We start from the raw sequence: 72,089 nt of genomic DNA, 5'->3' as shown, positions 1-72,089 counted from the left end.
CACACAAGCGCTAGAAGGAAGGCACAGATTTCCACCTGCAAAGGGAACTCTGGAGGTGCCATCGGACCGGCCGGTCTCAGACAGCCCTGTTAACCATACTCTGGACTGAGGATCCTGAAGCCTTCAGTAAAGAGGTAAAGAGACTGCAACCCTGTGTCCTCGTTATTCATCGCACCCTGCACCACACATCATCACTCTCAACTTTTACTGGACGCCCCTTAGCAGGGTCACGGACCGGGTCTAGCCACCGTGACAATCCCAGAACCGAGACAGAGAGGCCCGGTACCGGGTACCCCTCGGCCCTGCGACAGTGGGGGCGCTCCATGTCCATTGATCACTTTCCACGCTACGCTACACCACCGAGTAGAAGTGCTGAGAACAAGTTTTGCCATCCCCAGGTAGGTGAAGGTTAAAATGTTTCAAGGCTGTCTTTGCCTGCCTATTTACTAAGCTTCTATTTATTAGGTTGAAAGTAGCATGTTAAAAGATACGACATGTTACAATGCATGGAGTTATGAAATCTTATATTACCAAGCTGGCAGCTGAAAATTAGACAGGTAGACATTATGGCAACTATTTAGATTCCATAGATAAACCCTGGCCGCCAACAGCTGGATCGGTGCCCCATGCCTCCAAATCATAAATTAATGATGTTTAAAAGGATGATCAGAAATAGAGCTAGGGTTATGCTACACTGACTGTCTCATCCAGCATTGCTCAACATCCAATACAGCAAATACCAAGGAGTAGCAGCAGACTCCATAGAATATAGACCCCAGGGAGCAAGCTGAACTGTGAAAAGGCGCAAGGAAAACAAATCTAAAGGTCCTAAAAAACAATTTCTGTGCATGTATACATCTACTGCAATAGTACAAAGACATAAATATAACACAAAAACATGGTAAATACAGTAATCTAAAGTATAAACAATAAATCCTCATTAATATACCATGTTACCAAATATATTAAGCTATTAAGCTCCATGATGTTTGGCAAATGCCCAGATAATTACCTGTACGAGATTGTGGTGGATATGCTGCCAGTACCCGTGGTAGCGTTTAATAGCCGGGTTAGGTACTGGTTGTGGGGATGGATGTGAATATTTGGGTCAAATATTTGGGGTGTTGGCATTATTGCATAAGATTGCGACTGCAAATAAAATTATATATCTGTTCCTACCCCTTGGTACTGTTTAAGTACCTTTTTAAGGTAATATCTTCTACTCTTATTGCCATATATCCCGTGGCTGTGCATGTGTATGGGTAATTGTGTGCAATGGGTGGTTTTTTGTCCCTCTTTGTATACACCATGGTTATATGCTTTTATACATTGGTTCTAAATAAACTTTGTGATTTTATTCTAAATATGGCCTTCTGATCATCCTTTTTTGCTATCTATGCAATAGTACAAAGTGGAACCCAAGTAAAACCCTGGGATGAAGATGCCATGCTTCCAGCTAGGGCATGGAGAAGCGGAGGCAAAGTGTACCATCAATTCCAGGAGACTCTCTTGTACTAGCATTAGCAATCCATACCCTGAGCCAGGACAGTGTCCGCACCCAGTTCTGCCTGCTAATCTGCCTGTGGGCTAGTCTTTTAGGTCATAAATGGACCTCCTGGCTGGTGTTGTCAATGTATCATTGTGTAGCAGTGAGTCCTGCATTGTGTGGAGTCGGAGGTTATCTGCTTATTTACTTATTTTTATGGTAGGCAAATAAATGACTGGACAACTCAGTGTTCTACACAAGTGGTCAAAATTATTGGTACCCCTCCTTTAACGACAGAAAAGCCCCCAATGGTCATAGAAATAACTAGAATCTGACAAAAGTAATAATAAATGAAAAATCTATGAAAATGAACAAATGAAAGTCAGACAATTGCTTTTCAACCATGCTTCCACAGAATTAAAACAAAAATAAAACTCATGAAATAGACCTGGACAGAAATTATTGTACCCCTGAAAATAATGTGACAAAAGGGACATGTTAAATCAAGATCTGTCCACTAACTAGCATCACAGGTGTCTACAATCTTGGAATCAGTGAGTGGGCCTGTATATAGGGCTACAGATACTCACTGTGCTGTTTGGTGAGTGTGTATCACACTCAACATGGACCAGAGGAAGTGAAGGAAAGAGTTGTCTCAGGAGATTAGAAAGAAAATTATAGACAAACATGTTAAAGGTAAAAGTTATAAGACCATCTCCAAGCAGCTTGTTGTTCCTGTGACTACAGTTCCACATATTATGCAGAAATTTAAGATCCATGGGACTGTAGCCAATCTCCCTGGACGTGGCCGCAGGAGGAAAATTGATGACAAATCAAAGAGACGGATAATACTTATGGTAACAAAAGAGCCCAGAAAAACTTCTAAACAGATTAAATGTGAACTTCAAGCTCAAGGAACATCAGTGTCAGATCGCACCATCCGTCGTTTTATGAGCCAAAGTGGACTTCATGGGAGTCGACCAAGGAGGGCACTATTATTGAAAAAAGTCATAAAAAAGCCAGACTGCAATTTGCCAAACTACATGTTGACAAGTCACAAAGCTTCTGGGAGAATGTCCTATGGACAGATGAGACAAAAATGGAACTTTTTGGCAAGGCACATCAGCTCTATGTCCACAGACATAAAAATGAAGCATATCAAGAAAAGAACACTGTCCCTACTGTGAAACATGGAGGAGACTCTGTTATGTTCTGGGGCTGCTTTGCTGCATCTGGCACAGGGTGTCTAAAATTCTAGAATCTGTGCATCTGTGTACAATGAAATCTCAAGACTATCAATCAAGGGATTCTAGAGAGAAATGTGCTGCCCAGTGTCAGAAAGCTTGGTCTCACTTGCAGGTCATGAGTCTTGCAACAGGATAATGACCCAAACACACAGCTAAAAACACCCATGAATGGCTAAGAGGAAAACATTGGACTATTCTGAAGTGGCCTTCTATGAGCCCTGACCTAAATCCTATTGAGCATCTTTGCAAAGAGCTGAAACATGCCGTCTGGATAAGGCAACCTTCAAACACGAGACAACTGGAGCAGTTTGCTCTTGAGGAGTGGGCCAAAATACTTGTCGAGAGGTGCAGAAGTCTCATTGACAGTTACTGGAGTCGTTTAATTTCAGTGATTGCCTTAAAAGGTTGTGCAACAAAATAGTATGTTAAAGGTACCATCATTTCTGTCCAGGCCTATTTCATGAGTTTTATTTTTTTTTCCATTCTGTGGAAGCATGGTTAAAAAGCAATGTCTGACTTTCATTTGCTCATTTTCATAGATCTTTTATTTTTTATTACTTTTGTCATAGGAAAATGAGAGAAAATTAAAACCAAGAGACAAACCTAAACTTTTCAGTTGCGTGTAGACAGAATTAACTTTAACCAATGAGATGTATGTATTCTAATGCCGCACATATTTAGAGATAAGATGAGCCAATTATATTGTTATAATGCATGAATAGAATCATAGAATGGTAGAGTTGGAAGGGACCTCCTGGGTCATCTTGTGACACTCCCTGCTCAAAGCAGGATTCACTAAACCATCCCAGACAGATGAATGTCCAGCCTCTGTTTGAAGACTTCCATAGAAGGAGAGCTCACCACCTCTCGTGGCAGCCTGTTCCACTCATTGATCACCCTAAGGCTGGGATTACACATGCGAGAAACAAGGCCGAGTCTCGCATGTTTATACCCGGCACTGTCACCTCACCGGCACTCAGGAGCGGAGCGTGCGGCTCCACGTATTGCTATGCTGCCGCACGCTCCGCTCCGGAGTGCCGTACGTTGTATTAACATGCAAGACTCGGCCATGTTTCTCACATGTGTGATCCCGGCCTAACTGTCAACAAGTTTTTTCTAATAACCTATATATGATGATGCTATTAGGCATTATGGAGAGATCTGCTTTGATGCTTAATGTATTAGAGTGGCTGTTCCTTGCATGTATTTGAATTTTACAATTTAATTTGGAACAGGCACAGTGTCTCAGAACGTCTCACATTATGTGGCGACAACAAAACCTGGCATAAAAAAACAGGGACAGGGGCTAGTTCAAAGAACCGATTCATCCAAACATTATTTTTCTGGTGCCTAGACACACTGTCAAATCAAAGCTGCAGCAATAGTTAAGAAATTGTATTCTTCCTTACATGAATTTGTCTTTCTCTCTTGGCCTAGTGTGTTTGGGTAAGTGGGTCCACAGGTCACTTGATCAGTTTATAGTAAGTGGGTCCATTATAGTTAGACAAAGAACCCTGATGAGACCTTGTGTACTGTGTTAAACTGCTGTGCTGTATTTTGTATAGGGAGTGTTGATTTGGCGGGAGTGTGGATTTGGCATTTCAATGATCATCTGTACGTGGGGTTGGATTATAAAGATTAGTTGATTGTACCCGGTGGAGCCAATGTTGGCGATTGTGGACAGTAGCCTCTTGTATTGCTAAGGAAACCCATATGATTTTTAGATCCTCCACATTCAATTGTTAAGCACTTGATCAGTATTTGTAAGCCAAAATCAGGAGTGAAACAATCTGAGGAATAGTATAATAGAAAGGCGTCATCACTTCTGCATTTATCACCCACTCCTGGTTTTGACTCATGAATACTGATGTACAAAACTGACCAAATACTGAACATGTGAATGTGGCCTTATGGTCATTCTTGCAATTAACGTAATTGCCGTCATTAATTCACTATATAACGGTTCTGTGATGAGTCTGGGTTTAAGGTCCTTGCTAATTATGTCAGTTCTATGTGGGCGACTGAAGTATCTTATCTTTGTAGACTATTACAGGTATAACATGTAGGTCGATATAATTGTGTTTTTTCTCTTCATAATGATATTTATTGCTAACAAGTATGTCTTCTTTATTTATACCGGAGAAAAATGAGTCAAAATTGTCCATAAAGTAACATTTTTTTTAACATTTATTGAAAATTCATGTCATTAATTTTCACCTAAAACATCCACATAATGTATAGCAAATAATTCACAAAAAATACATAGTGACTATATTCCTAGATGCAACCAATGATCCAGGTGTGCAGAACAGGACACTGGTAAATCAAATGTTAGCACAAACTGCCTTTTACCTATACATGAATACTAGTAAGTCCAATGTATGGCACATAGAGCAAATGGTACAATCTCATAGTTACACAGGCTAAGTTAGTAAAATCGCCATACACCATAAGTATGCAGACTGAAACATGTGAGATAGAGTAAAAAGGTAAAAAGGCTAATTACCCATGTATATCAAAGTGTCCTGCCTGGGTCCCGGTCCCGTACCCCAACGCTTGTTTCGCGTTCGTGTGTTACCGCTTCCTCAGGGGGCGTGGTACAGTGCCTAACAAAAAACTTTAACTTCAAATGAGGGGATTTTGGTGCACCCTTGGTGTGGGTAAGTGCTAAGTGAACCAGTACGCCAACATCAGAGAGGCAGAGAGCACAGAAAATAAATTTTACATATGCAGCTCCAGACTTAATTCGATCACTCTCTCACTTCATTCTCTGGCCTCTCTCTCCCCGTCTTCAAACAAATCAGTAATCATGAGAAAGTGAGCAGCCAGCTGCAGTTCTGACTTCCTTTTGATTAAGGATTTGTCCAAAGGCGGGGAAGCAGAAGCCAGCAGATTCGTGTGACAATGTTATATGAGCCCCAGGAGAATGAGTGCCAATACCGCTGGAATGACCCAGGACATAAGTATGTGTTCTTTTAAACGGAGAAAAACATGCTGACTGAGAAGGAGTTGTCAGAGTTGAAAGAAACCCTTCAGGGGGAGTGGTGTTATCTTTTTTTTCTGATGGAGGAATGAGGAGGTGTGTGGGCTCATTTTTAGTCCCAGTCTGACCCTGAGTTCAGATGTGTGATATTTTTAGTCTCCTTCCCTGGACAGTGTTTTAAAACTATACATCGCCCATTTAGGCAAGTTATAATTGGGCAACTCCTGCTAAGGACATGTGAATGTGTAAGGAGCAAAACCAGGGCAGTAGTCATGGCCAAATACCCTGGCGCATCTGCGCCCTGGCCTCCCATTACATGAAAACATTGTCCATGACTTTGTGTACCTGTGGCTCCACTTTCTGCGCCATAACGGTCACCTCTATTGCGCTGTAGGCTCCCATCAGTTGATGTTATAAAGATTGAGACACAGTCCTGTTCAACTTTCAAATAAGCAACTTTACTGACCAGCCTGACCAAAGAACTGAGATGGGCTTCCAGGATTGCTGAGCGGAGCGAGTAGTCCCTCGCCTGCTTCAAGTCCATGCTCACTGCCGCAAAACAAACTTCTCATCTCTCATATCCTCCCTGTCTCACAACCCTAAACAGCTTTTCAACATTTTCAATTCTCTACTCCGACCCCCTGCACCCTCTTCCTCCCCTCTCATTTCTGCTGAAGACTCTGCCTCTTTCTTTAAACAGAAGATTGATATGATCAGAGAAAGCTTTGGCCCACAGCGCCCAATGCCCCTCTTAGCATCTCAACCCTGTTCCTCCAAAACCAGCTTCTCCACCATGGCAGAAGATCAGCTCTCCACCCTCCTGTCAAGATCACACCTCACCACTTGCACGCTAGACCTGCTCCCATCCCACCTCATCCCCAACCTTGCCACGGTCTTCATCCCAACCCTAACACACCTCTTCAACCTCTCACTCACAACAGGTGTCTTCCCCTCATCCTTCAAACATACCAAGTTCACACCCATCCTCAAAAAGCCCTCCCTCGACCCATCCTGTGTGTCTAGCTATTGCCCGATATCTCTTCTCCCTTATGCCTCAAAATTACTGGAACAACATGTCCATCTTGAACTGTCCTCCCACCTCTCCTCCTGCTCCCTCTTTGACCGGTTACAATCTGGCTATCGACCCCATCACTCAACTGAAACTGCCTAACTAAAGTCACCAATGACCTACTAGCTACCAAGAGCAAGCAACACCATTCTGTCCTCCTCCTGGACCAGTCTTCTGCCTTTGACACTGTGGACCACTCCCTTCTGCTACAGATCCTCTCATCTCTTGGCATCACAGACTTGGCCCTATCCTGGATCTCGTCTGACCGACCGAACATTCAGTGTTTTCCTCCCCCACACCAAATCCTCACTCCGCCCCTTGTCTGTCGGTGTTCCTCAAGGCTCTGTTCTAGGACCCCTACTCTTCTCCATCTACACCTTTGGCCTGGGACAGCTCATAGAATCCCACAGTATGCAGTATCATCTCTACGCCGATGACACGCAGATCTACACATCCGACCTGACCTCACCTCCTTACTTACCAAAATCCCACACTGTGTCTGCTATCTCTGCCTTCTTTTCTGCTCGTTTTCTAAAACTGAACATTTACAAAACAGAATTCATCTTCTTTCCCCTATCTCACTCCACCCCTCCACCTGACCTATCCATCAATGTCAATGGCTGCTCACTTTCCCCAGTCCCACATGCCCGGTGCATCTGGGTGATCCTCGACTCTGCCCTCTCTTTCAAGCCACATATCCAAGCCCTTGCCTTCTCCTGCCATCTCAAACTCAAAAATATTTCCCGGATCCATGCATTCCTTGACTGTAACACCACAAAAGCACTAGTGCACGCCCTTATCATCTCCCTCCTTGACTACTGCAACCTCCTACTCTCTGGCCTCCTGGCACCACTCCAATCCATCCTACACTCTGCTGCCCGGCTAACCAACTGTCTCCCTGCTATTCCCCAGCCTCTTTCCTATGCCAAACCCTTCACTGGCTTCTTATCACTCAGAGACTCCAGTTCAAAACCTTTACAATGACATACAAAGCCATTCACAACCTGTCTCCTCCATACATCTGTGAGATGGTCTCCCGGTACTTACCTACACACAACCTCCGATCCTCTCAAGATCTCCTTCTCTACTCCCCTCTCATCTTTTCTTTCCACAGCCGCATCCAAGACTTCTCCCGTGCTTCCCCTATACTCTGGAACTCTCTACCGCAACACATCAGACTCTCACCTACTATAGAAACCTTCAAGAAGAACCTGAAGACTCACCTCTTCCAACAAGCCTACAGCCTGCAGTGATCCTCAACCTACTGAACCACCGCACAACCAGCTCTACCCTCTCCTAGTTTATCCTCACCCATCCTCTGCAGACTGTGAGCCCTCGCAGGCAGGGTCCTCCCTCCATATGTGCCTGTGTGCCTTGTTTTCTGTTCATGTTTAATGTATTTGTCTATATTTGCCCCCTTTTTACATGTAAAGCACCATGGAATAAATGGCGCTATAAAAAAGTTTAATATATGCTCAAAAAATAAAGGGAACACTAAAATCCCACACCCTTGATATCACTGCATGAAATATTCCAGTTGTAAATCTTTAGTGGAATGTGTTGAGATTGAGAACAATAAAACCTAAAAATGAACAATGGTAATCACAACTAATATGTCACGGAGCTCTGGATTTTGAATGATGCTCAAAATCAAAGTGTAAAGTGAAGTTACAGGCTGATCCAACTTCAGTGGAAATGCCTCAAGACAAGGAAATGATGCTCAGTAGTGTGTGGCCCCCACGTGCCAGTATGACCTCCCTACAATGCCTGGGCATGCTCATGATGAGGTGGCGGATGGTCTCCTGAGGGATCTCCTCCCAGACCTGGACTAAAGCATCCGCCAACTCCTGAACAGCCTGTGGTGCTACATGATGTTGGAGGATGGTGCGAGACATGATGTCCCAGATGTGTTCAATTGGATTCAGGTCTGGGGAACGGGCAGACCAGTCCATAGATTCAATGCCTTCATCTTGCAGGAACTGCTGACACACTCCAGCCACATGAGATCTGGCATTGTCTTGCATTAGGAGGAACTCAGGGCTAACCCCACCAGCATATGAAATGACAGAAAAAAGACTCGCACATCCTAACTAGTGTGAATAGGTGCATACCAGGAGCAGCTACCTCCATACATAAATATACAAAAAAGGTTGCACTCTATCGTGCCAAAGCATGTCTAATATGGAATACTTGAAATTTGAATGGCAAAATGGCTTTTGAACATTAGAAAATTATTTAAGAGACGCTTAGCACAGAATTTGATATAATCAAATAGTGTGTGCCCATCAACCGACGTCAAGGTGGTCTCATAAACTGATGGGTCCCTGACCTCCCTGTCCAAATGTGAACACTTACCAAAGGCCAATGTCTGTATGCCTGGGTGAATGTGAAAACCTCTGTTCAGCACAGCCTACATATGAGTTGGCCGGGACCAAGTGTAATGTTCAAATTTCAAGTATTCCATATTAGACATGCTTTGGCACGATAGAGTGCAACCTTTTTTGTATATTTATGTATGGAGGTAGCTGCTCCTGGTATGCACCTATTCACACTAGTTAGGATGTGCGAGTCTTTTTTCTGTCATTTCAATGCTAGCTTATTGACTGAGCACTCCTCCCATCACCATGTGGTTTTTAATTGCATCTCATTACACTTGGTCCCGGCCAACTCATATGTAGGCTGTGCTGAACAGAGGTTTTCACATTCACCCAGGCATACAGACATTGGCCTTTGGTAAGTGTTCACATTTGGACAGGGAGGTCAGGGACCCATCAGTTTATGAGACCACCTTGACGTCGGTTGATGGGCACACACTATTTGATTATATCAAATTCTGTGCTAAGCGTCTCTTAAATAATTTTCTAATGTTCAAAAGCCATTTTGCTATTCAAATTTCAAGTATTCCATATTAGACATGCTTTGGCACGATAGAGTGCAACCTTTTTTGTATATTTATGTATGGAGGTAGCTGCTCCTGGTATGCACCTATTCACACTAGTTAGGATGTGCGAGTCTTTTTTCTGTCATTTCAATGCTAGCTTATTGACTGAGCACTCCTCCCATCACTATGTGGTTTTTAATTGCATCTCATTACACTTGGTCCCGGCCAACTCATATGTAGGCTGTGCTGAACAGAGGTTTTCACATTCACCCAGGCATACAGACATTGGCCTTTGGTAAGTGTTCACATTTGGACAGGGAGGTCAGGGACCCATCAGTTTATGAGACCACCTTGACGTCGGTTGATGGGCACACACTATTTGATTATATCAAATTCTGTGCTAAGCGTCTCTTAAATAATTTTCTAATGTTCAAAAGCCATTTTGCTATTCAAATTTCAAGTATTCCATATTAGACATGCTTTGGCACGATAGAGTGCAACCTTTTTTGTATACCCACCAGCATATGGTCTCACAAGGGGTCTGAGAATCTCATCTCGGTACCTAATGGCAGTCAGGCTACCTCTGGTGAGCACATGGAGGGCTGTGCGGCCCTGCAAAGAAATGCCACCCTACATCATTACTGACCCACTGCCAAACCGGTCATGCTGAAGGATGTTGCAGGCAACAAATCGCTCTCCACGGCATCTCCAGACTCTGTCACGTCTGTCACATGTGCTCAATGTGAACCTGCTTTCATCCGTGAAGAGCACAGGGTGTCAGTGGTGAATTTGCCAATCCTGGTGTTCTGTGGCAAATGCCAAGTGTCCTGCACGGTGTTGGGCTGTGAGCAAAACTCCCATCTGTGGACGTCGGGGACTCAGGTCATCCTCATGGAGTCAGTTTCTAACCGTTTGTGCAGACACATGCACATTTGTGGCCTGGTGGAGGTCATTTTGCAGGGCTCTGGCAGTGCTTTTCCTTTCACAAAGGCTGAGGGAGCACTCCTGCTGCTGGGTTGTCTCCTGGTAGAACCTCCAGCCTCTGGACACTACACTGACAGACACAGCAAACCTTCTTGCCACAGCTCGCATTGATGTGCCATCCTGGATGAGCTGCACTGCCTGAGCCACTTGTGTGAGTTGTAGAGTCCGCTTCATGCTACCATGAGTGTGAAAGCACAACCAACATTCAAAAGTGACCATAACATCAGCCAGAAATCATTGGTACTGAGATGTGGTCTGCGGTCCCCACCTGCAGAACCACTCCTTTATTCAGTGTGTCTTGATAAGTGCCAATAATTTCCAGCTATTGTCTATTCCATTTGCACAACAGCATGTGAAATTGATTGTCAAACAGTGTTGCCTCTTAAGTGGGCAGTTTGATTTCACAGAAGTTTGATTTACTTGGAGTTATATTCTGTTTTAAACTGTCCCCTTTATTTTTTTGAGCAATATATATGTGTGTGAGCAAGACACTGTAATAAACCTGATTGTGTAGCAGTACCATTATATAACAGTGGTAATGCACTAGACCGTGTAGCAATACCGCCATATGTTAGCCTACACACAAGCACTAATAACATACGGCAGCGGGACGAGATAGAAGGGCAAAGGTATAAACATATTATATCATACCCCGTAACCCCCTACAAATGCACAGGACTGGTGGACAGGAGTAAGTGTAAGGAGGCTAAATATTTTCTTTTCAACCATTTCTCTTGGAGAGGTATCAGAAACTGGCTGAACACTTGAATATTCATTCATCACCATCATTTCTCAGGCCAGGGTCACAGGAGCGATGATTCTCTCATGTGTTCGATCCGAATGTCTGCTGAGTGTTATCCAATTCTCTTGCATGAGAAAATCACGGCATAGGTGTAGAGAAGACCGCAAACTTAATTTCTCCATCTCCTCATTTGTCTGATTTCACTTGGATGACATCTGACTGCAGTACGATGTTTAACATGCACCCATAGACTTGAATGGGTGCCTGTGATCTGAGTTCTGGAGCCACTCATAATATGCTGTAATTTTATTTCTCATGCTGAATTGGGCATTCTGCGAGCCCTCAGAAGCAAAATATAGCATTTTTTTATTTGCAGACATGATAGAAGACAAACTAACATTTTTTTTTGCATCACACTTTATTGCACTGCCTATTTCATTAGTGTAGAAGCTGAACCAAAGCAAATGCCAAATTTCTTAAAGTGCATTCTATCACCGTGTACAAAAAACATCATACATCAATCAGATAGGGGAATGTATGCATATATGATATGATTAATCAGAAGCTGGAAAGTGCATTTCTACAAGGACAGCTCCATGGTCTACTTCCATATTTTTGCTTGTAGTCTGATTAGAATATCATAATACTCCGAACTCTGAAACAAGAAAGATGGGAAAATACTTATCAATTTTTACAGTTTAACCATTAATCTGTATAGTTCCTAGGGGTTCACAAATAAAATAACACAGATGCATCATGTTTTTACATGGGATTCAATGGATTAGGCATAAAGAGTATAACTGTGCTTTTTTATTTTAAATAAAGGCATCTGTGTTATTATTTCAATTAAAAGATTTTATTCTGGCTCTGTTTTTTTTCTTTTTTATTTATGTGGTTAGCAATGGGGGCATCTTATAGACACCTCTCCATTAATAACCTTTGGGCTTGATGTCAGCCACCATAAAATAGCTGACATCAACCCCACAAATATCACCGCACTTGCTACCACACCAGGGCAAGTGGGAAGAGCAAAGCTACTTGAGTAACTTAACTTGGACTAGATGCACACTGCGCATATCCCCACCTTTGGCCACATATGCTCAGGAGACAAGTGCCCGACAGTGGCCACAGTCAGGAAGGATGCCTATACATTCGTCAACCATAATAAAATATTGCAAAAAAAAAAAAAAGTATACCACATGGTATAAGTTTCGTTGCAGTGCCCCGGTTTGTTTTACTATAGAAGAAAGTATAACAGTATGTGCAGACACATAGTTGTAAGATGGAGGCCGAAAAACCCACTCTATCTAATGTAGCATAGCGCCTACTACATGTCTTGGGGGACACTCGCTTGGCACGGGATTAACACACTTGGGCACGGTTTTCTATCAAGAGTCTTTTAGGTTTATTTCTCACAACATAAACCACATCCACAGGAACTTAGTAACAGTTTGAACACCATCTGGACGTATTCAACTTCACCACAGTTCGTCTCTGACCCCGGTCAGCATTACACATGGTTTTCAGACCGTTACCCATTGGCAACCTTCACGGGTTCCTGGACACCTCTTGGCCTCAGAGGTGCCCCATACACAATGTCTCTCTTTTCTAACCCCGGTTAGCATAACACAGATCCCTTTCCGTTGCCTGTTGGTGCCGCACAGGTTTCTCGGATACCTCTCCTCCACAGAAGTATCCTTCAGACGTTTCTCACTCTGACCCCGGTCAGTACAACATGGATCTCCATCCGTCCCACACACTGGCATGTGCTAGGTCCAGAGCCCTGCCATGTGCTCTTCAGGAATCCTATTCTGAAGGACTTCCAACACAGGCTTCCAGGACCTTCCGGCATAGACCATTCAGGTCCACCCTCCAAGACCATGTGAACAGCCCTCAGTCATATTATATATTACTAACCACTCCCACAGGTGGGAGTGTGGATGTGTGGCTAGTTTGTCCCACCCATCTCACACAACTAGCCTAGTAAGTCTCCCTTACAACTACACCATAGATAGATATACACACTCTTGAGGGACTACAGGTCCCAGAACAACAACATTGCATCAGACTTACCACGCAGACTCCCTCTGCGACACATATCGGCCATTCACAACACTGCCAGTCACTGTTTCACCACGATTATAATGACAAATATGCCTCTATGCATATCCCAAGGAGCACACACAGCGCCCCTAGCTGCCACAGGGGTCACTACACCACACTAATGAATGGGGACTTATAGAAATGTTACAGTACTGTATATGTAGCGGTAAAGGCTCCAGTCCTGACATATACGGTGGGCTAAGTGGCCAGAAGCAGTGTGCGCTTAGCCTGTTCTCGTATGACATGGGGTGGCAATACTTTAATCGAGGCTTTTATTCCTAACCTTTCTCTATTTTTATAATAGAGGCATGGGTACGTGGGGAGGGCACAACACTCTCCATTTTATATACTTTGTCACACCCTCCTAACCACTCCTTGTCATACTATTGATATTCATGTAGACTCCAAAGTGCTAACCGCATATTAGTCTTGCATGCTGCATCAAAAATGCCCATATACATGTATCTTTCTGTGTACTTACCCTGCCCCACTGCTTAGCAGTTCAAATGCTTCATTGATTTTGTCCAGAGTTAGCTTCTTGCTAACCAAATGTTCCAGATTGTACTTTTTGTTAATATAGTCTGAAACCAATTTCGGGATATCAGAACCCTTGTAGCCTAGGCAAAAAGAGAGTTTTTATTTATGTTTTCTGTAATAATTAATTATTTACAGTTAAGTATTCCATTTAATCCAATATATGAATTATGTTCTTTGCTGTATTTGATGGCTCACTTACATATGCATTTAATTCCATGCAAATGCTTATTATAGTACAAACAGCTAGAATAACAAAAGCCAAATGTGACATCTTAGGCCGGGGTCACACTAAACATATGGAAAATCGGTCCGAGTCTCCCTTCTGAGAGGCGCAAAAGTGTTCTCCGTATGGTGATCCGTGTGTAAGGCGTTTGCAATGCAATGATGCAATTTTCTTATGTATCCGTATGACATGCGTATGGCTTTTCTCACCGCTTTTCCCCATTGAATTTTGTGGCTCAATAGGCTGAAATGAGGAAAATGGTTGCGTATTTCTCGCAAGCTTCACTGATGCTCCGTGTGGTGTCCGATTTTTTTCTCGCACCCATAGACTTGCCATATACCCGTACAATCACAGCATGCTGCAATTTCACTCGCACGCTGACTATGCCTGAGAAAATAAAATTGGTGATTGGAGCTGCCCCAGAGATTAACCCTGGTCCGAGTGCTATGCAATGTTTTCTCGCATAGCACTCGTCCGTATTCTGTGATAGTATGACCCCGGCCTTACTCTGATCATAGCTATTTAACCCCTCAGATGCTTTGGTCAATAGTGAATTTGGCAACTAGATGATTCGACAAGAGGAGGGGGCATTATAATACCATATAGGAACCTGTGTACAAACACTCTTGGTCCAAAAATATATTTCAAAACAACCCTTTTGGCATAATTTGAGCTTTCAATAAAGCAAAGCCCCAGTAGGCCACAATGGTCCACAGAGATCTAATACAGTTAGGTCCATATATATTTGGACAGAGACAACATTTTTCTAATTTTGGTTATAGACATTACCACAATTAATTTTAAACAAAACAATTCAGATGCAGTTGAAGTTCAGACTTTCAGCTTTCATTTGAGGGTATCCACATTAAAATTGGATGAAGGGTTTAGGAGTTTCAGCTCCTTAACATGTGCCACCCTGTTTTTAAAGGGACCAAAAGTAATTGGACAATTGACTCCAAGGCTATTTTATGGACAGGTGTGGGCAATCCCTTCGCTATGTCATTCTCAATTAAGCAGATAAAAGGCCTGGAGTTGATTTGAGATGTGGTGCTTGCATTTGGAAGGTTTTGCTGTGAAGTAAACATGCGGTCAAAGGAGCTCTCCATGCAGGTGAAACAAGCCATCCTTAAGCTGCGAAAACAGAAAAAACCCATCCGAGAAATTGCTACAATATTAGGAGTGGCAAAATCTACAGTTTGGTATATCCTGAGAAAGAAAGAAAGCACTGGTGAACTCATCAATGCAAAAAGACCTGGGCGTCCACGGAAGACAACAGTGGTGGATGATCGCAGAATCGTCTCCATGGTGAAGAGAAACCCCTTCACAACAGCCAACCAAGTGACCTACACTCTCCAGGAGGTCGGCGTATCAATATCCAAATCTACCATAAAGAGAAGACTGCATGAAAGTAAATACAGAGGGTTCACTGCACGGTGCAAGCCACTCATAAGCATCAAGAAGAAAAAGGCTAGACTGGAATTTGCTAAAAAACATCTAAAAAAGCCAGCACAGTTCTGGAAGAACATTCTTTGCACAGATGAAACCAAGATCAACCTCTACCAGAATGATGGAAAGAGAAAAGTATGGCAAAGGCGTGGTCCAGCTCATGATCCAAAGCATACCACCTCATCTGTAAAACACGGCGGAAGCAGTGTGATGGTGCGGGCATGCATGGCTGCCAGTGGCACTGGGTCACTAGTGTTTATTGATGATGTGACACAGGACAGAAGCAACCAAATGAATTCTGAGGTATTCAGAGACATACTGTGTGCTCAGATCCAGCCAAATGCAGCCAAACTGATTGGTCGTCGTTTCATACTACAGATGGACAATGACCCAAAACATAAAGCCAAAGTAACCCAGGAGTTTATTAAAGCAAAGAAGTGGAATATTCTTGAATTGCCAAGTCAGTCACCTGATCTCAACCCAATTGAGCATGCATTTCACTTGTTAAAGACTAAACTTCAGACAGAAGGGCCCATAAACAAACAGCAACTGAAAACCACCACAGTGAAGGCCTGGCAGAGCATCAAAAAGGAGGAAACACAGCGTCTGGTGATGTCCATGAGTTCAAGACTTCAGGCAGTTATTGCCAACAAAGGGTTTTCAACCAAGTACTAGAAATGAACATTTTATTTAAAATTATTTAATCTGTCCAATTACTTTTGGTCCCTTTAAAAACAGGGTGGCACATGTTAAGGAGCTGAAACTCCTAAACCCTTCATCCAATTTTAATGTGGATACCCTCAAATGAAAGCTGAAAGTCTGAACTTCAACTGCATCTGAATTGTTTTGTTTAAAATTCATTGTGGTAATGTCTATAACCAAAATTAGAAAAATGCTGTCTCTGTCCAAATATATATGGACCTAACTGTATATCAACTGGCAGGTTCCCTAGTGTTAAGATGCCCTAGGATGGCTTCAAAATAATTTAAAGAAACTTGCAATTATATATTTAAAAATATATATATTAAAAAACACTATGAAGAACTCTTTCCCCATTAAAATACTTGTTAAGTGCATATTAATAATAATTAATGTCAAGTTCACAGCTAGTTTGTGCATTGTGTACTTGGACTGCAAAACACTAATGTGTGAATCGAACCTTAAGACTAGTGTTGAGTAGGGTTGAGCGACTTTCATTTTTTTAAGATCGAGTAGGGTTTTGGGAAACCCGATTTTGTCCAGAGTCGAGTCGAGTGCAGTCGGCCGATTATCGCTAAAAATCGGGGATCGACCGAAACACGAAACCCAATGCAAGTCAATGGGGAAGCATAGTCGGCAGTGAGTGGAGGCCAGGAAAACACCTACAGTGCCCATTTTAATGCCAAAAACATCCATTCTTGTTTCTGAAGCTTGCCAATCTTAATTAACTGTATAATAATAGTTGGGCATAGGGAATTGGGGGAAAGTTGTGGGGGGAGTAGGGCTGGCTCAAGTTTTTCGTGGGCCCAGGAAATGCGGACTACGTCACGGCGGTGTTGCAGGGAAAGGTAAGTATTTAAAAGTTGCAAGTGCTGTGATCCTGAGCAAGCAGGGGGGGCCCACTCGTTCGCATTGCCACTGGCACAGGGCCCCTCAAAGTACGGCGGTGTGTTTGCATGGCGGGGGCGCCTCCCACCAGCAGCGACACTTTTGCGTACTCTGAGGGGCCCTGTGCCAGTGACGTCGCCAACGAGTATGCCCCCCCACCTGATGAAGGAACCTGCACTTTCATCTGCACCTTCCTCTTTGTCCCTGTGTAAGGTGGTATAACATGCGGGAAGGGGAACCTTACTTTCAGCAGGGACAGATTCTGGCTGTGTAGAGTACAAGGGGAATGTAGTGGTCTAGGTCAATGTACCAGCAGACTCATTTAGCAGTGGCTGGGCAATGGGCAGGATGAGGAGGAAACAGATATAGGGCCAAAGAATAAAGTAGGCTACATGCAGTTCAAAATTGGTAACAGGACTAAACAGGCGGCATTGCTTTGTTCAGTGGAGTAGCAAACCCAAGAGCAGCAGACACTGTTTCAAGGGCCTAACCACACTAGTAGGCCAAATGCAGTTTAATATCTGATAGTATAGGGCGAAAGCCAGAATGTGGAAGCTCAGCTTTGTTCAGTTGAGGACAACACCAGGGAGGGGCAGACACCTTTAGTAGGCCGGAAAAGCCTATTGCATTTTTTAAAATGGTAATTTGGAGCAGAAGGTTGAAGCTCAGCTTTATTTAGTTGAGGGCAACACCAGGGAGGGGCAGAAGCCGTTAGTAGGCCCTAACCACCATTTTTTTTTTTTTTAAAACCACTTAATGAGAGCCGGAAGGTTGAAGCTCAGCTTTATTTAGTTGAGGACAACACCAGGGAGGGGCAGAAGCCGTTAGTAGGCCCTAACCACCATTTTTTTTTTAAAACCACTTAATGAGAGCCGGAAGGTTGAAGCTCAGCTTTATTTAGTTGAGGACAACACCAGGGAGGGGCAGAAGCCGTTAGTAGGCCCTAACCACCATTTTTTTTTTTTTTAAAACCACTTAATGAGAGCCGGAAGGTTGAAGCTCAGCTTTATTTAGTTGAGGACAACACCAGGGAGGGGCAGAAGCCGTTAGTAGGCCCTAACCACCATTTTTTTTTTAAAACCACTTAATGAGAGCCGGAAGGTTGAAGCTCAGCTTTATTTAGTTGAGGACAACACCAGGGAGGGGCAGAAGCCGTTAGTAGGCCCTAACCACCATTTTTTTTTTTTTTAAAACCACTTAATGAGAGCCGGAAGGTTGAAGCTCAGCTTTATTTAGTTGAGGACAACACCAGGGAGGGGCAGAAGCCGTTAGTAGGCCCTAACCACCATTTTTTTTTTAAAACCACTTAATGAGAGCCGGAAGGTTGAAGCTCAGCTTTATTTAGTTGAGGACAACACCAGGGAGGGGCAGAAGCCGTTAGTAGGCCCTAACCACCATTTTTTTTTTTTAAACCACATAATGAGAGCCGGAAGGTTGAAGCTCAGCTTTATTTAGTTGAGGACAACACCAGGGAGGGGCAGAAGCCGTTAGTAGGCCCTAACCACCATTTTTTTTTTTTTTAAAACCACTTAATGAGAGCCGGAAGGTTGAAGCTCAGCTTTATTTAGTTGAGGACAACACCAGGGAGGGGCAGAAGCCGTTAGTAGGCCCTAACCACCATTTTTTTTTTTTTTAAAACCACTTAATGAGAGCCGGAAGGTTGAAGCTCAGCTTTATTTAGTTGAGGACAACACCAGGGAGGGGCAGAAGCCGTTAGTAGGCCCTAACCACCATTTTTTTTTTAAAACCACTTAATGAGAGCCGGAAGGTTGAAGCTCAGCTTTATTTAGTTGAGGACAACACCAGGGAGGGGCAGAAGCCGTTAGTAGGCCCTAACCACCATTTTTTTTTTTTAAACCACATAATGAGAGCCGGAAGGTTGAAGCTCAGCTTTATTTAGTTGAGGACAACACCAGGGAGGGGCAGAAGCCGTTAGTAGGCCCTAACCACCATTTTTTTTTTTTTTAAAACCACTTAATGAGAGCCGGAAGGTTGAAGCTCAGCTTTATTTAGTTGAGGACAACACCAGGGAGGGGCAGAAGCCGTTAGTAGGCCCTAACCACCATTTTTTTTTAAAAACCACTTAATGAGAGCCGGAAGGTTGAAGCTCAGCTTTATTTAGTTGAGGACAACACCAGGGAGGGGCAGAAGCCGTTAGTAGGCCCTAACCACCATTTTTTTTTTTAAAACCACATAATGAGAGCCGGAAGGTTGAAGCTCAGCTTTATTTAGTTGAGGACAACACCAGGGAGGGGCAGAAGCCGTTAGTAGGCCCTAACCAAAGTTGAAGGCCAAATGCAGTTTAATTTCTGATACTATAGGCCGAAAGCCAGAAGGTGGAAGTTCCGATTTAGACAGTGGAGGACAATTTGAATTAGGGACTGCAGACAGACTTAGTAGGCTGTCCCCTGTGGACCATGCATCCACCACATTAACCCATTGCGCCGTAATGGACACGTAATCTTCCGTGGCCATGCCTACAGGTCCATGCGTCTGTTGTCAGGTGCACCTTTGTACTCACAGATTGCCAGAGTGCATGGACAATGCGGTCTTCTACATGCTGGTGGAGGGTTGGGATGGCTTTTCTCGCAAAAGAAGTGTCGACTGGTTAGCTTGTAGCGTGGTACAGCGTAGTCCATCATGGCCTTATTAATAGTAAATAAAATATATAACTAGGCTCTATGAACTTTTAAATAGGTTCCAGGGGTACACGGGCAGCATTGGTGTGGTCAGTGGAGGAGTATTGCAAGTAGGGGCTGCAGACAGGCTATCAAAGGCCTAAAATAACAAACAGTAGGCAGTCATGGCAGTTTTACATCGGTTACATGGATACACAGGCAGGCACTCCAGGCAGCATTGTGCTCAGTGGAGGAGTATTGCAAGTAGGGGCCGCAGACAGGCTATCAAAGGCCTAAAATAACAAACAGTAGGCAGTCATGGCAGTTTTACATCGGTTACATGGATACACAGGCAGGCACTCCAGGCAGCATTGTGGTCAGTGGAGGAGTATTGCAAGTAGGGGCCGCAGACAGGCTATCAAAGGCCTAAAATAACAAACAGTAGGCAGTCATGGCAGTTTTACATCGGTTACATGGATACACAGGCAGCTAGGTGGTGAGTGGAGGAGTATTTAAAGTAAGGACCGCAGACAGGCTATCAAAGGCCTAACATAACAAACAATAGGCTCATGGCAGTTTTACAGCGGTTACATGGATACACGGGCAGGCAGCTTGGTGGTGGTGAGTGGAGGAGTATTTAAAGTAGGGACCGCAGACAGGCTATCAAAGGCCTAACATAACAAACAATAGGCTCATGGCAGTTTTACAGCGGTTACATGGATACACGGGCAGGCAGCTTGGTGGTGAGTGGAGGAGTATTTAAAGTATGGACCGCAGACAGGCTTCGAAGGCCTAACACAATAAAATGGGCTGGCTGTAGGCACTTTAAAATTGGTTCCAGGGGTACACGGGCAGCAGTGGTCTGGTCAGTGGAGGCCTAGTGGAAGGAGGGACCGCAGACAGGCTTCGAAGGCCTAACACAATAAAATGGGCTGGCTGTAGGCACTTTAAAATTGGTTCCAGGGGTACACGGGCAGCAGTGGTCTGGTCAGTGGAGGCCTAGTGGAAGTATGGACCGCAGACAGGCTTCGAAGGCCTAACACAATAAAATGGGCTGGCTGTAGGCACTTTAAAATTGGTTCCAGGGGTACACGGGCAGCAGTGGTCTGGTCAGTGGAGGCCTAGTGGAAGTATGGACCGCAGACAGGCTTCGAAGGCCTAACACAATAAAATGGGCTGGCTGTAGGCACTTTAAAATTGGTTCCAGGGGTACACGGGCAGCAGTGGTCTGGTCAGTGGAGGCCTAGTGGAAGTATGGACCGCAGACAGGCTTCGAAGGCCTAACACAATAAAATGGGCTGGCTGTAGGCACTTTAAAATTGGTTCCAGGGGTACACGGGCAGCAGTGGTCTGGTCAGTGGAGGACTAGTGGAAGGAGGGAGCGCAGAAAGGCTTCAAAGGCCTAAAATAACAAACAATAGGCTCATGGCAGTTTTACAGCGGTTACATGGATACACGGGCAGGCAGCTTGGTGGTGGTGAGTGGAGGAGTATTTAAAGTAGGGACCGCAGACAGGCTATCAAAGGCCTAACATAAAAAAACAATAGGCTCATGGCAGTTTCACAGCGGTTACATGGATACACGGGCAGGCAGCTTGGTGGTGGTGAGTGGAGGAGTATTTAAAGTAGGGACCGCAGACAGGCTATCAAAGGCCTAACATAACAAACAATAGGCTCATGGCAGTTTTACAGCGGTTACATGGATACACGGGCAGGCAGCTTGGTGGTGAGTGGAGGAGTATTTAAAGTATGGACCGCAGACAGGCTTCGAAGGCCTAACACAATAAAATGGGCTGGCTGTAGGCACTTTAAAATTGGTTCCAGGGGTACACGGGCAGCAGTGGTCTGGTCAGTGGAGGACTAGTGGAAGTATGGACCGCAGACAGGCTTCGAAGGCCTAACACAATAAAATGGGCTGGCTGTAGGCACTTTAAAATTGGTTCCAGGGGTACACGGGCAGCAGTGGTCTGGTCAGTGGAGGACTAGTGGAAGGAGGGAGCGCAGAAAGGCTTCAAAGGCCTAAAATAACAAACAATAGGCTCATGGCAGTTTTACAGCGGTTACATGGATACACGGGCAGGCAGCTTGGTGGTCAGTGGAGGAGTAGGGACCGCAGACAGGCTATCAAAGGCCTAAAATAACAAACAATAGGCTCATGGCAGTTTTACAGCGGTTACATGGATACACGGGCAGGCAGCTTGGTGCTGAGTGGAGGAGTAGTGCAAGGAGTGTCTGTCCCAGTACTCCCAAAATATAAATAGATGTTAATGTCTCGCAAAACAACCAAAACAAAAAAAAAGATGGCATACTTAGGTACAGGGGTGGGCTCATCTGCTGTGTTTCTGACATAGTAATTTGGCAGTAACTATTTAATGGTGCCAATATAGGACACAGACACAGACTACTTTAAGTTGCATCATAGATGTCTACAAATTTGTATTGTCAGTGCCAGACATTGAATGATGTCAGCGAATAGACTAAAGATTGGTGGAGCTGTGCGACATAATTTTGCACGTAGTAGAGCCCAGTTTGAGCTGGGGTAGGGGGGAACTCTCTTGAGGCCGGCGGGACCGCCCCAGGGCCACTCATGTTACAACGGTGTGTCTGACGTTGGGTGCGCACCACCACCGCCAGAGACACTACATTGTACTATGAGGGACCCAGTAGCAATGCCGTCAACCAAAAGCGAGCACACCCACCTCTTCAGACAAACAGCAGTCTCACGGGTGCTTGCGCCAAGTCGCGATACCACGGCCCCGTGTGGGGAGTTTGGCCATTTAGGGAGGTGTAAACATGTCGTATGCTGTACAATCTGCAGCAGCAAATTAGACATTAGAAAAGTAATTCACAGGCAAGAGCTTTTCATAGGAAAGCTAGGTGTCGGCCGGGCAAGGTGGGGCAAAAGATTTTGAAATCCAGTTGTGGTTCATTTTAATGAATGTTAGATCGTCAACATTTTGGGTAGCCAGACGAGTCCTTTTTTCGGTTAATATTGACCCTGCAGCACTGAATACTCTTTCTGATAGGACACTTGCTGCCGGGCAAGCAAGCTCCTGCAATGCATATTCTGCCAATTCTGGCCAGGTGTCTAATTTGGAGGCCCAGTAATCAAATGGGAATGACGGTTGAGGGAGAACATCGATAAGGGATGAAAAATAGTTAGTAACCATACTGGACAAATGTTGTCTCCTGTCACTTTCAATTGATGCAGCAGTACCTGTCCTGTCTGCGGTCATAGCAAAATCACTCCACAACCTGGTCAGAAAACCCCTCTGTCCAACGCCACTTCTGATGTGTGCACCCCTAACACTCCTAGTCTGCTGCCCCCTGGAGCTCGTGTGAGAACGATCACGTGCGCTGTGTGCTGGGAATGCCTGAAGCAAATGGTCAACAAGAGTTGATTGTTTGGTTGCTAATATTAGTTCCAAGTTCTCATGTGGCATAATATTTTGCAATTTGCCTTTATAGCGTGGATCAAGGAGGCAGGCCAACCAGTAATCGTCATCGTTCATCATTTTCGTAATGCGTGTGTCCCTTTTTAGGATACGTAAGGCATAATCCGCCATGTGGGCCAAAGTTCCAGTTGTCAAATCTCCGGTTGTGATTGGTTGAGGGGCAGTTGCAGGCAAATCTACGTCACTTGTGTCCCTCAAAAAACCAGAACCCGGCCGTGACACGCAACCAATTTCCTGTGCCCCCGTGAAAGTTTCCGCATTAAAAATATACTCATCCCCATCATCCTCCTCGTCCTCCACCTCCTCTTCGCCCGCTACCTCGTCCTGTACACTGCCCTGACCAGACAATGGCTGACTGTCATCAAGGCTTCCCTCTTCCTCTGGTGCAGACGCCTGCTCCTTTATGTGCGTCAAACTTTGCATCAGCAGACGCATTAGGGGGATGCTCATGCTTATTACGGCGTTGTCTGCACTAACCAGCCGTGTGCATTCCTCAAAACACTGAAGGACTTGACACATGTCTTGTATCTTCGACCACTGCACACCTGACAACTCCATGTCTGCCATCCTACTGCCTGCCCGTGTATCCTCCCACAAATAAATAACAGCACGCCTCTGTTCGCACAGTCTCTGAAGCATGTGCAGTGTTGAGTTCCACCTTGTTGCAACGTCTATGATTAGGCGATGCTGGGGAAGGTTCAAAGACCGCTGATAGGTTTGCATACGGCTGGCGTGTACAGGCGAACGTCGGATATGTGAGCAAAGTGCACGCACTTTGAGGAGCAGGTCGGAGAACCCAGGATAAGTTTTCAATAAGCACTGCACCACCAGGTTTAAGGTGTGAGCCAGGCAAGGAATGTGTTTCAGTTGGGAAAGGGAGATGGCAGCCATGAAATTCCTTCCGTTATCACTCACTACCTTGCCTGCCTCAAGATCTACTGTGCCCAGCCACGACTGCGTTTCTTGTTGCAAGAACTCGGACAGAACTTCCGCGGTGTGTCTGTTGTCGCCCAAACACTTCATAGCCAATACAGCCTGCTGACGCTTGGCAGTAGCTGGCCCATAATGGGACAACTGGTGTGCAACAGTGTCATCTGCCGATGGAGTGGTTGGCCGACTGCGTTCTGTGGAAGAGCTGTAGCTTCTGCAGGAGGACGAGGAGGAGGAGGAGGGGGTGCGAACGCCTACAGCCAACTGTTTCCTAGACCGTGGGCTAGGCACAACTGTCCCTAAATTGATGTCGCCTGTGGACCCTGCATCCACCACATTCACCCAGTGTGCCGTGATGGACACATAACGTCCCTGGCCATGCCTACTGGTCCATGCATCTGTAGTCAGGTGCACCTTTGTACTCACAGATTGCCTGAGTGCATGGACGATGCGCTGTTTAACATGCTGGTGCAGGGCTGGGATGGCTTTTCTGGAAAAAAAGTGTCGACTGGGTAGCTCGTATCGTGGTTCAGCGTACTCCATCAGGGCTTTGAAAGCTTCGCTTTCAACTAACCGGTAGGGCATCATCTCTAACGAGATTAGTCTAGCTATGTGGGCGTTAAAACCCTGTGTACGCGGATGCGAGGATAAGTACTTCCTTTTTCTAACCAGAGTCTCATGTAGGGTGAGCTGGACTGGAGAGCTGTAGATCGTGGAACTTTCGGGTGTGCCGGTGGACATGGCAGACTGAGAGACGGTTGGAGACGGTATTGTTTCCGCCGGTGCCCTACATGCAATATTTCCTCCTACAAAACTGGTGATTCCCTGACCCTGACTGCTTTTGGCTGGCAAAGAAACCTGCACAGATACTGCCGGTGGTGCGGAAAATGGTGGCCTTACAGTGACGGAAGGGATGTTGCGTTGCTGACTAGCTTCATTGGCCGAGGGTGCTACAACCTTGAGGGACGTTTGGTAGTTAGTCCAGGCTTGAGAATGCATGGTGGTTAAGTGTCTATGCATGCAACTAGTATTTAGACTTTTCAGATTCTGACCTCTGCTTAAGCTAGTTGAACATTTTTGACAGATGACTTTGCGCTGATCAGTTGGATGTTGTTTAAAAAAATGCCAGACTGCACTCTTCCTAGACTCTGATCCCTTTTCAGGGATTGCAGACTGAGCTTTAACCGGATGGCAACGCTGTGCTCCAACAGGTTTTGGCTTTGACACGCGTTTTGGTCCAGATACGGGCCCGGCAGATGGAACCTGTTGCGATGTTGATGCCTGCTGCGGCCCCTCCTCCACCTCCGCTTCTGAACTACTGCCGCCTGCACCCTGTTCCCCCAATGGCTGCCAATCGGGGTCAATAACTGGGTCATCTATTACCTCCTCTTCGAGCTCGTGTGCAACTTCGTCTGTGTCACTGTGTCGGTCGGTGGTATAGCGTTCGTGGCGGGGCAACATAGTCTCATCAGGGTCTGATTGTGGATCTGTACCCTGAGAGGGCAATGTGGTGGTCTGAGTCAAAGGAGCAGCATAGTACTCTGGCTGTGGCTGTGCATCAGTGCACTCCATGTCAGAATATACTTGTAATGGGCATGGCCTGTTAAATGTTTCACTTTCTAAGCCAGGGACGGTATGTGTAAAGAGCTCCATGGAGTGACCCGTTGTGTCGCCTGCTGCATCCTTCTCTCTTGTTGTAGTTTTTGCTGAGGAGGACAAGGAAGCGACTTGTCCCTGACCGTGAACATCCACAAGCGACGCGCTGCTTTTACATTTACCAGTTTCGGAAGAGGAGGCAAAAGAGCTAGAGGCTGAGTCTGCAATGTAAGCCAAAACTTGCTGTTGCTGCTCCGCCTTTAAAAGCGGTTTTCCTACTCCCAGAAAAGAGAGCGTTCGAGGCCTTGTGTAGCCTGACGACGAAACTGGCTCCACAGCTCCAGACTTAGGTGGAATATTTTTATCCCCACGACCACCTGATGCTCCACTACCACTACCATCATTACCAGCTGACAATGAACGCCCACGACGACCTCTTGCACCAGACTTCCTCATTGTTTTAAAATCTTAACCAAAGTAACTTTATTTGTTGCTATCAAACAACTTACACGGTGAGCTATAACTTCAGTATGATTTCAATATCCCTTAACAGGTTGGTGAGACCACAAGGAAAATCAGGCACAATGTTACACACTCTGTTTTCTGTGGCACAAAATCACAGAGATGACACACACGCAGGACTGTCACTCAAGCACTAATGTCAATATTAATCTCCCACCTAATTTATTTTTTTTTTTTTCTCAGGGAGACTTTAGAAACCAAATAATATTAAAAAAAAAAAAAAAAAAGGCTTTCTATGGCCCACAATTAGAGAGAGAGAGGTGGCACAACCAGGAGTCAAGACTGGCGCACAAGCTGAAAGGGCAATATTACTCTCCCACTGTTTTTTATGTTTTTTTTGTTTTTTTCAGGGAGACTTTAGAAACCAAATAATATTAAAAAAACCAAAAAAAAAAAAGGCTTTCTATGGCCCACTGAATGAGAGGGAGAGAGGTGGCACACCCAGGAGTCAAGACTGGCACACAAGCTGAAAGGGCAATATTACTCTCCCACTGTTTTTTTAGGTTTTTTTTTTTTTTTCAGGGAGAATTAGAAACCAAATAATATTAAAAAAAAAAAAAATAGGCTTTCTATGGCCCACTGAATGAAAGGGAGAGAGGTGGCACACCCAGGAGTCAAGACTGGCACACAAGCTGAAAGGGCAATATTACTCTCCCACTGTTTTTTTATGTTTTTTTTGTTTTTTTCAGGGAGACTTTAGAAACCAAATAATATTAAAAAAACCAAAAAAAAAAAAGGCTTTCTATGGCCCACTGAATGAGAGGGAGAGAGGTGGCACACCCAGGAGTCAAGACTGGCACACAAGCTGAAAGGGCAATATTACTCTCCCACTGTTTTTTTAGGTTTTTTTTTTTTTTTCAGGGAGAATTAGAAACCAAATAATATTAAAAAAAAAAAAAATAGGCTTTCTATGGCCCACTGAATGAAAGGGAGAGAGGTGGCACACCCAGGAGTCAAGACTGGCACACAAGCTGAAAGGGCAATATTACTCTCCCACTGTTTTTTTATGTATTTTTTGTTTTTTCAGGGAGACTTTAGAAACCCAATAATATTTAAAAAAAAAAATAAATAGGCTTTCTATGGCCCACTGAATGAGAGGGAGAGAGGTGGCACACCCAGGAGTCAAGACTGGCACACAAGCTGAAAGGGCAATATTACTCTCCCACTGTTTTTTTAGGTTTTTTTTTTTTTTTCAGGGAGAATTAGAAACCAAATAATATTAAAAAAAAAAAAAATAGGCTTTCTATGGCCCACTGAATGAAAGGGAGAGAGGTGGCACACCCAGGAGTCAAGACTGGCACACAAGCTGAAAGGGCAATATTACTCTCCCACTGTTTTTTTATGTATTTTTTGTTTTTTCAGGGAGACTTTAGAAACCCAATAATATTTAAAAAAAAAAATAAATAGGCTTTCTATGGCCCACTGAATGAGAGGGAGAGAGGTGGCACACCCAGGAGTCAAGACTGGCACACAAGCTGAAAGGGCAATATTACTCTCCCACTGTTTTTTTAGGTTTTTTTTTTTTTTTCAGGGAGAATTAGAAACCAAATAATATTAAAAAAAAAAAAAATAGGCTTTCTATGGCCCACTGAATGAAAGGGAGAGAGGTGGCACACCCAGGAGTCAAGACTGGCACACAAGCTGAAAGGGCAATATTACTCTCCCACTGTTTTTTTATGTATTTTTTGTTTTTTCAGGGAGACTTTAGAAACCCAATAATATTTAAAAAAAAAAATAAATAGGCTTTCTATGGCCCACTGAATGAGAGGGAGAGAGGTGGCACACCCAGGAGTCAAGACTGGCACACAAGCTGAAAGGGCAATATTACTCTCCCACTGTTTTTTTAGGTTTTTTTTTTTTTTTCAGGGAGAATTAGAAACCAAATAATATTAAAAAAAAAAAAAATAGGCTTTCTATGGCCCACTGAATGAAAGGGAGAGAGGTGGCACACCCAGGAGTCAAGACTGGCACACAAGCTGAAAGGGCAATATTACTCTCCCACTGTTTTTTTATGTATTTTTTGTTTTTTCAGGGAGACTTTAGAAACCCAATAATATTTAAAAAAAAAAATAAATAGGCTTTCTATGGCCCACTGAATGAGAGGGAGAGAGGTGGCACACCCAGGAGTCAAGACTGGCACACAAGCTGAAAGGGCAATATTACTCTCCCACTGTTTTTTTAGGTTTTTTTTTTTTTTTCAGGGAGAATTAGAAACCAAATAATATTAAAAAAAAAAAAAATAGGCTTTCTATGGCCCACTGAATGAAAGGGAGAGAGGTGGCACACCCAGGAGTCAAGACTGGCACACAAGCTGAAAGGGCAATATTACTCTCCCACTGTTTTTTTATGTATTTTTTGTTTTTTCAGGGAGACTTTAGAAACCCAATAATATTTAAAAAAAAAAATAAATAGGCTTTCTATGGCCCACTGAATGAGAGGGAGAGAGGTGGCACACCCAGGAGTCAAGACTGGCACACAAGCTGAAAGGGCAATATTACTCTCCCACTGTTTTTTTAGGTTTTTTTTTTTTTTTCAGGGAGAATTAGAAACCAAATAATATTAAAAAAAAAAAAAATAGGCTTTCTATGGCCCACTGAATGAAAGGGAGAGAGGTGGCACACCCAGGAGTCAAGACTGGCACACAAGCTGAAAGGGCAATATTACTCTCCCACTGTTTTTTTATGTATTTTTTGTTTTTTCAGGGAGACTTTAGAAACCCAATAATATTTAAAAAAAAAAATAAATAGGCTTTCTATGGCCCACTGAATGAGAGGGAGAGAGGTGGCACACCCAGGAGTCAAGACTGGCACACAAGCTGAAAGGGCAATATTACTCTCCCACTGTTTTTTTAGGTTTTTTTTTTTTTTTCAGGGAGAATTAGAAACCAAATAATATTAAAAAAAAAAAAAAAAGGCTTTCTATGGCCCACTGAATGAAAGGGAGAGAGGTGGCACACCCAGGAGTCAAGACTGGCACACAAGCTGAAAGGGCAATATTACTCTCCCACTGTTTTTTTATGTATTTTTTGTTTTTTCAGGGAGACTTTAGAAACCCAATAATATTTAAAAAAAAAAATAAATAGGCTTTCTATGGCCCACTGAATGAGAGGGAGAGAGGTGGCACACCCAGGAGTCAAGACTGGCACACAAGCTGAAAGGGCAATATTACTCTCCCACTGTTTTTTTAGGTTTTTTTTTTTTTTTCAGGGAGAATTAGAAACCAAATAATATTAAAAAAAAAAAAAATAGGCTTTCTATGGCCCACTGAATGAAAGGGAGAGAGGTGGCACACCCAGGAGTCAAGACTGGCACACAAGCTGAAAGGGCAATATTACTCTCCCACTGTTTTTTTATGTATTTTTTGTTTTTTCAGGGAGACTTTAGAAACCCAATAATATTTAAAAAAAAAAATAAATAGGCTTTCTATGGCCCACTGAATGAGAGGGAGAGAGGTGGCACACCCAGGAGTCAAGACTGGCACACAAGCTGAAAGGGCAATATTACTCTCCCACTGTTTTTTTAGGTTTTTTTTTTTTTTCAGGGAGACTTTTGAAACCAAATAATATTAAAAAAAAAAAAAAAAAAAAAATATAGGCTTGCTATAGCCCACTGAATGAGAGATAGCGCACACACAGCAGTGGCACACAAGCCCTGACTGAGGCCAATATTTTTCTCCCACTGATTGATGTAGTGTTTCTGTGTTGAGGTAGATTTTAGAACACAAATCACGGAAAAAATAAATAGGCTTTCTATGGCCCACTCAGTGAGAGATGGCACACACAGGGATGGCACTGTAGCAGAAATGCCAATCTTAATCTCCCACAAAAAAAAAACAAAAAAAAAAAAAAAACTGTCCTACAATTACTATCTCCCTGCAGTAATGTAAGCCAGGTATGGCAGGCAGCAATAGGAGTGGACTGATGCACAAATTAAATAAAAAGTGTGGACAAACAAAAAAGATAGCTGTGCAGAAAGGAAGGAACAAGAGGATATGTGCTTTGAAAAAAGCAGTTGGTTTCCACAGTGGCGTACACACAGCAATACAGCTATCACGGAGCCTTCTAGGGCAGCCCAATGAGCTACAGCGCTGAGGGGAAAAAAAAAAAAAAATAGCTTCCACTGTTCCTGCACACCGAAGGTGGTGTTGGACAGTGGAAATCGCTGCAGCACAAGCGGTTTGGTGGTTAGTGGACCCTGCCTAACGCTCTCCCTGCTTCTGATGAAGCGGCAGCAACCTGTCCCTAAGCTCAGATCAGCAGCAGTAAGATGGCGGTCGGCGGGAACGCCCCTTTATAGCCCCTGTGACGCCGCAGACAGCAAGCCAATCACTGCAATGCCCTTCTCTAAGATGGTGGGGACCAGGATCTATGTCATCACGCTGCCCACACTCTGCGTTCACCTTCATTGGCTGAGAAATGGCGCTTTTCGCGTCATTGAAACGCGACTTTGGCGCGAAAGTCGCGTACCGCATGGCCGACAAGCACAGGGGTCGGATCGGGTTTCATGAGACGCCGACTTAGCCAAAAGTCGGCGACTTTTGAAAATGATCGACCCGTTTCGCTCAACCCTAGTGTTGAGCATTCCGATGCTGCAAGTATCGGGTATCGGCCGATACTTGCTGTATCGGAATTCCGATACCGGGATTCCGATACTCTTGTGGTATCGGGTATCGGGTATCGGAACAACATTAATGTTAAAATGTGTAAAATAGAGAATTAAAATAAAAAATATCGCTATACTCACCTGTCCGACGCAGCCGGGACCTCAGCGCAGGAACCGGCAGCGTTGTTTGTTTAAAATTCCCGCTTTTACATGGTTACGCGAAGTCCCGGCTTGTGATTGGTCAGGGCGGCCATGTTGCCGGGCCGCGGACCAATCACAGCAAGCCGTGACGAAAATACGTCACGGCTTGCTGTGATTGGTCCGCGTCCCGGCAACATGGCCGCCATTAACCAATCACAAGCCGTGACGTCACGGGAGGCTGGAAACGCGCTCATTTTAAAAAGGGCGCGTGTCCAGCCTCCCGTGACGTCACGGCTTGTGATTGGTTGCGTCGCGGTCAACCAATCACAAGCCGGGAGGCTGGACACGCGCCCATTTCAAAATGAGCGCGTCCAGCCTCCCGGCTTGTGATTGGTTGATCGCGGCGCAACCAATCACAAGCCGTGACGTCACGGGAGGCTGGACACGCGCCCATTTCAAAATGAGCGCGTCCAGCCTCCCGGCTTGTGATTGGTTGATCGCGGCGCAACCAATCACAAGCCGTGACGTCACGGGAGGCTGGACACGCGCCCATTTTAAAATGAGCGCGTGTCCAGCCTCCCGTGACGTCCCGGCTTGTGATTGGTCAGGGCGGCCATATTGCCGGGACGCGGACCAATCACAGCAAGCCGTGACGTAATTTCGTCACGGCTTGCTGTGATTGGTCCGCGTCCCGGCAACATGGCCGACCTGACCAATCACAAGCCGGGAATTCACGTAACCAAGTAATAGCGCGATTTTTAAACAAACAACGCTGCCGGTTCCCTCGCTGAAGTCCCGGCTGCGTCGGACAGGTGAGTATAGCAATATTTTTTATTTTAATTCTTTCTTTTACACATTTATATGGTTCCCAGGGCCTGAAGGAGAGTTTCCTCTCCTTCAGACCCTGGGAACCATCAGGAATACCGTCCGATACTTGAGTCCCATTGACTTGTATTGGTATCGGGTATCGGTATCGGATTGGATCCGATATTTTGCCGGTATCGGCCGATACTTTCCGATACCGATACTTTCAAGTATCGGACGGTATCGCTCAACACTACTTAAGACTCATTTTAGTAACATAACATAGTTAGCAAGACCGTAAAAAGATATTGTCCATCCAGTTCAGCCTATATTCCATCAGAATAAATTTGCCCTAAGCCTCCCCGACATGTTTCGCCAGAGTGATTGGCATCATCAGGGGATTGAGGCTATTTTTTTAGATAACACTAGGCAGTGTAGGTTGATATGGCGATGAATGTGGTATATAGGTAGCGTCCGCACCTGAATCCATATGCCTTCTATTGAATAGATTAATGGGTCAAAGAGTATCTTATAGGACGTGAGCTCAACTCACAATTAACCATTGATGTATTGGTGTCCCCTATACCACACTGTCTAATGCGAGTTTTTAAGTTTTCCTTGATTAGCTTAATAAAGTAAAATTTTTTTTTTAGTTAGGGTTATTTGCCTGTGGCAATGTGTAACTTAGGCTACTTTCACACTAGCGTTTTTCGGCGGACGTCGCAATGCGTCGTTTAGGAGAAAAAACGCATCCTGCAAAGTTAGTCTGCAGGATGCGTTTTTTCCCCATAGACTTACATTACCAACGTGCGACGGTTGCGTCGTGTTTTGGCGGACCGCCGACACAAAAAAATGTTACATGTAACGTTTTTTGTGCGTCTAGTCCGCCATTTTTGACCACGCATGCGCGGCTGAAACTCCGCCCCCTCCTCCCCGGACCTTACAATGGGGCAGCGGAAGCGTCATAAGACTGCTTCTGCTGCCCCCGTTGTGCATTTCTTTCACAGCATGCGTCGGTACGTCGGGCCGACGCACAGCGACGGGCCCGTACCGACGCTAGTTTGAAAGCAGCCTTAGTGTTGTTACCCTACGCTGGCTTAGGACAGCAAGTTTTTGTATGTGCATGCCACCAACCTAGGCACAGCCGCTGAGTTCATTGCACGAGAAGCTGGGCTCAGTGACTGAGACTAGCACATGCAGTTGACATGACATCCTGACGCAACCAAAACACTAGGACCTGAGCAGCCAAAACACAAAGTACTGGAGCAGCCAGGGGAAGTGAGCACTGTTATTTTAGGTATTTTTTACACAAATTGGAGCCTACTTTCTTGAAAGTGAAGAACCCCTTTAAAGGGAACCTGTCACCTGAATTTGGCGGGACCGGTTTTGGGTCATATGGGCGGGGTTTTTGGGTGTTTGATTCACCCTTTTCTTACCCGCTGGCTGCATGCTGGCTGCAATATTGGATTGAAGTTCATTCTCTGTCCTCCAGAGTACACGCCTGCGCAAGGCAATATTGCGCCTTCTGCAGGCGTGTACTCCGGAGGACAGAGAATAAACTTCAATCCAATATTGCAGCCAGCGGGTAAGGAAAGGGTGAATCAAACACCCAAAAACCCCGCCCATATGACCCAAAACCGGTCCCGCCAAATTCAGGTGACAGGTTCCCTTTAAGTCATTTGACACAAATCTTTCTGTGAGATGTGCAATCTCTCCTATAGGCTGGGAAGTCCCCTGGCCATGTTCTTTTGGCACCTTTTGGTATTACATGAAATGGGGTATGGGATTCCTATAAAAATGTAATGTTCTAGTTAGCATGAAATGTTTTAGCATGACTTTTTTACATTTTTCAAACATCATACCTCCAAATATAGATCCTTTCAAGGAGCGCCCTGTGAGAAGCAAACCTGGCTGCAAGCTTAGTGTGTCCTTGGGAGATGCCACACCCAACACAACAGCAACGCCATTTCCACAGTAAGTACTCTGGAGAGCAGTCAGCTAATAAGAAATTGTAGACATTGTTAGTATATCTGTAAGGTGGTAATAGGGAGAATAGATTTGATCTTATAGAAATGTTCATATATTGTATTAATGTAAAATATAGGAAAGGAGCAGGAATTAGAAATATTCCACAATTTTTCCGCATCACAATATGTTATTTTCCTCTTACCATGGTTTCAGTGCGACCCGCACATTCAATAGCAAAATCCACTCCTCCATTAGTCAGCTCATTAATGACCTCATGAATGGGTTTATCGTAATCCTTTGGGTTTAGGCACTCCGTGGCTCCCAGTTGTAGGGCTTTTGGATACTTCTCCTTATGTGAACCTACTCCAATGATTCGTGTAGCGCCTGCATCCTTGCATCCTGCAATTGCAGAAAACCCAACTCCTCCCAAGCCAAAAACAGCACAGCTAGAGCCCTTGGTCACCTGAGAAGGGGAAAATTAGCTGATTAATTTAAACATGTATTACAAATATCTACTATATAATTGCCTAAGGGTACTTCCGTCTGTCCTTCTGTAACGGTTATTCGATCGCTGATTGGTCTCGGCAGCTGCCTGTCATGGCTGCCGCGACCAATCAGCGACGCGCACAGTCCAGAAAAAATGGCCGCTTACTCCCCGCACTCACTGCCTGGCGCCCGCATACACAGCTCACACAGGGTTAATGCCGGCGGTAACGGACCGCGTTATGCCGCGGGTAACGCACTCCGTTACCGCTGCTATTAACCCTGTGTGTCCCCAACTTTGTACTATTGACGCTGCCTATGCGGCATCAATAGTACAAAATGTAATGTTAAAAATAATAAATAAAAAAAAAAACCTGCTATACTCACCCTCCGCCGCCTTTCCCTCTCCTTGCCACGCTCCCCGGACCGCTCCATTACAAGCGTCAGCTTGCGGTTCGGTCCCGTCCCAGGGCTGGTGTGCGGCAAGGACCTGCCGTGACGTCACGGTCATGTGACCGCGACGTCTTCATAGGTCCTGCTCCCACCAGCCCTGGCACTTGCAATGGAACTCGGCTTCAGGAAAATGGCCACCGCGATCTCGATCTGCGCACGTGCGGCATCCCGCGGCCATTTTCCTGAAGCCGAGCACTACCATCTGCACAGGATCCCACGAAGAGGAGAGGCGGGACGCGGAGGAGCAGCGACAAGAATGGTGAGTATGATACACTACAAGGGGCCCTCGGATCGTTAGGTGAGTATGTTTATTTTTTATTTTTTGGCCCTGTGACATACGTGCCTTGGCAATATCCTACGTGGCTCTGCTGTATACTACAAGGCTGGGCAATATACTACGTGGCTGGACAATATACTATGTGGCTCTGTGCAATATACAACATAGCTGCGCAATATCCTACGTCGCTGTGCTGTATACTATGTAGCTGGGCAATACACTACGTAAATGGCCAATATACTACGTGGACATGCATATTCTAGAATACCCGATGCGTTAGAATCGGGCCACCATCTAGTATATTTATAAAGGACTAGAAAGAATAAATAACTTTGTGTTGTGCATATTTCACTTTCAATTTCTCGCTACACATCTGAGTGAAAAAAAGGAATCGGTCACCAGTTTGACAACTAATCAGAGAGCAGCATAATGTAGAGACAGAGACACTGATTCAGGCGATGTCTCAATCCCTTGGCAGATTGCTGTAGAAGTGAGGTGATGCCGCTGGCCGTTACCTACCATTAACCGTTTGCATGTAATCTGCAGATGCTGTTTTATTTCGTTAGCAATGTATATACCGTATTAACATTGAGAATATTATTGCCTGCAGTGCCAATCACCAGCCACAGGAGGCCACTGTTTCCCCTGTAACTGCTTAATGACTCTGAATAAAAATCTTACACAAGCCAGTTTAACCCCTTCATGACCCAGCCTATTTTGGCCTTAATGACCTTGCCATTTTTTGCAATTCTGACCAGTGTCCCTTTATGAGGTAATAACTCAGGAACGCTTCAACGGATCCTTGCGGTTCTGAGATTGTTTTTTCGTGACATATTGGGCTTCATGATAGTGGTAAATTTAGGTCGATAATTTCTGAGTTTATTTGTGAAAAAAACGGAAATTTGGCGAAAATTTTGAAAATTTCGCAATTTTCACATTTTGAATTTTTATTCTGTTAAACCAGAGAGTTATGTGACACAAAATAGTTAATAAATAACATTTCCCACATGTCTACTTTACATCAGCACAATTTTGGAAATAAATTTTTTTTTTGCTAGGAAGTTATAAGGGTTAAAATTTGACCAGTGATTTCTCATTTTTACAACAAAATTTACAAAACCATTTTTTTTAGGGACCACCTCACATTTGAAGTCAGTTTCAGGGTTCTATATGGCCGAAAATACCCAAAAGTGACACCATTCTAAAAACTGCACCCCTCAAGGTGCTCAAAACCACATTCAAGAAGTTTATTAACCCTTCAGGTGTTTCACAACAGCAGAAGCAACATGGAAGGAAAAAGTGAACATTTAACTTTTTAGTCACAAAAATGATCTTTTAGCAACAATTTTTTTATTTTCCCAAGGGTAAAAGGAGAAACTGGACCACAAAAGTTGTTGTCCAATTTGTCCTGAGTACGTTGATACCTCATATGTGGGGGTAAACCACTGTTTGTGGGCACGGCAGGGCTCGGAAGCGAAGGAGCGCCATTTGACTTTTTCAATGAAAAATTGGCTCCAATCTTTAGCGGACACCATGTCGCGTTTGGAGAGCCCCCGTGTGCCTAAACATTGGAGCTCCCCCACAAGTGACCCCATTTTGGAAACTAGACGCCCCAAGGAACTTATCTAGATGCATAGTGAGCACTTTAATCCCCCAGGTGCTTCACAAATTGATCCGTAAAAATGAAAAAGTACTTTTTTTTCACAAAAAATTTTTTTAGCCTCAATTTTTTCATTTTCACATGGGCAACAGGATAAAATGGATCCTAAAATCTGTTGGGCAATTTCTCCTGAGTACGCCGATACCTCATATGTGGGGGTAAACCACTGTTTGGGTGCACGGCAAGGCTCGGAAGGGAAGGCGCGCCATTTGACTTTTTGAATGAAAAATTATCTCCATCGTTAGCGGACACCATGTCGCGTTTGGAGAGACCCTGTGTGCCTAAACATTGAAGCTCCCCCACATGTGACCCCATTTTGGAAACTAGACCCCCCAAGGAACTTATCTAGATGCATAGTGAGCACTTTAAACTCTCAGGTGCTTCACAAATTGATCCGTAAAAAATGAAAAAGTACTTTTTTTTCACAAAAACATTTTTTTAGCCTCAATTTTTTCATTTTCACATGGGCAACAGGATAAAATGGATCCTAAAATTTGTTGGGCAATTTCTCTTGAGTACGCCAATACCTCATATGTGGGGGTAAACCACTGTTTGGGTGCACGGCAAGGCTTGGAAGGGAAGGCGCGCCATTTGACTTTTTCAATGGAAAATTAGCTCCAATCGTTAGTGGACACCATGTTGCGTTCGGAGAGCCCCTGTGTGCCTAAACATTAGAGCTCCCCTACAAGTGACCCCATTTTGGAAACTAGACCCCCCAAGGAACTAATCTAGATGTATAGTGAGCACTTAAAACCCCCAGGTGCTTCACAGAAGTTTATAACGCAGAGCCATGAAAATAAAAAAATATTTTTCTTTCCTCAAAAATGATTTTTAGCCCGGAGTTTTTTATTTTCCCAAGGATAATAGGAGAAATTGGACCCCAAATGTTGTTGTCCAGTTTGTCCTGAGTACGATGATACCCCATATGTGGGGGTAAACCACTGTTTGGGCGCACGGCAGGGCTCGGAAGGGAAGGCACGCCATTTGGCTTTTTGAATGGAAAATTAGCTCTAATCATTAGCGGACACCATGTCGCGTTTGGAGAGCCCCTGTGTGCCTAAACATTGGAGCTCCCACACAATTGACCCCATTTTGGAAACTAGACCTCCCAAGGAACTAATCTAGATGTGTGGTGAGCACTTTGAACCCTCAAGTGCTTCACAGAAGTTTATAACGCAGAGCCATGAAAATATAAAATTATTTTTCTTTCCTCAAAAATGATTTTTTAACCCACAATTTTTTATTTTCCCAAGGGTAACAGGAGAAATTGGACCCCAAAAGTTGTTGTGCAGTTTCTCCTGAGTACGCTGATACCCCAAATGTGGGGGTAAACCACTGTTTTGGCACACGTCGGGGAGCGGAAGGGAAGTAGTGACGTTTTGAAATGCAGACTTTAATGGAATGCTCTGCGGGCGTCACGTTGCGTTTGCAGAGCCCCTGATGTGCCTAAACAGTAGGAACTCCCCACAATTGACCCCACTTTGGAAACTAGACCCCCAAGGGAACTTATCTAGATGTGTGGTGAGCACTTTGAACCCCCAAGTGCTTCACAGAAGTTTATAATGCAGAGACGTGAAAATAAAAAATGTGTTTTCTTTCCTGAAAAATATTTTTTTAGCCCAGAATTTTTTAATTTTCCCAAGGGTAACAGGAAAAATTTGACCCCAAAAGTTGTTGTCCAGTTTCTCCTGAGTACGCTGATACCCCATATGTGGGGGTAAACCACTGTTTGGGCACATGGCGGGGCTCGGAAGGGAAGTAGTGACGATTTGGAATGCAGACTTTGATGGAATGGTCTGCGGGAATCATGTTATGTTTGCAGAGCCCCTGATGTGCCTAAACAGTAGAAACCCCCCACAAGTGACCCCATTTTGGAAACTAGACCCCCCAAGGAACTTATCTAGATGTGTGGTGAGCACGTTCAACCCCCAAGTGCTTCACAGAAGTTTACAACGCAGAGCCGTGAAAATAAAAAATCATTTTTTCTTTCCTCAAAAAAGATGTTTTAGCAAGCAATTGTTTATTTTCACAAGGGTAACAGGAGAAATTGGACCCCAATATTTGTTGCCCAGTTTGTTGTGAGTACGCTGGTACCCCATATGTGGGGGTAAACCACTGTTTGGGCGCACGTCAGGGCTCGGAAGGGAAGTAGTGACATTTGAAATGCAGACTTTGATGGAATGGTCTGCGGGCGTCACGTTGCATTTGCAGAGCCCCTGATGTGCCTAAACAGTAGAAACACCCCACAAGTGACCCCATTTTGGAAACTAGACCCCAAAAGGATCTTATCTAGATGTGTGGTGAGCACGTTCAACCCCCAAGTGCTTCACAGAAGTTTACAACGCAGAGCCGTGAAAATAAAAAATCATTTTTTCTTTCCTCAAAAAAGATGTTTTAGCAAGCAATTGTTTATTTTCACAAGGGTAACAGGAGAAATTGGACCCCAATATTTGTTGCCCAGTTTGTTGTGAGTACGCTGGTACCCCATATGTGGGGGTAAACCACTGTTTGGGCGCACGTCAGGGCTCGGAAGGGAAGTAGTGACATTTGAAATGCAGACTTTGATGGAATGGTCTGCGGGCGTCACGTTGCATTTGCAGAGCCCCTGATGTGCCTAAACAGTAGAAACACCCCACAAGTGACCCCATTTTGGAAACTAGACCCCAAAAGGATCTTATCTAGATGTGTGGTGAGCACTTTCAACCCCCAAGTGTTTCACATAAGTTTATAACGTAGAGCCGTGAAAATAAAAAATAATTGTTCTTTCCTCAAAATTATGTTTTAGCAAGTAATTTTTTATTTTTGCAAGGGTAACAGGAGAAAATGGACCCCAATAGTTGTTGCCCAGTTTGTCCTGAGTACGCTGGTATCCCATATGTGGGGGTAAACCACTGTTTGGGCGCACGTCGGGGCTTGGAAGGGAGGGCGCACAATTTGACTTTTTGAACGCAAGATTGGCTGGAATCATTGGTGGCGCCATGTTGCGTTTGGAGACCCCTGATGTGCCTAAACAGTGGAAACCCCTCAATTCTAACTTCAACACTAACCCCAACACACCCCTAACCCTAATCCCAATTGTAGCCATAACCCTAATCACAACCCTAACCCCAACACACCCCTAACCACAACCCTAACCCCAACACACCCGTAACCCTAAATCCAACCCTAATCCTAACCCTAATCCCAACCCTACCCACAACTGTAACCCCAACACAACCCTAACCCTATCCTTAACCCTAACCACAAGCCTAATCTTAACCCTATTTCCAACCCTAGCCCTAATTCCAACCCTAAGGTGCAGACTTTGATGGAATGGTCTGCGGGAATCATGTTATGTTTGCAGAGCCCCTGATGTGCCTAAACAGTAGAAACCCCCCACAAGTGACCCCATTTTGGAAACTAGACCCCCCAAGGAACTTATCTAGATGTGTGGTGAGCACGTTCAACCCCCAAGTGCTTCACAGAAGTTTACAACGCAGAGCCGTGAAAATAAAAAATCATTTTTTCTTTCCTCAAAAAAGATGTTTTAGCAAGCAATTGTTTATTTTCACAAGGGTAACAGGAGAAATGGACCCCAATATTTGTTGCCCAGTTTGTTGTGAGTACGCTGGTACCCCATATGTGGGGGTAAACCACTGTTTGGGCGCACGTCAGGGCTCGGAAGGGAAGTAGTGACATTTGAAATGCAGACTTTGATGGAATGGTCTGCGGGCGTCACGTTGCATTTGCAGAGCCCCTGATGTGCCTAAACAGTAGAAACACCCCACAAGTGACCCCATTTTGGAAACTAGACCCCAAAAGGATCTTATCTAGATGTGTGGTGAGCACTTTCAACCCCCAAGTGTTTCACATAAGTTTATAACGTAGAGCCGTGAAAATAAAAAATAATTGTTCTTTCCTCAAAATTATGTTTTAGCAAGTAATTTTTTATTTTTGCAAGGGTAACAGGAGAAAATGGACCCCAATAGTTGTTGCCCAGTTTGTCCTGAGTACGCTGGTATCCCATATGTGGGGGTAAACCACTGTTTGGGCGCACGTCGGGGCTTGGAAGGGAGGGCGCACAATTTGACTTTTTGAACGCAAGATTGGCTGGAATCATTGGTGGCGCCATGTTGCGTTTGGAGACCCCTGATGTGCCTAAACAGTGGAAACCCCTCAATTCTAACTTCAACACTAACCCCAACACACCCCTAACCCTAATCCCAACTGTAGCCATAACCCTAATCACAACCCTAACCCCAACACACCCCTAACCACAACCCTAACCCCAACACACCCGTAACCCTAAATCCAACCCTAATCCTAACCCTAATCCCAACCCTACCCACAACTGTAACCCCAACACAACCCTAACCCTATCCTTAACCCTAACCACAAGCCTAATCTTAACCCTATTTCCAACCCTAGCCCTAATTCCAACCCTAACCCTAAGGCTATGTGCCCACTTTGCGGATTCGTGTGAGATTTTTCCGCACCATTTTTGAAAAATCCGCAGGTAAAAGGCACTGCGTTTTACCTACGGATTTACAGCGGATTTCCAGTGTTTTTTTGTGCGGATTTCACCTGCGGATTCCTATTGAGGAACAGGTGTAAAACGCTGCGGAATCCGCACAAAATTGACATGCTGCGGAAAATACACAGCGTTTCCGCACGGTATTTTCCGCACCATGGGCACAGTGGATTTGGTTTTCCATAGGTGTACATGGTACTGTAAACCTGATGGAAAACTGCTACGAATTCGCAGCGGCCAATCCGCTGCGGATCCGCTGCGGATCCGTGGCCGATCCGCTGCGGATCCGCGGCAATCCGCTGCGGATTCGCAGCCAAATCCGCACTGTGTGCACATGCCCTAACCCTACCCCTAACCCTAACCCTACCCCTAATTCTAACCCTAATTCTAACCCTAGTTCTAACCCGAACCCTAGCAGAAAAAAAAAAAAATATTTTATTTATTTTTATTATTGTCCCTATGGGGGTGATAAAGGGGGGTCATTTACTTTTTTTTATTTTGATCACTGTGATAGGCTATATCGCAGTGATCAAAATACTTCTGAAATGAATCTGCCAGCCGGCAGACTCTGCGGGCGCAGTGCGCATGCGCCCGCCATATTGGAAGATGGCGGCGCCCATGGAGAAGCCGGACGGACATCGGGAGGCCCGGGAAGTATGAAGGGGGGGTGATCGGATCACGGGGGGGGGACCGGAGCACAGGGGGGGGGGACCGGAGCACAGGGAGGGGGCACCGGAGCACGGGGGGAGCGGACAGGAGAATGGAGGAGCGGACAGAACGAATTAGGGGGGTGGACCGCGCACCGGAGCACTGGGGGGGCGATCGGTGGGGTGGGGTGGGGGCAGATTAGGTTTTCCAGCCATGGCCGATGATATTGCAGCATCGGCCATGGCTGGATTGTAATATTTCACCGTTTTTTGGGGTGAAATATTACAAATCGCTCTGATTGGCTGTTGAAAGTGAAACTGCCAATCAGAGCGATCGTAGCCACGGGGGGGGTGAAGCCACCCCCCCTGGGCTGAAGCACCACTCCCCCTGTTCCTGGAGATCGGGTGAAATTGGAGTTAACCCTTTCACCCGATCTGCAGGAGCGCGATCCCTCCATGACGCATACGCTGCGTCACAGGTCGTGAAGGCACCGACTTTCATGACGCAGCGTATGCGTCAAAGGTCGTTAAGGGGTTAAGATAGAGACAGTTAACCAGTTCTGTGAGGAGAAATAGAAACCACTATTTTGGTGACAGACTGGTGTTATGTTAAATGAACTCTGTTCTGCTGAACTGCCATTTGGCCAGAACCAGACAGAGCCCCATGCCAGGGGGCAGTGCAAACAATTGGGAGGAAGTGCCTGACAGGAAGGGGGTTGGTTCATCGCCATCTTAGGAGAGCGAGGAGAGAGCTGGAGGGAGGAGGACGTGTGACGTTTCTGTCAAGCACCATCCGTGATGTAACCGTAGGGCCCTCTAGCAAGTCATCTGTGGTGCGACACTGGTTACTATCTCATCATCCCTTGGTCAAATAGCCATCGTCCAGGAGGGCTCTGCAATGACACAGCGACCAGGTCGGCAAGTCCTGAGCTCAGGCCCACCATGAGGATTATGGTGGGAGCGAGCACGTATACTTAGTTTGGTGCCAAACTCAGGCAGATACAGACACTTGAATACATCAGTACCCATGAGACTCAGCGTGAACCATTATTGGCTTAAGGAGACTACAGCATTAAAAGTATACAGAGGTGTTCGGAGGAGCGGCCTATTGCACTCACATGGTACTTGAAGTGAACTTGACGGCATAAATTTCAATAACTGGGTTCTACCTAGTGGGTTTAGAGTAGTTTTGTTGAGTTTGTAGACTGCTCTGCTGCATCACCAATGGGCCACCCCTGCCTTTCTTATAATTGTTCTAGTTTTCCAGGTAAATACTCAGTAGCCGCACTAGGCGAGTGCACAACTAGCCAAATTATGGTAAGGTAGTCAACATTTCCATGCCTACTGAGTGACGCAGCACAGTGGTGCCAGTCAGTTCGGACCATGTGTAAATTAATAGGTTACATTTTGTTGGTTAGTGGAAGCATAACCAGTCTGAGTTTAACAGTAAAAGTTAATTTGACAAGTTTAGCGTTTACAGCTGTCCTTGTCCATGGCTTCTCTGTATCCTGTGGAGCCCACCCCGGTCCATGGCTGACAGTTTTGATAATTTCATTTGCTAATAAAATCACTGCTTCATCACCAGAGGACTAATACACCTGCTTTCATGTAGTTCTCCATATTCATGAGCTCTATATAGCCTTACTCTATCACTGAGTGGCAGCTTTCTGCCTCTGCACAGTGCATGCAGAAAGCTGCCAATCATTGATGTGGGCGGGGTTATACAAGGCTCAGCATTTAGAGAACTGCTAAATCATCAGCAGAGAAAGAGGGATTTTATCAAAACTGCAGCAAGCAGTAATAACTCGTTAGAATCAGGGTCTCTGCCCTTATATCATGCTGCTCTCAGATAGGGTAGCAAAAACCTGATGACAGATATCCTTAAAGTTATTCTCAGTCACTTATCCCTGCTAGAACTGCAAACACCTCAAGGTCTTTGAATGCAGCATTATAAAATATTTTATGAACTAAGAATATTACATGAAAATTCGAACCGTACCTTAGCAGTGTTGACAGCTGCACCATATCCAGTAGCAAATCCACAGCCTATAAGACAAACTTCAACAGGGGCACGGGCATCCACTTTGGCAACACAAATGTCAGACACCACAGTGTATTCAGTAAATGTACTTGTGCTGGCGTACTGATAAATCAGTTTTCCTTTACAGGTGAATCTGCTTGTACCATCCTCCATCAGTCCTGATTGAGCTCCAAATGCAAACCTATTAGTATGAAAAGTAGAAAAAAAATTAATAAATAGCTAATAATTATCAAAGTAATTATTTAACTGTTAGAATTATTTTTAGCAAAAAAGATTGTATAATAAACAATGAAAGATGCAATTTTTTTTTTTCACATTTCCAACTATACTTTTTTTTAATTAATCACAAATTCTAAGGACTCTACTTGCAGTTAGAAATAATGAAACGTGTTGAATTTCTAAATATAGATCAGAAATAGTATAGAAATTGTACAATAAAATACATTTTATTAGCTTCATAACCAATACATTTCTAAAATTTAAAAATTAGATGCAACTTCAAAAATCATGCAAAAAATTTTGCAGTTGTAAAATAATGATTCCATATTCACGGAATCATTTTTTTTTTGTATGAATCACCACCTTAGACAGATTGTTTTAGAAATACTATCCTATTTTAAAGGAAAACTAACATCATACATGCTCAATTCATCAATGCATTTTCACCAGTTTTTTTGCATGAATACCTCTCTTTTATTGACTTTTTGATTTGAAACAAATTCAAACTATTTTTGCCTTATCTAAAAGTTTATTTTGCTTTTTTCTGATTTTTACTGATTCATCAAATGCGACTTTTTAAAAAGTTTCAAAATGTGGCACAAATATACTCCAGTTCTCGTCTGATAATCCAGTTATTTTGGTGACATTTTTGCTCCAGTTAGGAAAACGTGCAACTTTTTTTTTCAGTAATACTAATAACTAACAAAACGAGTCAAAAATAGGAAAAAAAATAACTTATTTAATTTGTGCAAAATTCAAGAATTATGAGCAAGCGAATTTGTGCCCAAAAAAAAAACAGTAATAAAAAAAAAAAACAAGACAAAAACGAATAGAAAAGTGACTTGGAAAATAAATAAATAAAAAACAGGCAAATGATGAATCCAGGCAATGGCATCTTATATGCAGGCAGCATGGTATAGAGCAGCAGTAGCTAAGCAGCTTATATATTATATATTTATGGGAATACATTCAATATTTTGCTTATTAAAATCTATGCTAGGGGCCCACTGGGAAGTCCTAAGTCAGTGATTGACAGCCATTTTTGTATGTCCGTTTACACATGGGAGACTGTCAATCAATGATTAGGACCACCCCCTTCACTATTAAGCCAAGAATGAGAAGATATTGCCATGAATAAGTTACACTGAATTTTTTCCCATATATCTATATATAATCTTTCTCAATGTTTATGGTATATACAGCTCTGGCAAAAATTAAGAGACCACCACATCAAAACCCTGCCATGGGCAGCCCAATCTCTAGACCTGAACCCCACTGAAAACCTCTGGAATGTAATCAAGAGGATGATGGATAGTCACAAGCCATCAAACAAAGAAGAACTGCTTACATTTTTGCACCAAAAGCAGTGTGAAAGACTGGTGGAAAGCATGCCAAGACGCATGAAAGCTGTGATTAAAAATCATGGTTATTCCACAAAATATTGATTTCTGAACTCTTCCTGAGTTAAAACTTTAGTATTGTTGTTTCTAAATGTTTATGAACTTGTTTTCTTTGCATTATTTGAGGTCTGAAAGCACTGGGTTGTTTTTTGTTTTTTTAATTTTGACCATTTTTCTATTTCAGAAAAAAAAAACAGAATTTGCTTGGAAATTCGGAGACATGTCAGAAGTTTATAGAATAAAAGAACAATTTACATTTTACTCAAAAATATACCAATAAAGAGAAAAATCAGACAAACTGAACATTTTGCAGTGGTCTCTTAATTTTTACTAGAGCTGTATGTATAAAAAAAAAAACACAAACACACATACATCTGTGTGTTTGGCCTCTTTTGCTCTACACATTCCCCATGTATTGCACTGCTGAGAGGTTTCTTTTTGTCACAATGGATCCAAGTCGCATAATCGGTGGTTCCAATTTTGTGATTTGTGAATGCATAAGACAATGGACTATTTGCACATCATGGTTCATTAGAGGTTTTATTTATTTAAAGTCAACCTGATACATGCTGCCCAATCTTTGAGCAGCATGTATCAGGCAGTGGCTGAGACTTGTCAGTCACAGGGGGCAGCCAGGGAGAAGCTGCCTTGGACCTGCCTGTCTGTCAAGTCTGCCACACAGCTCATTCCCGGCGGCTATTAAAAGTATGTTATTCTCTGAAACGACACAGAATTTCAGACACAAACCTATATGGCTATGTTCACACTACAGTCAGTGCTTGATACTTGCTGCACACACATTGGGCAGCATGTATCAGATATCAGGTTCCTTATAAGAAAGAAGGCGGCTTACCATCAACTGGCTGTATTGAGCATAAAATATCTTAATTTTTGCATTTGTGGTTGAAATAATGGTGCTTAAAACTATTTCTCCAGTACATTTAATTATAGTGCCTTTCCTTTAGTACACGGTAAACAAACAGTAAATTTTATTCATATTATTTTCCCTCAATTTAGGGCCACAGCTACAGGAGCATTTTTTGAATTAAAGTATGGTTTCTGAAATTACTTGATCTGGATGAAAACAGGAAATATTTTGTTGGATTACTTTTCAGTAGGTTAATGTCAGTTGATAGCTGTATAAACACTTTACTTACTCAAATTTTTTGCAGATGTTACTGTGTGGGCCATCGCAAGCTCTGCATGATCCACATTGTGGGACAAACAGTGGGATGACTTTGTCACCTATGAAGAAAGTAGAAGACAGTTTTAGTATAATAGTGATTAATGGTTTCAAAAAGTGCTGCAATGATTTTGATCTGCTTTCAGGTTGCTTTAGGTTATTTAGCATAAATGATCCCATTTTCACTATCATTCTGATCAATAAATTCCGGCCACCCTTAGCCCCGTGTTTAGGGTGGATTAGGGACTTTGCTTATTTATTCACTGATGTACTATAGGATGTATTGCAGTTCATCTAAAGCCTTTGTCAACAGTCTGAGAAAACTTTGGACAGGCTGAGGCTGATGCTGCTGTACTGGCTAAATGAGTGAATAAATCATAATAATAATCTTTATAACCAACTTAACTATAACTATAACTTAATAATGCATAACCTTTGCCCACAATGGCGAACATAAAAACTATACAATACTGAGGAAAGAATAGATCTCCACAAATTGATACTCATTGGAGATGGGGAAGTGGAGAAGTGTACTTTGTCCCCAGGAAACACATCCTGAGTTGAATCTCAGAGTTAGCCGTGACCGTACTGAGGTGTGTGTGTTCCATGCGTTGGAATTGGAGGTGTATATGCTCACTGTTAGTTGTCCAATAACCAGCCTAATAATTGTAGTAACAGTCGCAGTCTCATCCATTAATCATCGGTCAATTGTGTAATTGTCCTGCAAATATAGGGCAGAAGAGGACTGTTCGCAACAAAAAGATAACGGCGTGGTGGCTGATCCTGCACCCCGAGTCCTAGACTACACCTGTATTTTTTGGTACCTTTAAAATGGTGTCTAATCCTCAGGTCTGGAACTGTATTCTGCTCCAGATCTGAATTCTATTTCTGGACCTGTAATTTTTAACCCGTGGTTGTGAGCCCGTGCCTTTGAATCTTGAAGATGTCTACTGAGAGTTTTCTGACACACACTAGTTTTCCTTGTTTTATTCCTAGTGATTGCTCTTGTGCTGCAGACTCCATCTACCCTTTATCCAGTATGTATGAACCTATGGAAACTTTTTTCTATTCCAGCAAAGATTTGAGTGTTGTTAATATATTTGTACCTGCTAACTTCGCTAACTGTTTGTTAGCTTGAGTTATTGTCTTACAATGTAAATGTATTATTATGATCACTATCATAACCCATAATATCAGCAACTTTCTTCAAAATACCCTCCTGTGTTCTGATAGTGGAGTGTAGCTATTGTAAGGTGTTTTCATTTAGCCATTTACCAGCTGATCATTGGGAGGCCTAAGGGATCATACAGATGACCATAGCAATCTGACAAGTGCTAGCCATGGTTTTGATTGATAGCACTCGCCCTTATGTTATTCAATGAGGCAGTGCACATATCACAGTTCAACATGGTCTGAGGAAAAAAATAAATTTCAGCAAGCACGACTCGCCTTTGATAATCATAACACAGTCGACTATTTAAGACTAGGGGTCCATGAAAAAAAAATGGATGGCACTCGAATGTCATCCAACTGGAGTTCCACATTCACTGAATGGAGAATTTTTATTTTTTTTTATCCTCCACATCAGAGACACTCTGTCCACACACTCTGTCCACACACTCTGTCCACACACTCTGTCCACACACTCTGTCCACACACTCTGTCCACACACTCTGTCCACACACTCTGTCCACACACTCTGTCCACACACATTCAAACCAAATTTCTCGGATGAGAGAAAAACAGTTGAGTGACCCGAGTCATCAATATCTGGTTACCAGATGACCTCTTCAATGACCTTTTTGCACTTACATATGCATAAATCCTTCATAAAACACTAGATTGCTTTTGACTCACCTGGTTTAACGTTGGTGACTCCATCACCTATGCTCTCAACCACTCCAATGGCTTCATGACCCAAAATCACTGGGAAATTTGTTTGTATTATTTGATTAAGTGCGCTCTTATCAGATCCACAAATACCAGAAGAAATAATCTGCGTAAAGTGAGAAATATACAAAATATTTAGCATTTTTCAGAGTAGGTGAAAACAGAATTGTCTCTCAGATGTTTGCTGGACAACCAACTTTCTTATACCAGACTTATTTGCATCAGTTTACATTGAATAATTTTTATCCGTCATGAGACAAGCCCTTTTGGCTTGGAACCCCTCCGGAAATCTGCTGATCTGGTTCCCAACACTAGGCAAATGCCAAAGAATACCATGCGTGCCCATGGGATATATGAACATTGATTGCTTTCATGAGACAATCACTTCAACCTCAGATTAGTCACAATTATGTGCTTATTGGTTTCTGAATCTTTACAAAGATTAGAGATCTCCCAATGATGACATTCTGGTTCCTTCAGCCACCACTAGAGGGAGCCGAAAAGCTTACCACATAGCCTGAACTGTAGAAGTAGAATAAACTCCCAATCTCCTTGCGATGCTTGAAAATTATTTAGAAGTAAATTACAATACAAAGTGGTTTAAAGGTTAAATTTTACATTTGAGTATGCTTTATGGATTGTGGGCTAGTTTGGAATTATTTAACTTATTGACTTCTTAATTTTAATGGTTGACACTGGAAATAAAGACTTACCTGTACCCTGTTAAATAGATTATTGAGCAGCTTATGTGTAACAACATAAAGGTCACTTTTTCATCTTGTACTGTTCACTGCTAACATTAACAAGACCACCATTTTATACTAACTTTATTTAGTTTCAGAGTTATAAGGCTGAAGGCAGACATAAGTCAATCGAGTTCCACCTATAGACTAACATGTTGATCCAGAAAGGCAATAATCCCATGAAGCAGATACTAATTACTTCATATTAGGGGGAAAAAATACTCCCTCAAACTAGTTAAATACAGTTAAAAATGCTATCCAGTTAATAGGGTGAAATAGATATGATTTCATGACTTGATTAAACTTATCAAAATTAGTGCAAAGGATGTAAATCTAAATAGTTACAGAGTTACTGACCATTAAATGCTTATTGTCAGACATTGTTGAGGGCCCAACTTATGTGATTATTAGTAATGACTGTGCTTTAAAGTCACTTTATCTTGTTGGTTCAAATTAATATAGTAGTTAAGGGTGGTCCTAAACAGTGACTGATAGACATATGTAACTGAGTACACAGAGCTGTCAATCTCAGTCGCCCCTTTAAGTCCTAACCCTTGAACAAACAGGGATTTCATTAAATTCATATTCCACATTCTCCAGCACTTATACTAAAAAATATATATGGATTTCTTACAACTTTGGTAGATGACGATGATGTGGTTTTTCAGTTATCTGGATAATAAGGGTCAACATATTTTTGTTTTTTGGGGCATTTTCTGATACAATTTTATGTGTAAATAAAGTATAATGGCAGCATAAAGACTTTCAGATTATACAATGATTCTTAAGACAAGAACAACAGGGCTTTGAGAAAACGATCAAAGAATGATTTATGTGAGATGTCCTTAAATGAACTCTAATTGGGTGCAATGCCAAATATCCAATTGTGCCAGATTCTTTTTCCTGATCATGAAGATTTAAAATGAGCGAGTGGCCATTGCTTCCCGCTGTGATAGCAGCATACCCCTGAGAGCAGGAGAAGCCCGGTCCCTGGTAATCAGCTCATCAGTCTCTCCTTAAATAGTGGTGTTTATCTATTCCCTTAATTCTTTTCTCTACTTATTTATATTTTTATGGATGTGAGGAAGATATAAGCAATGCAGATGAGCTAAATCAACATCCAATCTAAGTCAGTGTTAGTGGTCATGCCATGGAACACTGACGAGGATACAATATGTTTTAGTACGTGCATCTATATTATTTATTTTCTTTCGGAATCTGATGGATATAGCCAAGCGCACCATCATTTTCATAAATCCTATAAACTGGTACAAGGAGGAAGCCACTTTATTGAAACAAGGGTTACAGGATCCTCCCTGCTCTTGATCGGTGGGGTTTTATCAGTGGAACCCCTCAGCAATTTTTGGGACAGCCCCTCTGGGCTTTCAAGTGGCACATAAGCATATCAGATACACATCTGTAAGTTACATAGTGCCAAAAAGAATCAACCCTGTCAACCCTGACTCTATGCTTCTGTGTTCTACAGTCACAGATCCTACATTGATGTGTCATGTCACATGAGGCCCCTATACAATAGTTGATCTGTCACAGGAGCACTTCTGAAATGTTTTTTCTATGGGAACCTCAGACTCAGGCCGGAGTCGCACAAATGTTCTCTGTATGGTCATCAGTGTGTAATGGGATGATGAGATTTTCTTGCACCTATGTATCTGTATGACATCTGTAGGACATCCATATGGCTTTACATTTCTCACTGCTTTTCTACAGGAATTTAATGGCTCAATGGGCAGAAATGAAGAAAACACTTGTCAGAGTGCTAAGTGATGTTTTCTCGCATAGCAGTCATCAGTATTGCACGCTAGTGTGACTCTGGCCTAACAAGGATAATGCCTGGACCACACCAGACAGATCAAGGTAATGCTTGGGCCTCAACATCGGAGGTGAAAATCTTTGAATTGCCTTTTTTTTGTCTTCTGAATCCACTAGAAAAAAGTTCAAAATAAGTCAATTGTCAATAAACTAAAAATTACTGGAGCCATCTAAAGGAATGCGTAGAATATCTTTTCTGCTGCACCTCATCAAAAACTAGGGGCTGTGCACAAAAATCATAGCATCTTACGATTTCAGGCAAGTGAATGGGATTTATAGAAATCTCATGCACACTGTGCTTTTTTTAAGTTAACCCAAGATAAAAACATAATAAGCAAATACTGTGCAGTAAATTAATAGCAATAGTACGTGAAAATAATATAGGGTGCCAAGTTGATATAATTTTGATACAAAAAAGTATAAGTTATTCAGCTACGTCATGGTGACCCTATTCGGGATGGTCCTAACCTCTAGTATTAAAACCTTACCATTTGTCAAGTGATGTAATGTGAATAAGGGTACTGTCACACAGTGGCACTTTGGTCGCTACGACGGTACGATCCGTGACGTTCCAGCGATATCCATACGATATCGCTGTGTCTGACACGCTACTGCGATCAGGGACCCCGCTGAGAATCGTACGTCGTAGCAGATCATTTGGAACTTTATTTCGTCGTTATTACTGACTGCCAGCCGGAAAGTAAGAGCAGATCACAGCGGTGACGTCACCGCTGTGATCTGCTTTCACTTTACGGCGGCACTCAGTCAGAGCGGGAAGCAGACGGCAAGGGACCTGAAGGACACCGGAATGTGAGTATGTACGTTTTTTTTTTTTTTTTTTACTTTTACGCTGGTAACCAGGGTAAACATCGGGTTACTAAGCGCAGCCCTGCGCTTAGTAACCCGATGTTTACCCTGGTTACCCGGGACCTCGGCATCGTTGGTCGCTGGAGAGCGGTCTGTGTGACAGCTCCCCAGCGACCACACAATGACTTTCCAACGATCACGGCCAGGTTGTATCGCTGGTCGTGATCGTTGGAAAGTTGCAGAGTGTGACAGTACCCTAAGGGCATGAATATAATGTCCAGCTCAAAGGAAAGGGAGGCAATACTTTTATTTGAAGAGGGCAAAAAACAAACAAAACTGAAGCAAGAAACCTATACATGGTGAAATGGCTTTTACAATCATTACGATTATTATTGTTTATTTATTATTAAAGCGCCATATATTCCATGGTGCTTTACATGTGAGGAGGGGTATACATAATAAAAAACAAGTAGAGTAATCTTAAACAATACAAGTCACGACTATTGACTAGTCACGACTGCCCGCGAGGGTTCACAATCTATATTTTTATACTTTTTTTTTGTCAAAAATTATGCTAACTAAGCACCCGATATTGTTTTCATTCACTATTGTTATTTATTTACTGCAGCGTGTTTGCTTATTATGTTTTTATCCTGGGTTTCTGTTTAGTCGCCAGTGTGAACATGTGCCTACATGTTGCATGCACACCAATTTATATTCCAGGTCATCTCTTTAGGCTTTTGGTTTCAGTTTTTTTTTACTCTGAGGCCATGTGCACACGTTCAGTATTTTTTGCATTTTTTTCGCGTTTTTTCGCTATAAAAACGTGAAAAACACGCTTACATATGCCTCCTATAATTTACAGTGTATTCCGCATTTCTTGTGCAAATGTTGCATTTTTTTCCGCGAAAAAAATCGCATCGCGGAAAAGAAAGCAACATGTTCATTAAAATTGCGGAATTGCAGGGATTCCGCACACCTAGGAGTGCATTGATCTGCTTACTTTCCGCACGGGGCTGTGCACACCATGCGGGAAGTAAGCAGATTATGTGCGGTTGGTACCCAGGGTGGAGGAGAGGAGACTCTCCTCCACGGACTGGGCACCATATAATTGGTAAACAAAAAAGAATTAAAATAAAAAATAGTCATATACTCACCTTCGATAGCCCCGGAGTCTTCCCGCCTCTCAGCGGTGTATGCTGCCGCTTCCATTCCCATAGATGGTGTGTGTGAAGGACCTGCGATGACGTCGCGGTCTAGAGATTGGTCGCGTGACCGCGACGTCATCGAAGGTCCTGCACACACACACCATCTATAGGAACGGAAGCCGCTGAGGAGATCGGCTGTCTGCAGGTGAGTATAACCATTTTTTTATTTTTTTTATTATTTTTAAACATTCTATCTTTTACTATTGATGCTGCATAGGCAGCATCTATAGTAAAAAGTTGTGACCAACCTGTCAGTCAGTTTTCCAAGCGATGCTACAGATCGCTTGGAAAACGTTAGCATTCTGCAAGCTAATTTCGCTTGCAAAATGCTAAAAAAAAAAAGTGAAAAAAAAACCGCAAAAAAAAAAATGCGGATTTCTTGCAGAAAATTTCCGGTTTTCTTCAGGAAATTTCTGCAAGAAATCCTGACGTGTGCACATACCCTGACACGTTGTGGATTTGAAAAACGTACCGCAATTTCTCTTACAAGAACCTTGGGTATCATGTGTGGATTTTTCCCTTAGATTTGCATTAGATGCAGATAATCCACAGGTAAAAAACGCATGTGAATTTTAAGTACATTTTCGCCGCAGACACTCCTCAAAAATGCATGTAATCCGCACATGACTGTCAATAAAGTTGTCAGATCCAAGTGCCAGGAAATAACAAATACATAGCAACTTAGGTTTTACATTTGACATACCAACAAGAGACAAAAATTGCAGTGTCAAAAATGTGATAAAAACACACGTAATAAAATGCAATGAAAAAATGCAAGCAGCCTAATTTAGCAAATAAGTGCAAAAAATCTGCAACATCAAAAACTCACCAAATACTCAGTGTGAACCCAGTTCTTTCAAGTGAAGAGACACCCATACAGAACTCAGCCATTGGAGTAACAAGTACGATAAATAATATCCAAATGTCTTGATACATAAAAACAACATCTCAAACAAAAATGTGTAAGAGCTCAGTATCAGTTATTAAAGAAAATTGTACTGAAAGTTTGGTGGTTACCTCACCCCTGCTGTGTGCAAACACTAGAATAACAGTGTGCATCAGCTTCCCTCCATCTCGGCATTCTGCCAACACAACATGTACTGCTGATTGTATAACTGTACTATGGCTGCCAAAGATGTGCAGATGGGCGACACACCTCATCCTTTAGAAGATCTCTCAGCCAACTGCCAACAAACCTGTTGGGGCAGGGATTGTAGAGAAAATATCAGCACACAAAGATGAAGGATTTGGGTAAAGGCAAAGTTAGGACTCACGTGCACAGTTGGGTTTTGTGCAAAGAGCATGTACAATTATCTGTATGGTCATCTCTACTTAAGAGATGCGTTGTACAGCCAACGTGCAAATACAGACATGCTATAAGGTGCTTAAAAATAAGGCTGAGTTTACATGAGCATTATGAAGTCCATTCTGTTGCATATTAGAAAAACGATGAACGGAAGTGATCCTTTAAATGACATTATGGTTTCCATAATGGTGTCCTCCACTTTACCAGAATAGTTTTGCATTTGGAACATATTATAAAATGTGCGATGAAAGCTCATAATATATTCTCCAACACAAATTTCAATCTAGCCTATAGCACAATTACAGTCATGTGGCACTTACCTATGTAACATTTCAAATTGTCCTTAGGCCTACCTGGGGGCTTAACTATAATGGGTGGACAGGCTTCGGTCGCACCCAATCCCTGGAAGCTAGGAGGGTCTGAAAGGTTCATTTTACACATTTGACAGAACTAATACTATTAAGGGCCTATGATAGCATTGGGGCCCACAAGCTTTTGTTATTATACTGTATGTGCATATTGCATACTTCCATCCACATTCCAACTACATCTGCTTGTCCTCATCCAGTGAACTAAAAGAGGCCAAGCAGGAAATATGAAAATTGCAAATGTATTACGTAAGCCTGGACATGTCTAGGCAGAATGTGGTCAAAAGTTTGCAAATTGAATACTTGCGGTAACATGACCGCCCACTTTCGGTACTAGCATTGGAGAATGCAGAATTGCACCCCAAGTCCAGTACACCTTTAAAGAAAATCCTCCATAGGATCCCAATAGAATAAAAGACAAACAAGCAAAAAAAAAAATATTACTGTATACTGCATGTGTATCTCTATAAATGGAAAGGTCAGTCTGCTGTTATTACCTATACAGTCCAATAAGTGGTGTACAGGCATATGCCAGCCTACAGGGAGGCCAGTAGACATCCTTTTGTTATAAAACTTTCTGTGGGCCTTATTGCAAGTATCGTATTGCATTCATAATGCAGACTCGGTGCTTAGACTTCTCATGATTATACCAAACTTGACTCAGGCTAGCATAGCATAGCATTCTGGTTGGTAAACAGATCTGGTTATTGTGACTAATATGGATACTTAAATATGCCTATAATAAAAATGTGTGTGAAATGCAGCATTTCAACGCATGTATAAAATGTAACAATTATTACTTTTTTTTTTTTTTTTAAAGTCACCAAAAATACATGTAAAATAAAACACTAGTCAGATTTATGATGACTGTCATATCATATTGCAGTGTAAGAAAAAAGTTTTAACCCCTTAAAGTTCAGTGACGGATATATCTGACACTGGACGCTCCCCCTGCTTGGTTCGGGCTCCTGGGATGAGCCTGCACCTTTTCCAGCACATGACAGCTGATTTGATCAGCTGTCATTTGCTCCTAAGAGCCGCAGATGGAATCATGATCCACCTGCCGCTATTAACATGTTAAATGCCTCTGTTAAACTCTGACAGCGGCATTTAACATGCACACGCAGAATCTGCCAACTGATGGAATAGTACGTCAGCTGGCAGATCCCCTGCTTTGAGGTGGGCTCCGGCGGTGAGCCCACCTCAAAGCCGCGACATGTCAGCTGTTTTGTACAGCTGACATTTCCGCGCAATGAGCGCGAGCAGAATTGCGATCCGCCCGCGCCCATTAACTAGTTAAATGCCGCTGTCAAGCGCTGACAGCGGCATTTGACTAGCGCTCCTGGCCGCGCAGCCGAAAGTGCTCGCACCGCTGACCCCGTCACACATGATCGGGGGTCAGCGGTGCATTGCCATAACAACCAGAGGATATGGAGATATATATATATATATATATATATATATATATATATATATATATATATATATATATATATATATATATATATATATATATATATATATGTGATCATCCCCCATTCAAAATAAAAACAAAAAAACTAAATTAAAAAAATCAACTATACGCATATTTGGTATCGCCACGTTCAGAGTTACCTGATCAATATATAAAAATAATTAATCCAATTGGTAAATGGTGTGGCGAGAAAAAAAAAAATAAAAATCAAAGCACCAGAATTATGTTTTTTTTGGTCGCTGCAACATTGCAATAAAATGCAATAACAGACGATCAAAAGACTGTATCTGCACATAAATGGTATCAAGAAAAACATCAGATTGGTGTGCATAAAAAATAAGCAAAATGCAAGCCCATTGTGGCTGTATTGACGGAAAAATGAGCTTATTTCTTTTGCAAAAAGATAAAAAAAAGGTACAAAAGTAAAATTGTCTCCAAGGGCGAGGGGTTAATGTAACATTCAGACGCCCAAGAAAAAATTATGAAAAATTCAGTTAGACTGGAATTACAAGGTGAATTTTTGTGGCAGTTTTTCTTTTGTGCTTTTCCATTATGGCATCTAAATTTCAATAACAGCATTTGTAATTTCAGCCTCAAATATGCCTTGTACAATGGAGTGAAGTTTTTCCTAAACCACTGTGTGTGAAACCAGCCAGGGGGTCTTTTTTCACACAAAGTGAAACAAAGAAAAGATACAATGAAAGGAAGCCCTGTGGGAGACTGGTTATATGTGAAAAATGAGATACAGAATAACCATTTTGAGACAGCCACCCAAATTGCAATGAAAAGTGATTTATTTTATTTTATTTTTTTTAAGGGGGAGATTGAGAGCGTTTGGTCTGTTAAAAAAGCTGGCCAGGATCATCCTGGATGTATAATTTATGATACAATTGAACATGAATCTGGTCCAGATAAATGGTGGTCTTGTGAAAGAGGTGGTCTTTTGGAGAAGTGTTCTTTATTTCAGGTGAAGTAGAAGGTCCCTGTGCAGAAATGGCTTATGAGCCATTGCTGTTCAGCTGCTAATTTAGTAAGTATGATAAAGCTCTATTACTATGACTCTCTGGTTCACAGAAAATGAAGGCCCCAATTCCTTAAGACTGGTATTTCATATGCCAGTGTAATTGAGGAGTGTGCAAAAATAAGGTGTGCTAAATTCATTTAGAGGCCCACGCCACCAACTACCATATTTTTCCGACTATAAGACGCACTTTTTCTCAAAAAAATTGTGAGGAAAATGGGGGGGTGCGTCTTATAGTTGGAACGTAGGCTTACTGACATTGTGGCGGCGACAAAGGTGCGGGGATGATGTGGCGCGGTGACCGGTATGGCGTGAGCAGGGTCCCGTCCACATTTGAGGTGAATCCGCAGCCCGGTATTGAAGGAGAGCAGCAGAGCTGGGTGAGTTACGGTTTTCCCGGTGGCGGCCGCCATCTTCCTGAGGCCGCGCGTGTGGAGATTGAGTTTTCTGCTTTCTGGGGCTTCAGGAAAATGGTCACGGGAGGCCGTGCGTGCTCAGATAGAGATCGCGGTGGCCATTTTCCTGAAGCAGAGTTCGCAGATTGAGATCTCGGCTTCAGGAAAATGGCCGCGGCGATCTCCATCTGCGCACGCGCGGTCTCCCGCGGCCATTTTCCTGAAGCCCTGGGAAGCAGAGTACTGAATCTGCACACGCGTGGCCCCTGAAAGATGGCCGCCGCCGCCACCGGAAAAACCGTAACTCACCCAGATCTGCTGCTTTCCTTCAATAGCAGGCCGTGGATTCACCTCAAATGTGGACGGGACCCTGCTCACGCCATACCGGTCACCGTGCCACATCATCCCCGCACCTCTGTCACCGCCACAATGCTGGTAAGCCCGCCGCCACCGGGAAAACCGTGACTCACCCAGCTCTGCTGCTCTCCTGGCTCTCCTTCAATACTGCCGTGGTGTCACCTCAAATGTGGAAGGGACCCTGGCCACCGCCACCTGAGGAAGTGACCGCACATCTGCTGCCGCCACAGCACTGCCGCAACCTCCCCATGGACACCAGGCCTTGGCGTCGCCCACCTAAGCAGGATGGGACCCTGCTCAGGTGCACGCCGTTCCGCCCACCGCACCTCAGCATCACCTCACCTCTGCCACCACCATGCCTCCTGTGACCCTGCTCTGCCACTGCCTGCCCTCAGGTAAGAGATCTTAAATTCAGACAATAAGGCCGGGGTCACACTAGACCGTAATACGGACGAGTGCTATGCGATAAAAAATCGCATAGCACTCGGCCCAATGTTAATCTATGGTGCAGCTCCCATCATCCGATATTTTCTCCACCGTATTTCGGATCCGAGGGAACTCGCAGCAGGCTGCGATTGTCAGCGTATCTCGGCCGAGACTCGCCAATGCAAGTCTATGGGTGCGAGAAAAAATCGGATTACACACGGACCATGCATGTGCATTGCGAGAAATACGCAGCGGTGTTCTATAGAAAAGCCGGTAATTCAATTGCCGGCTTTGCATTTCTCCTTCACAAACCCGACAGGATATGAGACATGGTTTACATACAGTAAACCATCTCATATCCCCTTTTTTTTGCATATTCCACACTACTAATGTTAGTAGTGTGTATGTGCAAAATTTGGCCGCTGTAGCTGCTCAAATAAAGGGTTAAATGGCGGAAAAAATTGGCGTGGGCTCCCGCGCAATTTTCTCCGCCAGAATGGTAAAGCCAGTGACTGAGGGCAGATATTAATAGCCAGGAGAGGGTCCATGGTTATTGGCCCCCCCGTGGCTAAAAACATCTGCCCCCAGCCACCCCAGAAAAGGCACATCTGGAAGATGCGCCTATTCTGGCACTTGGCCACTCTCTTCCCACTCCCTGTAGCGGTGGGATATGGGGTAATGAAGGGTTAATGCCACCTTGCTATTGTAAGGTGACATTAAGCCAGATTAATAATGGAGAGGCGTCAATTATGACACCTATCCATTATTAATCCAATTGTTTGAAAGGGTTAAAAAACACACACACACACATGATTTAAAAGTATTTTAATGAAATAAACACAGCGGTTGTTTTAATATTTTATTGCTCTCTCATTCCATTTTCAGACCCTCGCTTGGCAAAACAATAAACACACAACATACATACCCTCTCTGATGAACTGTCACGTCCCACGAAGTAATCCATCGGAAGGGGTTAACTAATATTAAAGGCAGAGCTGCGATAATCCACTCGCTCGTGCCTGTAATCCCCGGGTGCTGAAAGGAAAGCAGTGATGTGTACTTACATTCAGTCGCGGTGATGCGCCTCTGCTGGATGTTCTCATGAACTGCAGCCTGGGAACTTTTCCCCAGGCTCCAGGTCATATGAGGACATCCACCAGGGGGCGCATCACCGCGACTGAAGGAAATGTAGGTCAATGACCTATGGTTACCTTCAGTCGCGGTGATGCGCCCCCTGGTGGATGTCCTCATATGACCTGGAGCGTGGGAAAAAGTTCCCAGGCTGCAGTTCATGAGAACATCCAGCAGGGGCGCATCACCGCGAATGAATGTAAGTACACATCACTGCTTTCCTTTCAGCACCCGGGGATTACAGGCACGAGCGAGTGGATTATCGCAGCTCTGCCTGTAATATTAGTTAACCCCTTCAGATGGATTACTTCGTGGGACGTGACAGTTCATCAGAGAGGGTATGTATATTGTGTGTTTATTGTTTTGCAAAGCGAGGGTCTGAAAATGGAATGAGAGAGCAATAAATTATTAAAACAACCGCTGTGTTTATTTCATTAAAATACTTTTTAATCATGTGTGTGTGTGTTTTTTAACCCTTTCAAACAATTGGATTAATAATGGATAGGTGACATAATTGACGCCTCTCCATTATTAATCTGGCTTAATGTCACCTTACAATAGCAAGGTGGCATTAACCCTTCATTACCCCATATCCCACCGCTACAGGGAGTGGGAAGAGAGTGGCCAAGTGCCAGAATAGGCGCATCTTCCAGATGTGCCTTTTCTGGGGTGGCTGGGGGCAGATGTTTTTAGCCACGGGGGGGCCAATAACCATGGACCCTCTCCTGGCTATTAATATCTGCCCTCAGTCACTGGCTTTACCACTCTGGCGGAGAAAATTGCGCGGCAGCCCACGCCAATTTTTTCCGCCATTTAACCCTTTATTTGAGCAGCTACAGCGGCCAAATTTTGCACATACACACTACTAACATTAGTAGTGTGGAATATGCAAAAAAAATGGGAATATGAGATGGTTTACTGTATGAAAACCATGTCTCATATCCTGTCGGGTTTGTGAAGGAGAAATGCAAAGCCGGCAATTGAATTACCGGCTTTTCACAGATATCGCGCTGAATGAAATATAAATACAGAATATATATATATGTGTCTCAATGACATATATATATATATATATATATATATATATATACTGTATATATGTTTTATATATATATATATATATATATATATATATATATATATATATATATATACTGTATATATGTTTTCCCGAACATTTGAGCACATAAATCCATTAGATGTCGGTTTTGCAAGCTTGCGAGAAAATCTCGGCATACGGATGCCATACGGATGTCACACGGATCATTTGATGCGAGGAAATTGCATCCTCGCACTGCACACGGATCACTGTTTTTGAAACATTTGTGCGATTCTCGGCCGTGAAAAACAGACCGTTTTTTTATACGTTAAGTGTGTCCCCGGCCTAAGACGGACCCCCATCTTATAAAAAATATTTTTTTCTGCAATGTTCACCCCAAATTTGGGGTGCGTCTTATGGTCCGAAAAATACGGTAAATTTGCTGCATCTTTTCAGTGGCGTGCTCCTCTGTGCACCTCGCCAGAATTGTTATTTCATTTGGGAACTATTTCACCATTTCTGGCATAATGTATATGCCACTTCAGCATACAGCTTGCCATGCGTGCCAGCTGGACAGAGGGTCCTGTTGTTTTTTTTTCAACATCCCACTGTGACAGTTGCTGCTCATCATGTACAGCATCATCAATCTTGTCACCATTTTTATTCTGTCAGTCTTGTCATCTGCTTCTGCCTGGGATAAGGCAATGTCCCCTTCCACATCCACTGCTCCTCCTCCTTCACCTCCCCAGCATGCTTCTGCATGTAGCATTGACCTTGTGGGTCTCCAACAGCCACAAGGCTCAGATGTACATGTACAAGGTGCTGTTCTTTCTCAGAATTCATCAATAACATCGAGTTAGGAAACCTTAGTGCTCTTATTTTTTTTTTTTTCATTTATGGGGCCCCTTGCTGTTCTGACAGGTTTATTCTTACTTTGTGCAAAAATTTATGTCAAAGCATTTGTGAAATAAAGTTTATTACATAATTTTCTCAGCAAGTCAAACATGTTCCATTATATTTGATTGCTGTTATCTTACCTTTATTCTGACTTCATGAGCCTTTGGTGGAGCTACTTCAATCACTTCAATGCTGAGGGGCTTGCATGGTTCCCAGGCAACAGCGGCCTTGCATTTAATGACCTTAAACAGAAAACCATTGCTTTGGATAATGTTTCATATAATTATCTAACAAGAGTATTGTGAACATGGTAAAACGCCCATGGATTTATGACTAGTCATGTCAGCACAGAAATCTTACATAACAGTTTGCCCTGTGGACATTTAAAAGAGAAATGCAGCTGTAACTACTTATAAGATGGTATTCACCAGCTGCAACTCTGAGCAAGCAGCCATTGCTATCCAAGAAAATTGGATGTGTAGTTTTATAAAGCTTAATATTATTGCTGTTTACGATTACTTTTTTAATAATATAAAATATACAATAAAAAAGTAAAGTTCAGTTATAGGTCACTTTATTACAGTGCATTTATAAATATATTGTGGATATAGAGAAAAAACTCTTATTTGTATTTATTCACATTAGACCATTTTCAGATGGCCTTCTGTTTTCAGTATTTTGCATCGATATTTGACTAAGTTCACATGAGCATTTAAAAAAAAATCATCTGAATTTCATTCAGGGAAAAAATGTTTTTGCTATATCTATTGTCATCTGTATGCCATGCATTTTTATATATCAGCAGATAATAAAATTTACAAGACCAAGTTCACTATACTATGTTAATAATGTCAATTTCTCCATAAAAATTGGTTGCTGTACTGATAATGTCTCTGAAACACAAAGTAAGGCCGGTGTCACACTTGCAACTGCAATGCGAGAAACTTGCCTCAATATCCGGCACTGCCGCCGGTGGTCCGGACCGGAGCTTTCAGCTGCATAGAAACACATGCAGATGCACATTCTGGTTCCAAGTGCCAGCGGCAGTGCCGGATATTGAGGCGAGTTTCTCGCATCGCAGTTGCAAGTGTGACACCGGCCTATGGAAGAGACCTGTGCATGCGGTTAATTAATATCATTGCAAGTGATTGATTTAGTTCAGATGAAGGTTTTTAAAAGCAGCATTGCGATTTTTCGGATCAGATTTGCCAATTAACCCCTTAAGCCCCGAGGGTGGTTTGCACGTTAATGACCGGGCCAATTTTTACAATTCTGACCACTGTCCCTTTATGAGGTTATAACTCTGGAACGCTTCAACGGATCTTGGCGATTCTGACAATGTTTTCTTGCTGCATATTGTACTTCATGTTAGTGGTAAAATTTCTTCGATATAACTTGTGTTTATTTGTGAAAAAAACGAATATTTGGCGAAAATTTTGAAAATTTCGCAATTTTCCAACTTTGAATTTTTATGCCCTTAAATCACAGACATATGTCACACAAAATGCTTAACAAATAACATTTCCCACATGTCTACTTTACATCAGCACAATTTTGGAACCAAAATTTTTTTTGTGACGGAGTTATAAGGGTTAAAAGTTGACCAGCAATTTCTCATTTTTACAACACCATTTTTTTTTAAGGACCACATCTCATTTGAAGTCATTTTGACGGGTCTATATGATAGAAAATACCCAAGTGTGACACCATTCTAAAAACTGCACCCCTCAAGGTACTCAAAACCACTTTCAAGAAGTTTATTAACCCTTCAGGTGTTTCACAGGAATTTTTGGAATGTTTAAATAAAAATGAACATTTAACTTTTTTTCACACAAAATTTATTTCAGCTCCAATTTGTTTTATTTTACCAAGGGTAACAGGAGAAAATAGACCCCAAAAGTTGTTGTACAATTTGTCCTGAGTACGCTGATACCCCATATGTGGGGGTAAACCACAGTTTGGGCGCATGGCAGAGCTTGGAAGCAAAGGAGCGCCATTTGACTTTTCAATGCAAAATTGACTGGAATTGAGATGGGACGCCATGTTGCATTTGGAGAGCCCCTGATATGCCTAAACATTGAAACCCCTAACAAGTGACACCATTTTGGAAAGTAGACCCCCTAAGGAACTTATCTAGATGTGTGGTGAGCACTTTGACCCAACAAGTGCTTTACAGAAGTTTATAATGCAGAGCCGTAAAAATAAAAAATCATATTTTTTCACAAAAATTATCTTTTCACCCCCAATTTTTTATTTTCCCAAGGGTGAGAGAAGAAATTGGACCCCAAAAATTGTTGTGCAATTTGTCCTGAGTACGCTGATACCCCATATGTGGGTGTAAACCATTGTTTGGGCGCAGGGCAGAGCTCGGAAGGGAAGGAGCGCCATTTGACTTTTCAATGCAAAATTGACTGGAATTGAGATGGGACGCCATGTTGCGTTTGGAGAGCCCCTAATGTGCCTAAACATTGAAACCCCCCACGAGTGACACCATTTTGGAAAGTAGACCCCTTAAGGAACTTATCTAGATGTGTGTTGAGCACTTTGACCCAACAAGTGCTTCACAGAAGTTTATAATGCAGAGCCGTAAAAATAAAAAATCATATTTTTTCACAAAAATGATCTTTTCACCCCCATTTTTTTATTTCCCCAAGGGTAAGAGAAGAAATTAGACCACAAAAGTTGTTGTGCAATTTGTCCTGAGTACGACGATACCCCATATGTGGGGGTAAACCACTGTTTGGGTGCATAGCAGAGCTCGGAAGGGAAGGAGCGCTATTTGACTTTTCAATGCAAAATTGACTGGAATTAAGATGGGATGCCATGTTGCATTTGGAGAGCCCCTGATGTGCCTAAACATTAAAAAACCCCACAAGTGACACCATTTTGGAAAGTAGACCCCCTAAGGAACTTATCTAGATGTGTTTTGAGAGCTTTGAACCCCCAAGTGTTTCACTACAGTTTATAACGCAGAGCCGTGAAAATAAAAATTATTTTTTTTTTCACAAAAATTATTTTTTAGCCCCCAGTTTTGTATTTTCACAAGGGTATCAGGATAAATTGGACCCCAAAAGTTGTTGTCCAATTTGTCCTGAGTACGCTGATACCCCCTATGTGGGGGGGAACCACTGTTTGGGCGCATGACAGAGCTCGGAAGGGAAGGAGCGCCATTTGGAATGCAGACTTAAATGGATTGGTCTGCAGGCATCACGTTGCATTTGCAGAGCCCCTGATGTACCCAAACAGTACAAACCCCCCACAAGTGACCCCATATTGGAAACTAGACCCCCCCAAGGAACTTATCTAGATGTGTTGTGAGAACTTTGAACCCCCAAGTGTTTCACTACAGTTTATAACGCAGAGCCGTGAAAATAAAAATTATTTTTCTTTTTCACAAAAATGATTTTTTAGCCCCCAGTTTTGTATTTTCACAAGGGTATCAGGATAAATTGGACCCTAAAAGTTGTTGTCCAATTTGTCCTGAGTACGCTGATACCCCCTATGTGGGGGGAAACCACTGTTTGGGCGCATGACAGAGCTCGGAAGGGAAGGAGCGCCATTTGGACTGCAGACTTAAATGGATTGGTCTGCAGGCGTCACGTTGCATTTGCAGAGCCCCTGATGTACCCAAATAGTACAAACCCCCCACAAGTGACCCCATATTGGAAACTAGACCTCCCAAGGAACTTATCTAGATGTGTTGTGAGAACTTTGAACCCCCAAGTGTTTCACTACAGTTTACAACGCAGAGCCGTGAAAATAAAACATTTTTTTTTTCCCACAAAAATGATTTTTAGCCCCCCAAATTTTTATTTTCCCAAGGATAACAAGAGAACTTGGACCCCAGAAGTTGTTGTTCAATTTGTCCCTAGTACGCTGATACCCCATATGTTGGGGTAAACCCCTTTTTGGACGCACGGGAGAGCTCGGAAGGGAAGGAAGACTGTTTTACTTTTTCAACGCAGAATTGGCTGGAATTGAGATTGGACGCCATGTCGCGTTTGGAGAGCCCCTGATGTGCCTGAACAGTGGAAACTCCCCAATTCTACCTGAAACCCTACCCCTAACCGTTTACTGAACATTTTCTGACAGTCATAAGTGCCACGTATATAAGTGCCACGTATAAAAGTGCCACATATATAAGTGCCACGTATATAAGTGCCACGTATTTAAGAGCCACGTATTTAAGTGCCACGTATTTAAGTGCCACGTATTTCAGTGCCACGATATTTCAGTGCCACGATATTTCAGTGCCACGTATTTCAGGCACTGAAAAATACGTGGCACGTAAATACGTGGCACTTAAATACGTGGCACTTAAATACGTGGCACTTAAATACGTGGCACTTAAATACGTGGCACTTAAATACGTGGCACTTAAATACGTGGCACTTAAATACGTGGCACTTAAATACGTGGCACTTAAATACGTGGCACTTAAATACGTGGCACTTAAATACGTGGCACTTAAATACGTGGCACTTAAATACGTGGCACTTAAATACGTGGCACTTAAATACGTGGCACTTAAATACGTGGCACTTAAATACGTGGCACTTAAATACGTGGCACTTAAATACGTGGCACTTAAATACGTGGCACTTAAATACGTGGCACTTAAATACGTGGCACTTAAATACGTGGCCACTGAAATATCGTGGCACTTATATACGTATATAAATGTATATTTCAGTGCCACGTATTTCAGTGCCACGTATTTCAGGTTAGGGGTAGGGTTAGGGGTAGGGTTAGGGTTTTTTGTTTTTTTCTTGTTTTCTTGTGTTTTTCTATAAAAACGCATGCGTTTTACCGCGTTTACATGCATTTTTTCACACATGCGGTTTTTTTAAAAAACGCATGCAGATAAAAACGCAAGTGTGAAACCAGACTAAAAGACGCTTTTTATAGCAAAAAAGTTTTTGCGTCTCCACATTTTGAGACCTATAATTTTTCCACATTTTGGTCCACAGAGTCATGTGAGGTCTTGTTTTTTGCGGGACGAGTTGAAGTTTTTATTGGTAACATTTTCGGACACGTGACCATTTTTTATCACTTTTTATTCCGATTTTTGTGAGGCAGAATAACCAAAAACCAGCTATTCATGAATTTCTTTTGGGGGAGGCGTTTATACCGTTCTGCGCTTGGTAAAATTGATAAAGCAGTTTTATTCGTCGGGTCAGTACGATTACAGCGATACCTCATTTATATCATTTTTTTATGTTTTGACGCTTTTATACGATAAAAACTATTTTATAGAAAAAATAATTATTTTGGCATCGCTTTATTCTGAGGACTATAACTTTTTTATTTTTTTGCTGATGATGCTGTATGGCGGCTCGTTTTTTGCGGGACAAGATGACGTTTTCAGCGGTAACATGGTTATTTATATCCGTCTTTTTGATCACGTGTTATTCCACTTTTTGTCCGGCGGTATGGTAATAAAGCGTTGTTTTTTGCCTCGTTTTTTTTTTTTTTTTTTCTTACGGTGTTTACTGAAGGGGTTAACTAGTGGGCCAGTTTTATAGGTTGGGTCGTTACGGACGCGGCGATACTAAATATGTGTACTTTTATTGTTTTTGTTTGTTTTTTTTAGATAAAGAAATGTATTTATGGGAATAATATTTTTTTTTTTATTATTATTTATTTAGGATTTTTTTTTTTTTTTTTTTACACATGTGGAAATTTTTTTTTTTACTTTTTTACTTTGTCCCAGGGGGGGACATCACAGATCGCAGATCTGATAGTGTGCACAGCACTCTATTAGATCTGCGATCATCCTTTCATCGGAGCAGGCTGCAGCTTTCATCTGCAGCCTGCTCCGACCCGGAAGTGCTCCCTGCAGGACCCGGATACAGCCCCTCGGCCATTTTGGATCCGGGGCCTGCAGGGAGAAGACGTTCGGTACGAGGTGAGTACATCACCTTGTACCGATCGTCTCAGGGAAGCCCGCAGGGAGCCCCCTCCCTGCGCGATGCTTCCCTGTACCGCCGGTACACCGCGATCATGTTTGATCGCGGTGTGCCGGGGGTTAATGTGCCGGGGGCGGTCCGTGACCGCTCCTGGCACATAGTGCCGGATGTCAGCTGCGATATGCAGCCGACACCCGGCCGCGATCGGCCGCGCTCCCCCCGTGAGCGCGGCCGATCGCGTATGACGTACTATCCCGTCACCGGGAATTAAGTCCCAGGTCACCTTGACGGGATAGTACGTCATACGGGATTAAGGGGTTAAACTCAGTGGGTGCATGAAAAAAAAAATGGATTCCATAAGGACACCGTGTGCATATCATCAATCGCAATTATTAACAGAAAAATATATTTGGCCCTGTATGTTTTTATAATGGTTAATATTTAAAAACACAGGACATATGAATGTCATACAGTTGTCAAAAGCGGACAGATGGACCAATATGCATAATACCGGCCTCAATAGCGTTTAAAGGCAGTAAATAATAAAGCTTATGTCACATGTGCAGTTTTTGTCAGTTTTTTTTAAGCCAATAAAAGAAGCAGATATAAAAAAATCGTAGAAGTACTCGTTATTACTTTATACTTGTTTTTAGGCCTATACATATATATGCTTATTTTTACATCTTTATACTTGTTTTGGGGTCAATAAACAGCCTCAAAAATTCATTATCTTTCCAACCTTAAGGCCATGTGCACACGTTCAGGATTTTTAGCGTTTTTTTCGCGTTTTTTCGCTATAAAAACGTGATAAAAACGCGAAAAAAACGCTAACATATGCCTCCTATTATTTACAAGGTATTCCGCATTTTTTGTGCAAATGTTGCGATTTTTTCCGCGAAAAAATCGCATAGCGGAAAAAAAAGCAACATGTTCATTAAAAATGCGGAATTGCAGGGATTCCGCACACCTAGGAGTCCATTGATCTGCTTACTTCCCGCACGGGGCTGTGCCCACGATGCGGGAAGTAAGCAGATTATGTGCGGTTGGTACCCAGGGTGGAGGAGAGGAGACTCTCCTCCACGCACTGGGCACCATATAAGTGGTCAAAAAATAAGAAATAAAATAAAAAATAGGCCTATACTCACCCTCGATGTCCCGCGCAGTGTTCCCGCCTCCACTGCACGCTGCCGTTCGGTTCCTGTAGCTGATGTGCGGCGAAGGACCTAGCCGATGACGTCACTGTCCTGTGATTGGTCGTGAGCGGTCATGTGACCGCTCACGTGACCGTGACGTCACGGAAGGCCCTGTGCGCACAGACCAGCTATAGGAAGACGAACGGTCGCCGCAGATGAGATGTCTGGGTGAGTATAAGCATTTTTTATTTTTTTTATTATTTTTAAACATTCTATCTTTTACTATAGATGCTGCATAAGCTGCATCTATAGTAAAAAGTTGGTCACACTTGTCAAACAGTATGTTTGACAAGTGTGACCAACTTGTCAGTCAGTTTTCCAAGCGATGCTACAGATCGCTTGGAAAACTTAGCATTCTGCAAGCTAATTACGCTTGCAGAATGCTAAAAAAACGCGAAAAAAACGGAAAAAAACGCAAAAAAAAAAATGCGGATTTCTTGCAGAAAATTTCCGGTTTTCTTCAGGAAATTTCTGCAAGAAATCCTGAACGTGTGCACATACCCTAAAGAGTCACGTAACCTTTTTTTTTTGCTGCGTTTTATATCTTTATGTCATTTTAATTGCAAGCAGATCGGTGGGATTTGGGGTCTTTTCAGTAGGTTTTTGCCCTCAAATTTCTTGAATCCCACCCATTGAGAAGTGCACAGCTCATGAGACTGGAGCACCTTAGCTGCGTACCTGTCTGGTGGGAGGTAGGGGTGGATGATCAGTAGGGGTTGGGGGGGGTCACAGGACCCAGGACTTCATGGATCAGTTTGTAAATACAATGCCAGAAAGATATAAAACTGAAAAAGGTTTAGTTCCTCTTTAAGGAACTGCACACACTCCCTTATTGGCACAATGTTATCTCTTACGTCAGCGTTAATACTTTTCCTTCCAGACTTATAAACAGCTCACTGTATGCGAGCATAACATTCACAAAACTTTTTACAGATTTTTTTTTCTAAGATACTGTACAAATCTGCAAAGTTTCAAACATCACCATCATTAAATCATTGCATAAATGTAGGAAATAACCCAAATGCTACATATTTTCCTACAAAAAATGCAAAACTAACACACAAAAACAGTAAAGCATTGTTTCCGAAAGGCTTTTAACTAAGAAAAAATCAACATGCCAGCACAGCAGAGTAATAATAGTAATGGTGTATTACCTTTCCTACAGTGCTCATGTTGGTGCCGGTTACAGTTCTGCACACTGTTTCAGCTTTAAGTATCTTGTGTTTATCGTGTCCTGTGTGAGTATTTGCCACTCCCTGAGCTTTTTTTTTCCTCAGCCCCGAGCACTGCCTCCCAGGCAGGCTTATAAACTCTGCTGACCTGACATTTTGGCAATGTTACAGTCCACTGTACACAATGACTGCATCGTTTTGGGTTGTACCTTGACAATGATGTGTTTTCTTTATAGTTAATATTTCATCAAATGCATTATTATTTGGAGGGTAAAGTAGTTCAGATAACATTAGTCACATTCCATAATCTATAACTTAGTATGATGTGGGTCACGTAGCAAATCAGCAACTCTGGACTTTATTTCCCGCCCAAAAATCTAGTAGTAAAATCAACTTATGAGAGCCAAATGAATATGTTCAGATAACCGGGCATTTTGTGAGGAAAAACAGATAAGCAATAGCTAGAGGTTATAATAAAAAATCCATTAAAACATTAGAAAAAGAAAAAAAATCATAAATATGAGCAGAAGTTCGCTTCTATATAAAAACAAAAATAAAAAAAGGTTTCGCTAAACTTGCTATTAGCACACATTATAGTAGGCAACTCAAACTAATAAAATCCATTATACGCAAATATTTACCTATTCTGAATTAGGATTAGTGAACGTACTCAGATAAGGTGTTCTCCGAGCATGCTCGCGTGTTATCCGAGTGTCTTAGGCATGCTCGAATAATATGTTCGAGTCCACGCGCCTGCATGTCTGCCAACTGTTAGACAGCTACAACACATGCGTGAATTGCCTAAGGGCTCGTTCACACTTGCGAATAAATCGGACTAATGCAAAAGTAAAAAATTGGATTGCATTTAATCCAATGTTATTTTATGATTGTGTGTTCATCTGCGGGTTATTTTCAGCTTTGATTGGATTAAGATCCGACTATAAAACAAAACGCAGCATTTGCGATTGCATGCCAAATTCGGATCACACGCACCCATACGAGTCTATGGGTGCGTGTGAAACATTGCACTGCACTCGGATGTCACCTGTGTCCAGAGCGATTACCGCTAATGCCGGCAAAAGAGGAGATGGAGAAATTATTTTCTCCGTCTCCTCCACAGCTGTGCTGTGAGAGGATCGGAGGACAGAGCACTGACACTCGGATCATGCACACAGCAGAGCTGTAGCCGAGGGTCATTAACATATCACATCCGATGCTATACGCTCATGTGACTCCAGGCTAACAAACAGGCAATCCCCACATGTGTTGCGGATGTATAACAGCAGAGACAAACAGCCGCAAGAACTCGAACACATTATTTGCCCAAGATACTTGGATAACATCTTATCCCAGCACTTTCGCTCAACACTAATTAGGATATGAAATTTGAGAGAATTATCAAAGAAAATTGATTTCAGTCTGGGCTGAGGAAAGGTAGAACATTTCGTGATCTCTTATCCCCACATTTGTGTTTTTAGAAATAAAAATCACTACAACATGGCTAACCCTGAAGGGTTTTTATAAATGTGGTAAATAAAGATAAAATGTGTGCATTAGGGTAGAGAAAAGATGGTCTGTGGCTTTGCCACATGGAGTGAGCTGCAGTATTGGCTCTAGGGTTGAGCGAAACGGATCGGACAAATTAAAAAATCGCCGACTTTCGGCAAAGTCGGGTTTCATGAAACCCGACAGAATCCTAGTGTGGGATCGGCCATGAGGTTGCCGATCTGCGCGCAAAAGTTGTGTTTAATATGATGCTTTCAGCGCCATTTTTCAGCCAATGAAGGAGGACGCAGAGTGTGGGCAGTGTGATGACATAGGAAACCACTTGAAAGAAACATATATGTAAAGAATAAAAAAATATATAAATAAACCAAAAACCAATAATGTTCAAAATATAAATAATTTTATTTAGGAACACCAATCCAATCTGACACAACAAACGTTTAAAAAATATATAACAGATCTAAAAACCCAAGGGAACAGAATACCACTCATGATCTAAATATTTCATAATAGTAGTACATGGTTTTCCCTGAGGAAGCAACGTGAAACGCGCGTTGGAGTGTGGGATAGCAGTAATACCACGTGGAAAATGAATCCTGGTTAGTATATGGAGCTTCTATTA

The 72,089-nt window shown here is 43.0% G+C and overlaps 1 protein-coding gene across 1 annotated transcript; it reads right to left on the bottom strand.

Annotated features, from left to right (window-relative positions):
- Window positions 1-11,791: 11,791 nt before the first annotated feature.
- On the bottom strand, window positions 11,792-70,092 carry LOC143788238 (NADP-dependent alcohol dehydrogenase-like). Its single transcript, XM_077277755.1, has 9 exons — window positions 69,944-70,092; window positions 61,828-61,929; window positions 48,653-48,791; window positions 46,770-46,857; window positions 43,952-44,174; window positions 34,125-34,385; window positions 33,817-33,952; window positions 13,977-14,112; window positions 11,792-12,047 (listed from the first exon to the last, which is right to left on the bottom strand). The coding sequence occupies exons 1-9, from the start codon at window positions 69,959-69,961 to the stop codon at window positions 12,023-12,025; spliced, it is 1,128 nt and encodes a 375-aa protein (XP_077133870.1). The 5' UTR covers window positions 69,962-70,092; the 3' UTR covers window positions 11,792-12,022.
- Between the last annotated feature and the right edge of the window lie 1,997 nt (window positions 70,093-72,089).

The sequence above is a fragment of the Ranitomeya variabilis genome, chromosome 1 (genome assembly GCF_051348905.1).
Source record: "Ranitomeya variabilis isolate aRanVar5 chromosome 1, aRanVar5.hap1, whole genome shotgun sequence".
In the NCBI taxonomy this organism is placed as follows: domain Eukaryota; kingdom Metazoa; phylum Chordata; class Amphibia; order Anura; family Dendrobatidae; genus Ranitomeya; species Ranitomeya variabilis.
The sequence above is the reverse complement of the archived record's forward strand: the minus strand, read 5'-3'. Positions and strand labels throughout refer to the sequence as shown.

Excerpts from the sequence above, each read along its gene's own strand:
- LOC143788238 (XM_077277755.1), bottom strand. Across the intron at positions 34,386-43,951 it reads CAGCTGTCAACACTGCTAAG|GTGACCAAGGGCTCTAGCTG; the intron begins GTACGGTTCGAA and ends TCCCCTTCTCAG. Across the intron at positions 33,953-34,124 it reads CGGGTCGCACTGAAACCATG|CTGACTGCTCTCCAGAGTAC; the intron begins GTAAGAGGAAAA and ends ATTTCTTATTAG.